Raw genomic sequence first — 64,713 nt, forward strand, 5'->3', positions numbered from 1 at the left:
CTAACTCACAGACCATGTTCAGTTGTAACTGCTCATTAGTGAAAGTATGTCACTTGTCTTACAGTACACACCCCTATCGCCACCAAAACCACACAAGGCCTCATTGTAAAGGCATGCCTGCCTTGTTGTCAAGTGAAAAAAATCACAGCGATGGAGGCGTGTTTGCATAATGTGTCAAAGCAAATAGATTACACTGAAACACACACACACACACGCATGCATGCACATATACACGTACGCACGCCTTGTGACATATGCCAGCTTCACACAAGAACAGGCTCTGTGCATAACTGCGGCCCCTAGGTTTCCAGAAGGTGGAACAGGAACAGGAAACATGTACCTGTTTCCTGTTCTAGTTCAAGGCTATGGGTGCATCCACACATGTACGTCAAGTTGACGCTAGGGTTGCAAGCCCTTGTTCCGGTTCCGGCCATTTTTGGCCGTTACTCAATGAAAACCGGAACCCGGATATGCAGACGGACGTCAGGACGGAACTTGCGGTTTTAAACTTAACGTGGGAGTAGATGGGACTTTCGACTTCCGTGCGACAACTTGACGTACATGTGTGGATGCACCCTATGATAGTAGAAGGTAGGGTCAGTCCAGTCAGGTGCCATTGACGCGCATGGGAAGCAAAACTGGATCCGGAAGTCCGGTGAAATGCATTGGTGTCAATGAGGGCCGGCTGGACCAGCTTGTGAACAAACACCCTTTCTGAACGATTGTGTCCTTTCAGTCAGGTTTCTGGTTCAGGAATATAAAAGAAGATGTCACAGGTTGTTTTCTAATCACTTGTTTTTCGATGTGCACACTTTATAATTGCATCAAGGCATCTAAACAGCCCCATGAATCGTAAGGTTAGGTTATGCATAGTTTTACTGAGGTTGCGTTTAGGAATAAGGTCAGGTTTAGGAATAAGGTCAGGTTTAGGCATAGTTTTACTGAGGTTAGGTTTAGGAATAAGGTTAGGTTTAGGAATAAGTTCAGGTTTAGGCATAGTTTTACTGAGGTTAGGTTTGGGAATAAGGTTAGGTTTAGGAATAAGGTCAGGTTTAGGCATAGTTTTACTGAGGTTACGTTTAGGAATAAGGTCAGGTTTAGGCATAGTTACTGAGGTGAAGTTGAGGAGTACTTGGTGGCGACCGTTCCGATTTCGCCGGGTTTGACCGGGTCTGACTAGATCGTTGACCCAACCGTTCTTGTATTCTTGTGTTGTGCTCTGGGGAAAATGACCAAAAAACACATTCCATCCGTTTATCGTAGTCTTCTCTTATGAGAGGCTGCTGTGCAGTGAATGTTTGGCAGCCTGGCAGAAAGGAACAATACAGTTTCCATCATGGCCTAATTCACTGCTCGTTTTATGATAAGTCAAGTTCAGGTTATCTTGTACACAAACTCAATGCAGACAGCAACAACATAGCAGACAGTGAAATTATTTTACTCAAGGCTTTTCAGAACAGTGTGTATTCACTAGATTTCTCCAATCTTACGTCCACATGTTACAATTTTGAGGTACTTGAGTGTGTCTATTTTTCAATACTTCTACTTCACTAAATCTCAGATGCAAATATTGTACTTTTTAGTCCACTACAAGTATTTGAAAACTTCAAGTATTGTTTTTAGATTTAGATTATTACAAAACATACCAATTATGCCCTGTTCTATATTTAATCTATTCTAAAATAGTGATCTTCAGTTTTTGAAAGATGACACATTTAGAAAACCTTTTTATATAAAAAATATATAAATATATAACTAGGACAATAAATGGGACATTCTTCATTCTGAGGAGGCTACTTGGACCTTTGACATATAAGTACATTTTGATGCCAATACTTTTGTACTTTTACTGAAGTGCATTTTTAATAGAGGTGGGCATAGATTAATTTTTTTAATCTAGATTAATCTATCTGCAATCCTGGAGTTAATCTAGATTAATCTAGATTAAAATGGCTCATTTGAAGTCTCCCGAAGGCATTAAAAATATGTGTGTTCTAGGGATGCACCGATGGGATTTTGGCCGATATCGATATCCGATATGATATATTGCTGTTATGACCGATAACCGATATAACCGATGTCGATATGATCGATAAAAAAAACTTTTATCCAGTCTGAAAAACATGTGTAAACACTGTATTTGAAAAAAAAATCCCTGTTTATTCCAAATTATTTTATATTATCATCTGGATAATCCCCAGAGCAAAAAACATATGTGTCAACTGCAAAAAGTACCAGTGACAGAAGCTTAGAAACTTGGCAAATATCATTGATATTGAATAATTGAATAAAAAGTTTGGGCCCCAATACTGACCCCTGGGAGACGCCCAAATGATTTGAGCTGTATTTGCCCAGCTTCACAAACTGTTGACGTCTGTCCAAATAACTTTGTTTTAATCCAGTCTACTGCAATGCCTCTAATACCAATGTTCTCCAGTTTGTTTATTAATATGGTGTGATAGATAGTGCCAAAAGCTTTTTTGGGGTAAATTAATATTCCAATTGCAACTGTGATTCTTTCAATGGATTCCATCAATGCCTGAGATGTTGATCTGTTAGTTCTAAAACCATATTGACTCTCTGAGAGTAGGCTACATTGTGTGTGTGTGTGTGTGTGTGCGTGTGTGTGTGTGTGTGTGCACCCGCACGCTTAATAGCATACATTTGTTTGTTGTTGTTAGCATGTAGCACTCATTAGCATGCTCTACAGCAACAAGTATTACCAAACAGCGCCCAACTACTGCTATGTTTGTTCACCAACACGGTCGCGGAGGCTCTGCTTTTGTCCAATGACCACTTTAATAAGCTGCGCTGGGCTTACACACCTGAAGCAAATGAATTAACGAGTGGAGCAACACGCTCGCACCAACACATACTACTCAGCCTCTCTCTGTCTACTCTGTCTTTCCTCCGAGGTGGAAAGACTGGTGATGCGAGGTTAACTCTGTCTGAGAGGCGCGCACGTCTGTACACCATGTGAAACCCGACACCTACCGCCCCCCCCCCCCCCCCCCCCCCACGATAAGAGTCGCACGATAAGAGTCCGCGTTAACTTAGCCCGGTAACGGCGTTAACGGCCCGGCCTTAATTTTTAATATAGGACTTTTACTAACATTAGAGTACGTCTTCCACCGTTGTAAAAATGAAAACGGCTCTGGCCATGGCTACAACAACCACAATTCCTCATTCCCTGTCAGCTACAATGATTGATCTGATCATCTCGTATCGACAGTCGACAGAAAGGGACTCCGGGACTGATTCTGAATGGTTTGTAAAACACTGAGGATTGTGCAGCTGAACAGGATAGATATAAGATAAGAAAGAACATTTCACATTTTCACAAAGTTTAATCAAACAGGGGAGAAAATGCATTTTGACCAAAATGGCATCTTTAAATCCTCTTCTTCTTTTTTTACCACAAGAGGGCGCTTTAGCTCTGCCCTGTTTATTCTGGCCAGGGTGAGGCTCAGACTAGTGAAGAGGCACTAGCTGTTGTCTCTTTGCTAACTCTCATTTAGATTGATGTGCAAACTGAAATGTTTATTAATGTGCACTGTCCCTGGTAACTAAACAAAATAATTAGACTAGACACTCCCGCCCATATGCACTGAGGAAAGTCTTTTTTTTTACTAAAGTAAAAGTAAAAGTAGCAATACCACAATGTAGGCCTGTATTAAAATTTTTACTTCACAATTTTCCCAAAATGTGTCAAACGTTTAAAAAAAATGCTCCAAAATGTCATAAACCTGCAAACTAACTAGTGACTAAAGCTGATTGAAGTGGAATAAAACATTAAATTAATTCCTCTGAGATGTAGTGGAGTAGAAGTATACAGGGTAAAGCATTGGAAAATGTACATGAGTAAAAGCACCTCAAAATTGCACTTATATGTACAGTACTTGAGAGTTGTACATACATAATGTACAACTCTCAAATGGCAGCCCAGCCCGTGGGGCCATGACAAATTGAGGAGAAAACGGTGGTAGTGCAAAAAGTAACAGTAATGTATTAAAAGAAGTAACTAAATAATGTTTACAAAAGGTATGAGGATTGCAACTCAGTAGTGATGTCAGCGATGTATGGATGTGTGATCAATGTAGTGTAGGTGTGATGCAGAATGTGTCAACTCAATTACAAGGAACTAAAGCACACAAGCCACAGAGTACTGTCATCTGGAGGGGTAAGCATGAAATGGCTGGCACCCACTGTTTTATAGGACTCCAGGGAGCACTGGCCAGGTGCTCCCAATGCACCTAATTGGAAACCCCAAGTTGGCCGACGCCTATAGGATCTGTGGGAGAGAAACACACACACACACACACACACACACGCACGTGCGCGTGCACACACACACACACGCACGCACGCACGCACGCACGCACACACACACACACACACACACACACACACACACAGGGGCTGCGACAAAATGTACTTAGTTACTTTACATCACTGCCCAGTAATACTGATGTCTTACATCCATGATATTCATGAGATTCAGTGCACATTCTGTGTGTGTGTGTGTGTGTGTGTGTGTGTGTGTGTGTGTGTGTGTGTGTGTGTGTGTGTGTGTGTGTGTGTGTGTGTGTGTGTGTGTGTGTGTGCGCGTGTGCGTGTGCGTTTGCGTGTGTGTGTGTGTGTGTGTACAGATTGAGAATAGGCCTCGCATCGACCCATCAGGCCAGATCGGCAGACTTCCCATGAGCCTTTGTAACATCACAGGGAGTTATAAGGTCAGCTAAAGGTTGAGTGAACAGCCTATTATGCTATAACACACACACACACACACACACACACACACACACACACACACACACACACACACACACACACACACACACACATACAAACACACACGCACACACGCACACACACAGGGAGATAAAGAGAAATACCGATATATAAATCTATAACTGGCAATTTGACAAAACAAACCAATAGGCTTGGCCATAGCTGTGTGACATATTTGACCAGGGACATTTTTTGTCCCAGTAATATTTATTTTAACGATACCATTGTCTTTACAACTACATTAATCACTTGAAACCTACTATCCCTATTTTGTTGGGGAATATTAGCAATAAAAATAGCAGATGTATAAGCTCACAGCACATCACTGTCATGACCATGACCCCATGGCCTCTGCCCCTGCCCTGCTGTGTGCCCTTCCAGTGTCCTTTGAAGGTTTCATGACATCAAATTTCCACCCAAAAAAAAGAAAACTGAACTTTGAACATTCAGTCGGTCAAAACGATGAAAATGTGTCATGGAAGAACTTAACAGACGGTGTCGCCTATACCTCTGAAAAAAGTAAAGGTCATAAAATGTCACGGTTGGTTGAGTAGACACGCACGAGACCAAACCCACTTCCTTGCTTAAAGTTGTGTGGTGAGTTGTGTGCTGTGAACTGAAGCATGAATACTGAAACCACCGTGTAGGTTGTAGCTCAAAGTATTTAGATATGGCCTTTAGTACAGTTAACCTCCACCTGTCTGTCTGCTCCTCATGTTAACCTCCACCTGTATGTCTGCTCCTCATGTTTATAAACCACCTGTCTGCTCCTCATGTTCTTAAACCTGTCTGTCTGCTCCTCATGTTAACATCCACCTGTCTGTCTGTCTCCTCCTCAAGTTCATACGCCTCCACCTGTCTGTCTGCTCCTCAAACTCCAAACTACTCAAAACTAATTTCAAGGACTTGCAATTTTGATGCATTAGGCCACAGACCTAGCCTGACATTCATTCAGGGGCTGGAGCCAGGCTACCACAGATCCCCCTTAACTCTAGCCTTGTTCCCAGCCTTACTCATCTGCGGAGAGGAAAGCCTCAGTACAGAGAGTGTCTATAGTGGGCGGGACTTCCGTCATACGTATTTCCCCCGGAAACAATCTTTTTCGACCAATCACAACCCCCGTTTCATTCACGGAGAATGTAAACAGATTTGTATGAAGAAAGCATCAATGTCATTTTCTCGGGCCGTACTTCCGCCAAATTCCGGTACTTCCGTTTAGACACTCAACCGGATAGGTCTTGCCCAGCGTGCCTTAACTCTGAGTGTACAAGTGGAACCAAATGGACCCGTAACAGTTACAGATCTGTACGTTTCCATTTGGTTCCTAACTATCAATCATTTAGCTGGGGACCCCCTGGAACCCCCTGAGAACCACAGCCCTGAGGGAGTCTCTCTCACTAGAAAACATGTACCGTGTTTTAAAATCTCTTCTCTGAATTTCATGAGCAAGCCTTTCATAAACCTTTCCCTGTCTTCTTTTATTGTTTTATTATTTGACAGGTTTTATGGTTTTATTGTATTTGATGTTCTTCTTTCTTCACATCTTATCTATGTCATCTATTTTATTTCCTGTATTGTCTATTTCATAATTGTTCTGTGTCTTCCCTCGGTTTTAGCTTTCATGTCTTATCTTGGCCAGATCATAATGCATTTTACGGCATCGTAGTTTTCGCGATGAAAAGACTTGTCTTGCTGCTTATATGTGTTGTTAGATGTACCCTACCGAATCATGTTCTCTGTTAAACACTGTCACCTTGTTTTGGAAATGTGCTATAGCCCACAAACAGTGACACAATTTGACATAATTAACATTTAATTATTCATAGATTTAGACATAGACTTTTCAAAGAAGTTGATATATAATTTCTCTGTGTTTCTCTGCTCTTCAGTGGGAGTATTCTCTTGTGTGTGCTCTTCAGTCTGGCTGCTTGTTTCTGTCGTCAGTATCATACACAGACGTGGGAACCAGCTAAAAAAGGATGTGTGATGTGGTCTGCTGACATTAAATAATAGGCCTACCATATTTACAGTATGTGCGTGTGTGCAGTTGTGCATGCATCAATAAAGCCACAATGCACAATGCACATTTCTTTTTTCTTTTTTTCCCAGGTTATTTTTTGTTTTTTCTGAGCATTTATTTGATAGGTACTGTACTTTGCAGCGAGGCAATGGCAGTGACCTGCAGCAAATGGTCCAGCCAGCCAGCAGGGGCTCGGCTGTCAGGCATTAGTGCCCATGAGCCAGGCAACCTAACCACCCTAACCAATTTTTTTCTCTATACTATTTATATAGGTGAAAATATACAAGATCTCTTTTACGACGAAAGTTGCAACTTATACACAACATAAAACATAAACAAACAATCACATAAAAACAGAAACAACTTTCTGAGTCAAGAAGTGCAAACAGAGCAATAGAAATAATATCACACCTTGGGAATTCATATGAGAACCATTTAGGTAGGGATCAAAGCAGGTGCACGATGGAGTCTGCCATCAAGTCGGACATGTTAACTTTTAAAAGATCTAAGCTTGATCAAGTCCTTTAACTAAGTGATTCCAACCTGCTGTGGCAGTGCACATAAAGGCTCGTTTGCCAATACAAGGCCTTGATAATACTATTGTAATACTGAAAATAACTCTTAAGAGACAGAGAAACTTTACGTCTACCGACACGGCCACCGTCCAACACTTTGGACGGACTTAACAAAGAGAAGTCCAGAGCGCTTCAGCCAGTTGAAGCTAGAAGGGCTCGTCGGTGGTCAACAGGGACAACTTGCATTAGAGAGAATATAATACCTGGGCACTTCAGGAGAGACTGCCCACATAAAATACTGGAGCACTCGACTGGTCTGCACGTATTTATTATTTTGCAGTGGTGTCTCTTTGGACGGACGGTCTGTCTGTCCGACAGTCCGTCCAACACTTTGGTCCCAAACATAGAGTGTAAAAAAAACACAAAGGTGGCTGGAGCCAGCCGTGACGTCAACCATCAGTTTGTGGAGTCCTGTTTTAAAGCCTCAAATTTGACAAAGTGACGCCATGTTGGATATAGGATGCTGCCAAGCCATCATGTCTCTTTGCAAACAGAAGGGACCAGGGCTCTTTCCTTTAGCAAGGGGTTAAATGCTTTCAGCAAACAATAATTGCTGATAAAATCCAGACAGCAGTTTGTAGAGGCGATCCACTCTGACACGAGTAAAAATATGCGTGCACTGGGCCATTGTAATTCCCAGTCCGTAGGCCATGCGATGAGGTTGTTTATAAGGAGGCTGACATGGAAGGGTGTGTAGCAGACAATGAATACGATCATGTTTGCTCTTACTATGCTGATGACGCGTTTCTTGTCCGCCGAGTCGTCTTTTTCCCTCGGCAGAATCCATAGGATCTGACTGGAACAGATCACAATGATCAACAGTGGAGCAAGGAAGCCTACGGTCAACAGAACAACCAGGAAGGCAGTATCTAGTGGCTCATCTTTACGTCTTTCATAGCACGTCCATAGTTTACTGGAGTGATTAGACTCACTGAAAACAGCACACAGTGTCACCACCACCGTCCAAATGGCCAAACACACTGCGAAGGCAGCCTGTTTCTTCTTCCTCCAAGATCTGGCCTGAAGCGGGAACCTGACCACCAGGAAGCGAGGGACACTGATGGCGGTGCTGGTCAGGATGCTGGCGTACATGTTGACGTAATGCACAGACATGAGGACAGTACAGAGTGCAGTCTTTTCCAGTTTCGGATCTACGATGCAGAAGAAGGCATCGTAGATCCGGAACGGGAGGAAGAGGACGAGGGTGAGGTCTGCTACCGTCAGGTTGATCAGGTAGATGTGGGTGTCTGTCCAGGAGTCTCTCTTCACCATGAAGGCCCACAGAGCTGCTACGTTGAGGACCAGACCCAGGAGGAACAACAACATGTAGCCCACACCCTCAATGTGATCCACCTCACAGGTGCTGTTCCCTTCCATGTTAATCTGTGGACGAAGGAAAATTGTGATTATGTTGATTGAAAATACTGAGCTTGGAACTTTGCGTTTCAGAAACGAATTATTGAATAACCAAATCTATTATATGCAGCACCACACTTTGCTTATGAAGTTAAAACATTAAGCAGAGTTTAGTTTATACTAACTAGCCTGGCGGGTTCAATTCTGTTTAATGTTCAACTGATCCAGACATTTGTGTTCTCACATACACTCCTGCATATTATATGTCTAACATAACATAACATGATATCATAACATAACATGATATCATAACATAACATATGACTCTTCTTCTTCTGGGGTATATATTAGTGTTTACAGTAGGTGTTTCTGTGTGATGGAGCCAAGTGGTTGCATAATATGCTGTATATTATACAGACATAAACATTAATGGACCCACATTATGCCCACGTCCACCCACAAGCTCTCGCTTGGCTCAACCGATTTGGTCAATGTCAATATCAGTGTCACTTGTTGCTGCTTTGGCAAACTCATTACATTTGTGTGAAGAGAGGAACTGAGCAGGAACTTGAGCAGCCTTGTAACATGATGTGTCATGTTGGTTAACATCATTCATTGCTGGTCGGTGTGTGAGATTAGACACAGAGACGCAGTAATATTTACTTAGACTTAGATATTATAAAGTGTTTGTTCAATAAAAAGGGGGTCCCCAAGAGGCTGGGCTAACAATTTTCCAACACATACTGTTTAATAAAAGCAAAAAGACAAGACATAACAAAGGCAAGGTATAATACGATAACACATGACTTCTATCGATCCCATTCTTGACTCGGTCTGGCTTTAGTGGTCTCAAATACAGAACTAACCAGGAGTGTGGATTGTATAGTGTTTTAAAATCAGCTAGTCAAACAAACTTAACTCACCAGTTCACTGCTGCTGGGTTTCTGGGGCGACCGGATGTATTTCTAATTGCAACTAATCCAAAAGTGAACCGAATGTTTATGAGCATAATATCACACTACTGTGGCTGTGTGCTGTCTGCATAAAAACAAGTACATCCTTGCATCTAATTGCATAATTAGGGCCTCTTTGTTTCTGTGGTTCGACGTAGATGAAAGGGACTGGATTGCACTTCCTGTCAGAATCATGAAGTTCTGCACGTTTTCTTTCAGGGACTGGAAGTGTGGTTTCAAGTGTAGAGGTCGCTAAAGCAGTGGTTCTCAAAGTGGGGTCCGGGGACCCCTAGGGGTCCTTGAGGGATATCCAGGCGGTCCCCAGCTAAATGATAGTTAAGAACCAAATGAACTCTTATGGGTCTGTAACTCCAATTGTATTTTCATAGATTTCTAAACCAACCAACCTCTTTGCCGAAAATAGGCGATCTAGCTTGTAGATCTGCTATTTTCGGCTAATGTTCCCTTCAGAATAGGGATCCTTCTAGTGGTTAATGTAAAAAAAATCCCATCACAAAAAGATTTGGCAGTGAGAATTAACAGTCTTGGACATATGAGGTTTCCACCCGACAGAAACGATATATTGTACGTAGGACTAGGTCAGGGTTCCCCAATAGGCGGCCATTTGCGGCCCGGGAAAGGCAACTATCCGGCCCGCGACGACTCCTGTCATAATTTTTTTTGTGTTTTATCTTTATAATATCTGTATTACTGTTCAAGCAGACTAACAAACCAACACAGTCACTGTGTTGAACAAACACATCTGTAAGTAAATTGTTGATTCTGGACTTATTTATATTTTCAGTATGTACAACTGGCTGCTGTTAATCTGTATCACTTTTCAAGCAGACCTATTTTGTTAGAGTGCATTTTTTACTTGTGTGACCCTCAACACAGGATTTAAGAATCCCAGGCCTAAAATAACACAGTGTCAAATTAGCTCGATTAGAGAAAAAAAGAACCAAAAAAAATGCGCATGCGCACTTTGCGCGCATGCACGATTTCAATGCCCCTGGCCCTCGGCTTGGTACCCGAGACTTAATTTGGCCCTTGGGGAAAAGTAATTGGGGAACCCTGGACTAAGTTATATTCTTCAGAATTAACCAGTTACCCTTAGTTTCACTTTACTAAATGAGTTGCATTTGTTTATTTGTTATGGTATCAAAATGGATGACAGAAAACTACACAGGGGTCTAGAAGTCAAAGAGCATGTAACATACAGTATAGAATAAAATAAAGTATAGTAATGAATTATGAGCATGTCTGGGGTGTAAATAAGGGAGAGCAAACCAGGGATTCAAGGTGCAAAATGGTGCTGTATTGTGCAAAAGTATTTACAATATTTAAAAGAGACACAAAACAGACCACAGGGGACAATGTTGCCAAAGAAACAAACAAAGCAGCAAAGAAAAAAACAACTGACTGACTAATAGTTAAAACCCGCATAACTAACTGCTCTGTCAAGTGGCCAAAATGTACATACTGTAAGCGGCAACCACCCCTTAGGTGTGGTGGTGTGTCTAACGATAAAGTGTTGAACTGTGTATAGACTAGCCTCGTTCCCCAAAGATTTGCACACATTTTCTCGATTTTTCAAAAATAGCAGATCTACAAGCTCATAGCGCGGCACTCGTGCCGCGCTATGAGCTTGTATATCTGCTATTTTTGAATAGCCAAAGTGTAAAATACTGCTTTTTTAGCTCAAACCAAAAAGTGACACAGATGCGTTCCAGGTCTTAATGGGCTAAAGCAGAGAGTGTCTATAGTGGGCAGGACTTCCGCTGTACGTATTTCCCCCGGAAACGTTCTTTTTCGACCAATCACAACAGTCGTTTCATTCACGGAGAACGTAAAGAGATTTGTAAAGCGTCAACGTCATTTCCTTGGGCGGTATACTTCCGCCAAATTCCGGTACTCCCGTTTAGACACTCAACCGGCTAGGTCTTGCCCAGCGTGACGTGTCCCAGGGCCTGGCATATACACAATAGGCTAAGAATGACACGCAGGATAATTACTACAAAGTTGATTTTTTTTTCTGGGCTTGACTAGCACAACAAACTGGTGATGTGGATGAGAGGAAATGGCCGGTTGCTCTGCCATCAGAGAGAGAGAGAGAGAGAGAGAGAGAGAGAGAGGGGGGGGGGGGGCAACATAGAACATAACACGGCAGAGTGGTAAAAGCAGACACCCTCTGTATGCACTCACACTGATGGTAATGGACAGACAGACAGACAGACAGACAGACAGACAGAGCCACGGCGTGTAAAAACAATGTTTTTGTCATTGTAATACTGTCAAACTAAAATGACCTCTTAAGAAACAAATGAAGTTTCAGTTCTTACAGGCCCAGCACCAACTCGCGAATAAAAACCTTTCAACAAAAAATAATAGCAGATAGAATCTAGGCAGCAGTTTGAAGCGGCGATCCACTCAGCTACAAGTAAATATTTGTGTATAAAAGGCGGGTTTTCTCTCCAGCCTTTTTCCGGGTTTTCTCTCCAGCTGTCCAGGAGAAGGCCGACATGGAAGGGCGTGTAGCAGACAATGAAAATTATCATGTTTGCTGTTACTATGCTGATGATATTTCTCTTTTCTGCCGAGTCATATTCTTCCTTCTGCAGAATCCATATGATCTGACTGGAACAGAACACAATGATCAATAGTGGAGCAAGGAAGCCTACAGTCAACAGAAGCACCAATATGCTTACAGGGAGAGTCTTATCCTCACATATTTCAAAGCATGTCCATAGTTTACCGGTGGATACAGATTTATGGTACACAATGCACAGTGTCACCACTAGAGTCCAAATGACCAAACACACAGCGAAAGCAGCCTGTTTCTTCTTCCTCCAAGATCTGGCCTGCAACGGGAACCTGACCACCAGGAAGCGATGGACACTGATGGCGGTGCTGGTCAGGATGCTGGCGTACATGTTGACGTAATGCACAGACAGGAGGACAGAACAGAGTGGGGTTATTGGCATGCAGTAGAAGGCATCGAAGGTCCGGAACGGGAGGGAGAGGGCGAGGGTGAGGTCTGCTACAGTCAGGTTGATCAGGTAGATGTGGGTGTCTGTCCAGGAGTTTCTCTTGACCATGAAGGCACAGAGTGCTGCTACGTTTAGGCCCAGACCCAGGAGGAACAAGAACGTGTATCCCACACCTTCAATGGTTTGCACTTTACAGGTACTGTTCTCCAAGGTACAGGTGTTCCCATCCATGTTCATCTGTGGAGGAGGAAACATTACCATTCTGTCAACTGAATGAAAACTGAGAAAATAGAAAGTTCTTGTGCAATACACAGATCTCAAGTCTTCAGACAGTTTGTCCTGGAGAGTAGGACCATGCAATTTCACCAGACTTAGATTCTATCCTAATGGCAGTTATCGCCTACTACAGTGATCTCAGTCTTTTATGTATTCAGCTGTAGAAAGTTTTGGGACATCTAAGGGTTGATGTTATCAGTGCAATTTACAGTACTGCGTTTATCAGGTGAGATGTACATGTATAACTGGGACCCCATAGAAAGAGACACAGATATAGTCCAGAAAACCAGTCAACTGATTGGCAAATATATATTTTTTAAATAATCATGATCAACAGTATCAAAGGCTATATACACATAGGTTTCTTGTCAAATTCTCCGTAACATACTCACTATGGGATATCAGCGCCTCCTGGCGATGAACAGAGCTACATACCATAAACTCCCGGGCCATTCATTGGCTGAGAAGGGTATGTCACGTGTCCGGTAACCCGGAACCGGCTTAAAGCCGCTCTCGTGACGTGGCTCATCCTCTTTCGCTTCTCTGCATGGCAGATGAATACAGCTTAACAGACATACCAGAACGATATCTTTTGAATTACCTTAAAAACGGACAGAATACAACTCTAGCCCACCAAGGTGGTACCTGTACCGACCTACGGGTTTCCTCCGTGTGTAAAAAGAAAAAAAAAAAAAAAAAAAGTTATTTCTCGTTCCGCTCCCGCGGCTCTATCTTCTACTTTCCAAGCTTTTCTCTCAAAAGTTTTTCCACGTGCTAGCACGGTGACAAGCCGGCCGGCTTTTAGCCTAGCTACAGGCTAACTAGCTTAGCGTTAGCTTCTCTCCACTCGACGCTAGCACCAACAATGGAGACCCCACGCGCCTGCGGTTTGCAGGTCTGCCGTCGTCTCATTGCCGGAGATGACCCCCATGGCTTCTGCATCGCCTGCCTCGGCCTACACCATGCCTATGCAGCGAGGCATTATCCGAAGGCACAGGGACGCTGTGAGGACTGCGCCCTCTTCTCAAGGCTCCATCTCGACTGCCGCCTAGCCAGGGCGCAAGAGTTCCATGAGGGGAGAGGCGACGCCCCGTCCCCGACCAGGGTTACAACCGACTCCGGCCCGGGGAATGTGAGCGGTGCAGGCATCCTCGTGCGTCCCAGCGTCACCATGGGTCCTCCAGCAGCTCCGGGGCTCCAGAGCGGCGCAGGCAGCCGCCCGCAGCACCAGCCTGCTACACCAGCCGTGCTACGCAGCGCGACAGCGGCCGCGAATGCTGTGCCTGGGGGGTCCACTCAGGTACAGCCAACCAGCGGCCCTTCCTCCCCCTCCTCCCAGCCGTCGACTCCGCTGCTACAGCAGGCGTACCGGGACAGCGGTGCGTCGGCAAACCTCAGCGAGGACTCCGACGACGACGATGCTCGCAGCATGGAGGAGGGGGAGGAGGAGGGCGAACTACCCTCCTACCAGGAGGCTCCCGAGGAGGCCGCCGTCTCCACTCCACGTCGGGACGGCGACATGGAGTCTTCGGGCAGTATCCTGGCGCCTAGCTGGCCGGCCGCGCAGGAACTGGAATCCGACCCCGCCAAGCGCGAGGAACCAGTTTCAGCCATTATTGACAGGGCTTTAGCCAGATGTGGCCTCGAACGTCCGCTGGAGGAGCAGGCATCCTCCAGCGCTCCTGATGACGAGTACCAGGGTCTGACCCAACAAGACGAGCGCGCGCCCAGGTCCAGGAAGGTTCCGCCCGCCAAGGGCTTCGCGAGGGTCCTCATGTCCACCTGGGCGAACCACTCCGAGCCTAAGAGGCTGGGTTTTCCTCTCGACGTAGTGGGAGCTCCCGCGATGGGTCTGATCGCCTGCCCCCCCATGGACCGCGTGTTGGCCCAGGGCATTGTGGACCAGCGACAGGCAGTGGCCCTCACCCCTGAGCCTCATTTCACCGTGCCGAAGGAAAAAGCACTTTCCGTGGCGGTGAAAAAAGCCTACAAGTCATCGGCGCTGGCGGCTCGCGCGCTAAACATGGTGGCCATCCTCCAGGGCTCGACCGCGCGGCGCCTGACCGAGCTGAAGGAGAAGTGGGGCGAGGACGCTGAGGAGCTGGAAGCCCTTCAGCAGCTCACCATAAAAGTGACTCGCCACGCTACAGCATGGACCGGAAAATCCATGGCGGACAGCGCAGCGATTGAACGGGCTCGGTGGCTCGAGCTCACTGAGTTTCGAGCAGAAGTGACCGATGCAAAAAAGAGCGTTATGGCGCTCCCTTTATGTCCAGATAATCTGTTTGCGGGCGCCTCAGAGTTCCTCCGCGTCTCGACGGAGTCCAGGAAGGCACAGCGGGAAGCAGCGGCCGGCGTGCTGGAACCAGCCCCCCCACCATCTTCCCGGCCCCGCAACGAAAGGCCAGTGGCCAGAGGACGTTCCTCCTCTTCCCGCCGTGGACAGGCCAACACCTCCCGGTCCTCCTCCTCAGCTCGGCCGAGCTCAAAGGAAGGTGCTCGCGAGGTAGGGAACAGGCGGGCCAGACCTCCACCCCGCCAACAACCCGCACCCAACACCAACAGGCCTCCACGTCGCGACAGCGGGAAGCCTCGCCGTGGCGGGCGGGGTAAGTGACACTCTATCGCCGGTGCACAGACCGGCTCAGCCCCCCCCTCGGCCGTTCATGCTGGGGAAGAGGACAGTGGCTTTACAGGCCTCGGTGGACAGAGTCGTGGACGGCTCCACGAGCGCGAAAAAACTTTGTGTGCAAAATGTGGACTTTTGTGTGCAAAAAGATGTGTGTGTTCTAAACATGTGTGTTCAAAACACGGTTTATGTGAAACCCTTTTTTCTGGAGAAAATAAATGTGCTGAATGCTACAAACCCGCTCATTATTTCACGTGGCCTAGAGCAGAGGAGCAGTGGTGTCCCCGTTCCCGAGACATCTCTGCCCCAACGCTCTCATTACATAAACCCACAATATCTGGATCGCCCGAACCCCGGTGTTTCAGATATTGCTGGGGTATCCTCTGTGCATGCAATGAATCAATGTTGTTATCCAATAAGCCCACAACGTCTGCGGCACCCGAATTCCGGTGCGGCAGACGTTGCTGGGATAACATCTGTGCATGCAATGGATCAGTGTCATCATCCCATGAGCCCACGATGTCTGCGGCGCCCGAATTCCGGTGCGGCAGACATCGCTGGGACAACATCTGTGCATGTTTTGGATCATATGAAGGGAATAAATCATTTGGAGGTAATAGAAAAACCGACGCCACCCTTGTCCGCCAGAGGGCGCCGAAGCGCCAGTGGAACAGGGTCACGGCGGTTTTGCCTTCCGTCTCACAGGAAGCGATCAAACGTCACTGTGAACCGGAAGTGCTTGAGTCAGAAAGAGCGGACCTCTGTCTCCGCCATTTTGGAAGGACAGACGACCCCTCAGCTGTCACACCTCACAGGTTTCCATGGAAACAGAAGGCCTCGTCTGCCGCTGGAATACGACAGGGCGCCTCCTACAGAGAGGATAACTTTGTCGACGCTCCGCGCAGAGACGACGGCCGAGGTAGGCTTATTTCTGACGTCGGGAAATTTTCCCGTGGCCGGTCACGTGACTCCTCCGAGTCCCCCAGGCAGGCCAGCGTTACTAACGCGCACAGCCCCGCCTGTCCAATCGGCGGCGCCGTTGTTTTCCGTGGGAACAGGCGAGCGGCGACGACGGACGAACCGAATGTTGACGTCAGGGAAGGTCCCCGTGTCCAGTCACGTGACTCTTCCGAGTCCTCAGGACAGACCGTTAGTACCCCTACTGTCTCTAGCGGGACCCTCGGGGTTAGCACCGCTGTCACCAGTAGCAGCGTCAATGGTTCCCATGACAACGCACACACATTCCGAGCGGCCGATGACGTCATCGACCAATCCGCTCGCTCAGTGTGTAGAGCAGGGATGGGCAACTGGCGGCCCGCGGGCCGCATGCGGCCCGCACCGTCACTCAATGCGGCCCCAGGCCAAAAAAAAAAAAAAAAAAAAAAACTTTTTTTTTTTGGGGCCAAAAATGTTTTAAATTGTTTTTTGGCCAAGTCTACACTTGCAACCACACGTAACTTCTACTTTATTCTTCTTATTCCTCGTCTTTGTATTGGTATTGTTTGTGTTGGAGCGCCTCAGTGCGGCTGCAGAGTTCATGTGCAACCTCTTCCAGAGAGAGATAGAGACACTAGAAACTCTGCTGGAGACACAAAACAAACTGTGTAGACTTGGCCCTTTTAAATAAAATGTATTTTGGCCCAAAAAAAAAAAGTTTTCTTTTTTTTTTGCATTAGTCGACTGCCAGTCGACTATTGGCAATTAGTCGCCAATTAGATTCGACTAAACAAATCCTTAGTCGGGGAGAGGCCTACTAAATGCTAAATAAAAACAAAGTTATAACAAATAATAATAGTTTTATCCCTTATTTATCACATATGTGACTATTATGGGCTTTTTGAGTAATGGGGTACTGGCGAGAGTGCCGATAAACGGGCGGGCTGGGACCAAAATCCAGCCCTGGCATTTTGGTCCGAACCGGCGCACCGCCCCTGGACCGTTTTTCCAACGGGAGGGGTTTTGTCAACGGGGGGGGTCCCTGCCGATAAACAATGCGCCCCCCCCTGCCGATAAACAATGCGGCCCCCCAGAGTGATTGAGGATATTTTGTGGCCCTCACCATCTACAAAGTTGCCCACCCCTGGTGTAGAGCAATGGAAATTATGCAAGCCGAATCCTTGGGTGCTGCGCACAATACAAAAGGGTTACAGGCTGCAATTTTCCAAAAAACCCCCAATGACAGACAAAGTGCTGTTTTCCCAGGCCAAAGGTCCAGCAGCCAACACTTTGAGAGAGGAGGTGGCCTCCCTCTTGAGCAAAGGCGCTGTCAGGGAAGTGCTTCCGAACCAGAACCGTTTGGGTTTTTATTCGAAATATTTTCTGGTGAAAAAGAAGGGGGGGGGTGTACGACCCATTCTGAACCTGAAGGGTCTCAACAAATATCTGACGGTTTTCAACTTTCGAATGTTGACAACGGCAGCGCTGTTGCGGACGGTCCGCCAGGGCGACTGGTGGACCAGCATCGATCTCAAGGATGCCTACTTCCACATCCCGATTTACCCACCGCACAGGAAGTTCCTGCGCTTCGGCTTCGAGGGGAGGGTGTACGAGTACACTGTCCTCCCTTTTGGAATGTCTCTGAGCCCCCGGGTGTTCGTGAAATGCACCGACGCGGCGGTGGCTCCACTGAGGCAGCAGGGGATCCGTCTGTCGACTTACATCGACGACTGGCTTTTGGCGGCGGGCTCGAGGGAGGAGGTGACGCAACATACGAAGGTGGCCATCTCCCACCTGCAGTCGCTGGGTTTCACCATCAACGCCCAGAAGAGCGTGTTGGTCCCGTCCCAGCGGACCACTTTCATAGGGATCCTACTGGACTCAAACACGCTCATGGCACGCCTATCCCAGGACAGGATAGACAGCTTTTTGGCCTGTGTGAGGTCCTTTCAAGTGGGGCGTCAAGTCAGCTACAAGTTGTGCATGCAAGCGGCAGGTCTCATGGCCTCGGCTATACACCTGGTCCGTTTGGGCAGGCTCCACATGAGACCTTTCCAGAGGTGGATGCTGGCTCTCGGGATCCCGTCCACCATGGGTTCTCTGAAGGTTTTGGTACCTCCACGGTGCGTGGAAGCACTCAGACCGTGGTCACAAGCAGCTTTTCTGTCCGAGGGGGTCAGTGTAGGTGTTGTGACGTCACGAAAAGTCATCACCACGGACGCCAGCTTGTCGGGCTGGGGCGCGGTTCACGAGGGCCGCTCGACCAGGGGAGTGTGGGACCTCAGTCTACGGGAGGCCCACATCAACTACCTGGAGCTGATGGCGGTCTATCTTGCTCTCAAATACTTCGAGGCTCGCATCCGCGGTTGTCATGTCATGGTCAGGACAGACAACACCACGACTATGTGCTATGTCAACAGACAGGGGGGCTTGCGCTCCCGGGTGTTGGACAGCCTGGCGTGCAGATTGACGCATTGGTGCCACTCGCGCCTCGCGTCAATACGAGCTTCGCATGTACCGGGTCTCTTGAACAGCGGGGCGGACCTGCTGTCCAGGGGCAGACTTCGGTACGAGAATTGGTCCCTCGACCAGTGGGTGACGGACCTGATTTGGACCAGGTTCGGTCGGGCACAGGTCGACTTGTTTGCCTCCAAAGAGAACGCGAAGTGCTCTCGCTTTTTCTCTGTGAAGGTGGGGGACCCTTCCCTGGGCCTGGATGCCCTGGCGCACGACTGGCCGGACGAGCTGCTGTATGCTTTCCCGCCACTGGACCTGATTCCCCCGACTTTAGAGCGGGTGAGGCGTCAGGGTCGGTCAGTGCTGCTGGTGGCTCCGGCGTGGGGCGTGTGGAGGTCGGAAATAACGCCTCTCCTCTACGCCGATCCTTGGCCCCTCCCGTTGTACAGGAGCCTGCTACAGCAGGGAGGGGGCGACATCTACCACGAACGGCCTCAGGACCTAGACCTGTGGGTTTGGCCCGTGAGAGGGAGACCTTGACTTCGTATGGCCTGCCCCCTGAGGTGGTGGCTACCATCCAGGGTGCGAGGGCCGTCTCCACGATGGCTGCGTACGACGACAGATGGAACATGTTCGTGGCATGGGGTCTGGAGCAGTCACCGCCGGTGGTGGCCTTCCAGGCACCAGTGCGCAGCATCCTCATTTTCTTGCAAGGCAAGTTGAATCAGGGCCTGGCTTTCTCGACGGTGAAGGTGTACCTGGCGGCCATTTCCGCTTGTCACGAAGGTTTCGATGGCATAACGGTTGGCCGACATCATCTGGTGCGCCGTTTTATGAACGGTGCCAGGCGAGCCAGGCCGGTCTCTAGGCCCCTTTTCCCGGCCTGGGACCTGACGGTGGTGTTGGAGGCACTTTGCCTCCCACCGTTTGAGCCTTTTGAGTCTGTGGATCTGAAGATCGTTAGTCTCAAAACGGTTCTTTTGGTGGCTTTGACTACAGCTAAACGGGTCAGCGACATGCATGCGCTCTCAGTGAGCTCGGAGTGCATGAGGTTCTCGGGAGACGGCAGCAGGGTCTTGTTTAAACCCAACATGGCGTTTGTTCCCAAGAACGGAGTGGTGACTCAGACACCGGTTGAGCTGGTAGCTTTTCATCCGCCTCCTTTCGCCTCGGCGGAAGATGAGCGGTTGCACTGTCTCTGTCCAGTGAGGGCTCTGAAGCTCTACTGCCAGAAGACGGCTGTCGGCCGGTCGTCGTCGCAGCTTTTTGTCTCCTACGGCCCAGGTGGTAGGCGGAAGGCAGTGGCTAAGGCATCGCTTTCTCGTTGGATTTTGGATGCCATTAGGCTGGCCTATGTCAGTGGTGGCGTTCCAGTTCCAGAAGGACTGAAGGCTCACTCTACTAGAGGTGTGTCTACGTCCTGGGCCCTCTCCAGAGGAGTTTCGGTCCAGGAGGTGTGCACGGCCGCTAATTGGTCGTCTCCTTCGACTTTTGCGGCCTTCTACAGCCTGGATGTGGCGGCGGCGTCAGTGGCGCACGCTGTTCTGGGCGTAGCAGCTGCCTCTAGTTAAGGTGGGGGAGGTTAGGCAGGGTTTTTGTGTTAGCCTGCCTTTGTTCTCTTCCCTTCCTTCCTTTCTCTCTAGTCCCCTCGGAACCACCGTTGGTAGGTTTCGAGGGGAGAGGGCCCTGTTTCCTTGTTTTCACTTATGGGACAGACTCGTGTCTGTTCATTAGCTGAATAAGGCAGACTTGGTCTGTCAGGGTCTTCTTTATTCCTAATATCCCGCACCCCGGCCCTTGGGGCCGGGGCGCCCGTGAGGCCAAAGGTCACGCCCATGGGGGCGGGGCCTTGCGGCTAGGGGGCGTGCGGGGCTGGGAGGGTTCTGTATGGCTATAAGCCCCAGGGGGGTTTATGTATCCCATAGTGAGTATGTTACGGAGAATTTGACAAGAAACTCGAGGTTACGAATGTAACCCCGGTTTCTTTAGAATTCGGAGTAACATACTCACCTAACACCCCTGTTTGTGTACATCTGCATGCAGAGAGCGGTTGTTAAAGAGGATGAGCCACGTCACGAGAGCGGCTTTAAGCCGGTTCCGGGTTACCGGACACGTGACATACCCTTCTCAGCCAATGAATGGCCCGGGAGTTTATGGTATGTAGCTCTGTTCATCGCCAGGAGGCGCTGATATCCCATAGTGAGTATGTTACTCCGAATTCTAAAGAAACCGGGGTTACATTCGTAACCTCGAGTTTAACAACAAGGAAACAGAGCCCGTTTTCTTTGCTCTTAATCTTAAAGGGGTATTTCACTTTCAAAACAAATTTGGGTCATTCTACACAGGCTTTTGGGAGCACCCCTGACACTTTTTAAGTTTCTTGATTCAGTATTTTGATATTTGATATTCATTTTATCAGAATTTTATCAAAAAAACACGTCCCCCTCACATATTAGGAGGGCAGGATGAGTCACCAGAAGGGCTGGTGTTTTTGATGAATCTAACATGTTCAAAAAGGAGTTTGAAGTTATAATGGGTTTTTACAGGAAGGGGGCGTGTCTGATAAGATGAATATCAAATATCTAAATACTGAATCAAGCAACTGTCCGGGGGGCTCACAAAAGCCTGAGTAGAGGATCAAATGACCCAAATATATATATATATTTTTAAAGTGAAATATCCCTTAAAGTTCGTGGGTTGTGACCCCGACAGCCAAGTGCTTAGCGAGTATGGGTGCAAAATGCTCTAATCCAGGTTTGAGCCCACACCATTTGCTGATTGTCAGTCCCCCACTCTCTCTCAGCATTTCCTGTTTCTCTTGAGAAAGGAAATGTCTCACTGCTTTGATGAGGGCTGTATATATATATATATATATATATATATATATATATATATATATATATATATATATATATATATATATATATATATATATATATATATATATATATATATAATTTGATAAACAGTATCACATTTTGGGGTGAACTTAGTCAAGAGAACAAGTTAAAAACCTTGCTGTATCTATTGCCTCCTCAAGAGTAAATAGGTGAGACATTATTACACATTGTTCCAACAGTCGTACAGAAGAGTCAAACCAGATCCATCAACACAAGAAATTATTTAAAAAAAATACTAATATGACAATTGTCTAATGATAATAAAGTCCTGTCTTCATCATATACACATGTACTGCATATACTGTTACATAGCTAGTTGTGGTGCTTTTTATCATGTTTTAAAATCAGCTAGACAAACTACTCACCAGTTCACCGCTTCGTTTTTCTGAAGAAATTGATAAACACAGTCTGTCAATTTGAAAGTCAGTAAGCATACCCACATCCTCTGACTGAGAGAACTGCAGTGACAGAGGAAGTGTTTACGTCATATACAACCGTACAATATATACAGTACTGTATATGCATATACTGTACAAAAAAAAAAATCGAAATTTGTATCATTGAATCGTCATTTGGGCCTGTTGTTTCTGTGGTTTGAAGCAAAACCATAGAAGGATTTAATGCTATACTGTATGTTGTAAAACAGAAAATGTATTACATGTGTACTGTTGCTCCTAACTTTCTGCGTGTTCATCACACTTCTGGAAATGACGTTTCAAGTGTGAAAGTTCAGCGTAAGAGAATGCAAAACCACAGTCAAAATGTGCATCTTTGGTATTCACTCAGACTTGTTCCCTTTTTGTATTTCTGCCGTGCGTAAGGGCAGCAGCCGTGTTGGTATGACAGAACAACAGCACACCATGGTCTCACTATGGAGACTGGTAACACAAAAACACTGTTGAAAATGAACATTAACAGTTCCTAATAATAACAGGCAGGATCATTACCACAAAGTATTGAATAAGCTTTTCTGGGCTTGATAAGCACAACAAACAGGTGATGTGGATGAGAGGGGATGGGCTTTAATCTGCCAGCAGAGGGATGTGTTTGGTAGAGGTGGAGTCAGAGCAGCAGAGAGAGAGAGAGAGAGAGAGAGAGAGAGAGAGAGAGAGAGAGAGAGAGAGAGAGAGAGAGAGAGAGAGACACCACAGAAACCCCAGACACAGCAACGTGGAACGTAACAGGGCAGAATGGAAAAAGCAAACACCCTCTGTGTGCACTCTGCCATCCTTAGAGCATTTCCACTTGTGGGAGTAAACATTCTCATTAACATTAATAAGGGAACTTCCATGTGTTGAGTTGATACAATTTGCATATTTAAATATACAGTGTCAGAGAACTTGTAATACGATAAATCATTGTCTTCATGTAAGTAATCAACTCAGGAAGTTTCATTATGATAACTCTTTTTTACATTTTGTCATTTTTCACCTGTCATGAACGTATGGGGAAAATAACAAAATGTGTGATAACCATGAAAAAGCTGCTCCTGTGGAAAGGTTATCATATATTTATTTACTCGTATTGACCCTATGAACAATTTAATATAGGTTTGGTTTTGCCCACTCTTTCGATAATCATTGCTCAATTTTGGGGCTCTGGCTCATGGACTAAGAGGAGCGGCCAGATGGCAACCGCGAGGTTCCCAGTTCGATCCCGGGCCCCCCCAGAGTTACTGTCAAAGTGTCCTTGAGCAAGACCCTGAACCCCTAATTGCGGGAGGCATGCGTTACCGACAGACCTTTTCTCCGACTATGTGGCATCCGCGTGCGGTTAGGGTTAGGGTGCGGGTTTGGTTCGGGTTTAGTATGCTGTCGGACTAACGTACTGCACCCAATTGCTCCCGATGAGCATGGTGCATTGCATGGTTTCCATGGGTGAATGTAATGCACTATCTATGTAAAGTGCTTTGGATAAGAGCGCTGTATGTAAATGCACCATTTATGTTCATGGGTGTATGAAACCACAATGCATTATTTTTATTTTGTGAGCATCTTTATTTATTAACCCTGGCACCAGGAACAGCACAGACAACACATTGCAGTAAAACATTATAAAATGGAATCATGGGTTTCGGGATCCACGTGGGAATGGCGTGACACCAACATAGATACTGGACTTCGACATGGCCAGCCTGTGACATCAGTCATCTATGACATCGTTATGATTTGGGCAAGTTTTCAGCACTATCAGAGCCCCATTGACTTCCATTATAAAATGTAAGTTACATTTTTCAAAAAGTATGTAAAATAATTATAGGAGGTACTTCTGTGGCCTGTTCACAAGACATTTGGCGCTGATCAGTCAGTCCAACGGTTTAGGAGATTAACAACAGGAACCACGCCATATAAAAAAACAATGTTAATATTATTGTAATACTGTCAAACTGAATTACCTCTTAAGTGACAGAGAAATGTTTTATTTTCCAGTCCCACTAACTCGCAAATAAAAACCTTTCAGCAAAGAATAATAGCAGACAGAATCTAGGCAGCAGTTTGAGGTGGCGATCCATTCAGATACAAGTATATATTTGTGTATATCAGACATTGCGTTTTTTCTCCAGCCGTCTCCAGGCGTTGGGGTGAACCTTTCCAGGAGAAGGCCGACATGGAAGGGTGTGTAGCAGACAATGAAAATGATCATGTTTGCTGTTACTATGCTGATGATATTTTTCTTTTCTGTCGAGTCATCTTTTTCCTTCTGCAGAATCCATATGATCTGACTGGAACAGAACACAATGATCAATAGAGGAAAAAGGAAGCCTAGAGTCAACAAAAGCACCAGGAAGCTTACAAGGAGTCTCTCATCTTCACGTCTTTCAAAGCATGTCCATAGTTTAGTGGGACAGTTAGACTCATAGTAAACAAGGCACAGTGACACCACTAGAGTCCAAATGGCCAAACACACAGCAAAAGCAGACTGTTTCTTCTTCCTCCAAGATCTGGCCTGAAACGGGAACCTGACCACCAGGAAGCGATGGACACTGATGGCGGTGCTGGTCAGGATGCTGGCGTACATGTTGACGTAATGCACAGACATGAGGACAGTACACAGTAGGGTTATTTCCATGCAGTAGAAGGCATCGTAGATTCGGAACGGGAGGTAGAGGATTAGGGCGAGGTCTGCTACGGTCAGGTTGATCAGGTAGATGTGGGTGTCTGTCCAGGAGTTCCTCTTGACCATGAAGGCCCACAGTGCTGCTACATTGAGGCCCAGACCCAGCAGGAACAACAACGTATATCCCACACCTTCAATGGTATGCACTTCACAGGGAGTACTGTTCTTGAAAGCAATGTTCTCCAAAGTACAGGTGATGTTCCTATCCATGTTCATCTGAGGAGGAGGAAACATTACAATTCTGTCAATGGAAAACTGAGACAATAGAAAGTTCTTATGCAATACACAGATCTCAGGTCTTCAGCAACATTGTCCCAGAGAGTAGGACCATGCAACTTCACCAGATTTTATTCTAATGGTAGTTATCGCCTACTACAGTGATCTCAGTCTTGTCTTTGTTCGGTGGTATAACCTTTTAGACATCTAAGAGTTGAGGTCATCGTTGCAATTTACAGTACTTTACAGCATAAGAATGTTGGGTTGCAGTGTGTTTCTTTACGATGGAAGCAAGTGGCAGCATAATAGAATTAACAGCAGTGGAACAAAAACCCAGTCCCACGTGGGACCCCATAGATAGATAAACAGATAAAGTCCTGTATTTGACAGACCCAGAGGGTCGGCCTACATGAGGCTTTGTCCGTCCCTCTTTCGTCCCTCTTTTGTCCCTCTTTTCTCCATATATGGCATAAATGGGAAGACAGATACACAGACAGACAGACGGATCCCTCTTTTGTCCCTCTTTTCCTCTTTTGTCCCTCTTTTCTCCATATATGGCATAAATGGGAAGACAGATACACAGACAGATACACACGTCATGCGAAGTCCGGCCATTCAGATTTCAACCACTAGGGGTCTGGCAGTACCAGGTCTCCTGCTTCTAGTTTAGATAAGTCTGATTTGCAAACATATTTTTTTTATTTTATTTAACGAATCAACAGCATCAAAGGCTGCTCTCAGGTTTAACAACAATGAAACAGAACCTGTTTTCATTGCTCTTAATTGTAAGGTCATACAACATGAGTACAAAATCCTCTGATCGGTGAGTCCCAGGATCAAGCCCATATCATGTGCTGATTGTCACTCCCCCAGGCGCCCCCACTCTCTCTCAGCATTTCCTGTCTCTCTCCAGACTTATCGCTGTCAAATGAAGGCTTAAAATTGCCTCAAACACACGCACACACACACACGCATACACACACACACACACACACACACACACGCACACGCACACGCACACGCACACGCACACACACACACACACACACACACACACACACACACACACACACACACACTTCTTACTGTCATTAACTGCTTTGATGAGGCTGTTTCAGTACTGTGGTTAGCTCTAAAACAAGATACATCATATAGCTTGTGGAGTGATAAGGTGACAATACACTGACAGTTGTTTAGGTTATACGTTGCACATAATATATCAAAATATCATTTGATAAACAGTGTCAGACACACTGGAACATTTTGGGGGGGATCTTAGTTAAGAAAGCAAGTTAAAAACCTTGCTGTATCTAAATGAATAACTCCTCAAGATCACTGGGGTTATAAGATGAGAAATTATTACACGTTGTTCCCACGGTAGTACAGATGAGTCAAACCAGATCCATCAACACAGGAAATAATTTTAAGATAATGACTAATATGATTACTGACTAATGACAATAAAGTCCTGTCTTCATCATGTACACATGTACTGCATACAGTGTTATCTAGCTTGTAGTGTTGCTTGTATAATGTTTTAAAATCAACTAGTCAAACTACTCACCAGTTTACTGCTGCTGTTTCTGAGGTGACCAAATGGATTTTAAACACAGTCAGACAATGTGAAAGTCAGTTATTATACCCACATCCTCTGACTGAGAACTGCAGTGACAGAGGAAGTGTTTACGTCATATAAAACCATATACTGTACATACAGTAGTGTTATATTACTTTGTTTTTGTAGTTTAAAGAAAAAAACATGTAGAAGGATTTCATTCTGTAATGTATGTTTTAAAAAACATACAAAATGTGGTCTGTTGCTCCTAACTTGGGTGTGTTCTTTGACATTTACAAGAAGTTTCCACCACACTTCTGAAAGTGCTTCTGGGAGTAAACATTAACATTAATATAAGGGAACTTCCATATGTTGAGTTGATACACAAAACCTATGCTGATAATAATTACGATGTTTATGTTCATGGGTGTATGAAACCACAATGCATTATTTCAATTTTGTGTGCATGTTTATTTATTAACCTCCTGGCATCAGGAACAGTAACAGCAAAGACAACACATTGCAGTAAAACATTATAAAATGGAATCGTGGATTTCGGGATCCACGTGGGAACGGCGTGAATCCTACGCAGATCACGGACTTCGACATGGCCAGTCTGTGATATCAGTCATCTGACATCCCTATGATTTGGGCAAGTTTTCAGCACTATCAGAGCCCCATTGAATCCCATTATAAAATGTAAGTTACATTTTTCAAAAAGTATGTAAAATAATTAGAGGAGGTACTTTTGTGGCCTACTGACAGTGTGCACAAGACATTTGGCGTGGTTTGCGAGATTAGCATTGATTGCAAAAGGTACAGAGATACAGTTATATAATGCTAAAAGGATAACACAAAAAACCCTGAGGGCTTGTTTCCATTGTGGTCCTATGTATTCAATTCATCAAGACATATAGACACAATACTAAACAAGAGATCATCAATACTAGGAGCAGTAAAAGTATTTTTACAGAAAACCAGTGGGGGGGGGGGGGGGGGGGTAATTTATTTTTGCAAGCTAGAAGATTTGTCTAGGTCCAGTAGCAAATTGCAGACAGGTGCTCTTTTATGGTGGTTTTGAAGGAGGGTAGGGAGTCGCACTTTTTGATGGCTGTTGGTAGGGCATTACACATTTTGGTGGCATACTAGTAGAACGAATTCATACCCATGTTTGTGCCGAATCTGGGGGGAATGAGATCAGTGGAGCTCAGACAAACGGCTTGCCGCTGAGGAGCCACAATAAAAACAATGATAATATTAGTCTTATACTGTCAAACTGAAATGACCTCTTAACTTAAGAGACAGAGAAAGTTTTTATTTTCCAGTCCCACCAACTCGCAAATAGAAACCTTTCAGCAAAAAATAATAGCAGATAGAATCTAGGCAGCAGTTTGAGGTGGCGATCCATTCAGACGCAAGTATATATTTGTGTATAAAAGTCGGGTTTACTTTCCAGCAGTCAGGCATTAGGGTGAACTTTTCCAGGAGAAGGCCGACATGGAAGGGTGTGTAGCAGACAATGAAAATGATCATGTTTGCTGTTACTATTCTGATGATATTTTTCTTTTCTGTTGAGTCATCGTTTTCCTTCTGCAGAATCCATATGATCTGACTGGAACAGAACACAATGATCAATAGAGGAAAAAGGAAGCCAAGAGTCAACAGAAACACCAGGATGCTTACAGGGAGATCTTCAAGTCTTTCAAAGCACGTCCTGGTGGAGACAGATTTATGGTTCACAATGCACAGTGACACCACAAGAGTCCAAATGGCCAAACACACAGCGAAAGCAGCCTGTTTCTTCTTCCTCCAAGATCTGGCCTGCAACGGGAACCTGACCACCAGGAAGCGATGGACACTGATGGCGGTGCTGGTCAGGATGCTGGTGTACATGTTGACGTAATGCACAGATATGAGGACAGTACAGAGTGGGATTATTTCCAGGCAGTAGAAGGCATCGTAGATCCGGAACGGGAGGTAGAGGATTAGGGCGAGGTCTGCTACATTCAGGTTGATCAGGTAGATGTGGGTGTCTGTCCAGGAGTTTCTCTTGACAATGAAGGCCCACAGTGCTGCTATGTTGAGGACCAGACCCAGGAGGAACAACGGCGTGTATCCCACACCTTCAATGGTATGCACATGACAGTTACTGTGATTACAGGTGATGCTCCCATCCATGTTCATCTGAGGAGGAGGAAACATTACCATTCTGTCATCTGAAAACTGAGACAATAGATACAATAGATCTTAGGTCTTCAGCCAGTTTGTTCTGGAGAGTAGGACCATGCATTCTATCCTACCGGTAGTTATCGTCTACTACAGTGATCTCAGTATTTTATGTATTCAGCTATAGAAAGTTTTGGGACATCTAAGGGTTGAGGTCAACAGTGCAATTTACAGTACTGAGTTCATCAGGCGAGATGTACATGTATAACTATGCATCATCAGCATAAGAATGGTGTGATGCAGTGTGTTTCTTTACGATGGAAACAAGTGGCAGCATAATAGAATTAACAGCAGTGGATCAAAAACTGACCCCATGGGACCGCATAGAAAGAGACACAGATGTAGTCCAGAAAACCAGTAGACTTGAATGGCAAAAATATGTTATTTAAATTATCATGATCAGCAGTATCAAAGGCTATAAGATACACACAGGTTTAACAACAATGAAACAGAGCCTGTTTGCATTAATTTGCACTTAATCTTAAAGTCATGGGTTGTGACCCGATAGCCAAGTGCTTAAAGGCAATATGGGTGCAAAATGCTCTGATCCAGGTTTGAGCCCATGAACATGTGCTCATTGTCAGTGCCCCACTCTCTCTCAGCATTTCCTGTATCTCTCGATACTTATCGCTGTCAAATAAAAGCTTAAAATTATATATATATATATATATGTGCGTGTGTGAGTGTGCGCGCGTGTGTGTGTGTGTGTGTGTGTGTGTGTGTGTGTGTGTGTGTGTGTGTGTGTGTGTGTGTGTGTGTGTGTGTGTGTGTGTGTGTGTGTGTGTGTGTGTGTGTGTGTGTGTATATAACAAATTGACTAATATGGTAATTGTAATTGACGAATGATAATAAAGTCCTGTCTTCATCATGTACACATGTACTGCATATACAGTTATATAGCTAGTTGTGTTGCTTTTATAATGTTTTAAAATTAGCAAGTCAAACTACTTACCAGTTTACTGCTGCTATTTCTGAGGTGAGCAAAGGTATTTTTAATCGCAGTAAGTCAATGTGAAAGTCAGTTGGTATACCCACATCCTCTGACTGAGTGAGTACTGCAGTGACAAGAGGAAGTGTTTGCCTCCTAGCTTGGGGGTGTTTATTGACATTTACAAGAAGTTTCAGTGTAAGAGAATACAAAACCACAGTGAAAATGAGCATCTTTGGTATTCACTCAGAATTGTTCCTTTTTGTATTTCTGCCGTTTGTAAGGACAGCAGCCGTGTTGGTATGACAGAACAACAACACACCCGACAGCGCAGCGCTCCGACTTTTCCAATACTAAACCCGAACCAAACCCGCACCCTAACCCTAACCGCACGCGGAAGCCACATAGTCGGAGAAATGGGATGTCGGATTATCGTATGCCTCCCGGTCTCACTATGGAGACTGGTAACACAAAAACATTGTTGACAATGAATATTAACTGTTAATAATAACAAGCAGGATCATTTTCTACAAAGTTGACCTTTTCTGGGCTTGACAAGCACAACAAACAGGTGATGTGGATGAGAGGGGATGGGCTTTAATCTTCCAGCAGAGGGATGTGTTTGGTAGAGGGGGAGAGAGAGAGAGAGAGAGCAGCAGGACCAGTGAATGCAAGAGGGGAGCACGATGCATGGGTGGAGGTTGGACCAAATAACAGTGGTTGACAGCAGACAATGAGTTGATTGGTGAGTGGAGGTGCCTGTAGAAAGAGAGAGATATAGAGAGAGAGAGAGAGAGAGAGAGGGGGGGGGGGGGGGGGGGAGAGATGGAAACCCCAGACACAGCAACGTGGAACGTAACATGGCAGAATGGAAAAAGCAAACCCCTCTGTGTTCACTCGGTATGTTTCATGGTAATCCACCCATTAGATGTTGAGATATCTTGGGACTCTTGTTGTTTGGGACCAAAGTGGTGAACAGAAGAATACAAGAACGCTCGCCCCAAAACACGGCCGCCCTGGGTCAAACCGACCTCGAAACGGTCGCCACCGGGTATTACTAAACGTAACCTCAGTAAAACTGGGCCTAAGCTAACCTCATTCCAAACATAACCTCAGTAAAACTATGCCTACAAGCCTAACCTTACTCCTAAACTTAACCTCAGTAAAGCTATGCCTAACCCTAAACTTATTCCTAACCTTAACCTCAATAAAACAAACACAAAAATACAAGAGTGTGTTCCTTAGAGCCTTTCCACCTGTGGGAGTAAAAATACTCTAGAACATTATTATAAATTAACTTCCATGTGTTGATTTGTCAGAACCCATGCTGATGATAATTATGATGTTTATGTTCGTGGGTGTATGAAACCACAATGCATTATTTCAATTTAGTGAGCATGTTTATTTATTAACCCCCTGGCACCAGGAACAGTAACAGCAGAGACAACACATTGCAGTGAGAAATTATACAATTGAATTGGATGTTGGGATCCTCGTGGGAACGGCGTGACTCCAACGTAGATCCTGGACTTCAACGTGGCCAGCCTGTGATATCAGTCATCTATGACATCTCTATGATTTGGGCTAATTTTCAGCACTATCAGAGCTCCATTGACTTCAATTATAAAATTTAAGTTACATTTTTCAAAAAGTATATACGATAATTGAGGAAGTACTTCCGCCTCTGAGGAGCCACAATAAAAAACAATGATAATATTATTCTTATATACTGTCAAACTGAAATGACCTCTTAACTTAAGAGACAGAGAAAGTTTTTATTTTCCAGTCCCACCAACTCGCAAATAGAAACCTTTCAGCAAAAAATAATAGCAGATAGAATCTAGGCAGCAGTTTGAGGTGGCGATCCATTCAGCTACAAGTATATATGTGTGTATAAAAGGCTTAGGCATTGGAGTGAAGTTCAAGAGAAGGCCGACATGGAAGGGTGTGTAGCAGACAATGAAAATGATCATGTTTGCTGTTACTATGCTGATGATATTTTTCTTTTCTGCTGAGTCATCTTTTTCCTTCTGCAGAATCCATATGATCTGACTGGAACAGAACACAATGATCAATAGTGGTGCAAGGAAGCCTACAGTAAACAGAAGCACCAGGAAGTTTACAGGGAGAGTCTCATCTTCACATCTTTCAAAGCACGTCAGTAGTTCATTGGTGAAGTCAGATGTATGGTTCACAATGCAAAATGACGCCACTAGACTCCAAATGACCAAACACACAGCGAAAGCAGCCTGTTTCTTCTTCCTCCAAGATCTGGCCTGAAGTGGGAACCTGACCACCAGGAAGCGATGGACACTGATGGCAGTGCTGGTCAGGATGCTGGCGTACATGTTGACGTAATGCACATACAGGAGGACGGTACAGAGTGGGGTTATTTCCATGCAGTAAAAGGCATCGTAGATCCGGAACGGGAGGTAGAGGATTAGGGCGAGGTCTGCTACAGTCAGATTGATCAGGTAGATGTGGGTGTCTGTCCAGGAGTTTCTCTTGACTATGAAGGCCCACAGTGCTGCTACGTTGAGGCCCATACCCAGGAGGAACAAGAACGTATATCCCACACCTTCAATGGTATGTGCATGACAGGTACTGTGATTACAGGTGATGTTCCCATCCATGTTCAGCTGTGGAGGAGGAAACATGCGAAACTGAGAAAATAGAAAGGTCTTGTGCAATACGCAGATCTCAGGTCTTCAGACAGTTTGTCCTGGAGAGTAGGACCATGCAATTTCACCAGACTCTATCCTAATGATAGTTATCGCCTACAGTGATCTCAGTCTTTTATTTATTCCGCTGTAGAACGTTTTGGGACATCTAAGGGTTGATGTTATCAGTGCAATTTTACAGTACTGAGTTCATCAGGTGAGTTTTACATGTATAAATATGTATCATCAGCATAAGAATGGTGGGATGCAGTGTGTTTCTTTACGATGGAAGCACGTGGCTATCCTGGTAACCCCCCCCTTCCGGAATTCTCATTTGCATTTGATATCAGGAAATCAAATACAAATGAGATGGCAGGGTCCAGATGGCGGGTTTACCAGGCTAGCTAGTGGCAGCATAATAGACACTAGACAGTAGTGGATAAATAACTGACCCCATGGGAACCCATAGAAAGAGACACAGATAGTCCAGAAAACCAGTAGACTGATTGGCAAAAATATATTTTTTAAATGATCATGATCAACAGTATCAAAGACTATAGATGCACTTAGGTTTAAGAACAATGAAACAGAGCCCATATTCATTGCTCTTAATCTTAAGGTCATGGGTTGTGACCCGATAGCCAAGTGCTTAGGGCGAATATGGGTGCCCCCATATGGAGCCCAGCCCCCACTCTCTCTCAGCATTTCCTGTCTCTCTCGATGCTTAAAATTGCCTCACTGCTTTGATGAGGGCTGTTTATGGCAGTTGTTTATCAATATCATATATATACTGTATATATTTACATATATGTAAATATATATATATATATATATATATATATATATATATATATATATATATATATATATATATATATATATATATATATATATATATATATACATACATACATACATACATACATACATACATACATACATACATACATACATACATACATACATACATACATACATACATACATACATACATATATATATATATATATACATACATACATACATACATACATACATACATACATACATACATACATATATATATATATATATATATATATATATATATATATATATATATATATATATATATATATATATATATATATATATATATATATATATAAATACACACACTGTATATATGTACACACACTGTATATATGTATACAATATATCATTTGATAAACAGTGTCAAGCACACTGGAACATTTTATGGGGAACTTAGTCAAGAGAACAAGTTAAAAACCTTGCTGTATCTATTGCCTCTTCAAGAGTAAATAGAGCGTCGCAGTTCCCGCCCACTTCCTGGTGCCGGAAGTAAATACTCAATGCATTTTTCCCATTGACTTTTACAAAAATATTTATATAAATTAATTTAAGCCTAGAATCAAGCTATCATGGTGAATCATGACCATAAAACGTTTGATTCTGTGAAAAAACTTTTTTGAAAACGGCAAAACAAAGGGTATTTATTAAATATAGTATATCATATCATTAAATATAAGATAAAATAAAACCACAGAAAAAAAGGTTTTATGGTCATGATTCACCGCTATCCTGGATAGCTTGATTCTAGGCTTAAATTGATTGATATAAATATTTTTGGAAAAGTCAATGGGAAAAATGCATCGAGTATTTACTTCCGGCACCAGGAAGTGGCGGAACTGCGATGCTCTATAGGTGACACATTAGTACATATTGTTCCCACAGTTGTACAGAAGAGTCAAACTAGCTCCATCAACACAAGAAATTATTTTTAAAAAATGAACTAATATGATAATTGACTAACTATAATAAAGTCCTGTCTTCATCATGTACACATGTACTGCATTTACTGTTATATAGCTAGTTGTGTTGCTTTTATAATGTTTTAAAATCAGCTAGTCAAAAAACTCACCAGTTCACCGCTTCTATTTTCTGAGGTGACCAAATTAATAAACACAGTCAGTCAATTTGAAAGTAAGCATACCCACATCCTCTGACTGAGTACTGCAGTGACAGAGGAAGTGTTTACGTCATATACAACCGTACAATATATACAGTACTGTATATGCATCTATACAAAACATTATACATTTGTATAATTGAATCGTCATTTGGGCCTGTCGTTTCCGTGGTTTGACGCAAACACATAGAAGGATTTAATGCTATACTGTATGTTGTAAAAAAAAAAGAAATACAGCATAAAACGTATATCATGTGTACTGTTGCTCCTAGCTTGGGCGTGTTCACTGACATTTACAAGAAGTTTACACCACACTTCAGGAAATGTCGTTTCAAAGTTCAGTGTAAGAGAATGCAAAACCACAGTGAAAATGAGCATCTTTGGTATTCACCCACACTTGTTCCCTTTTTGTATTTCTGCCGTGTGTAAGGACAACAGCCGTGTTGGTATGACAGAACAACAGCACACCATGGTCTCACTATGGAGACTGGTAACACAAAAACATTGTTGAAAATGAACATTAACTGTTAATAATAACAGGCTGGATAATTACTAGAAAGTATTGAATAACCTTCTCTGGGCTTGACAAGCACAACAAACAGGTGATGTGGATGAGAGGGGATGGGCTTTAATCTGCCAGCAGAGGGATGTGTTTGGTAGAGGTGGAGTCAGAGCAGCAGAGAGAGAGAGAGAGAGAGAGAGAGAGAGAGAGAGAGAGAGAGAGAGAGAGACCACAGAAACCCCAGACACAGCAACGTGGAACATAACAGGGCAGAATGGAAAAAGCAAACACCCTCTGTATGCACTCTGTGTGGCCATCCTTAAGAGCCTTTCCACTTGTGGGAGTAAATATTCTCATGAACATTAATATAAGGGAACTTCCATGTGTTGAGTTGATACACAAAACCTATGCTGATAATAATTATGATGTTTGTGTTCATGGGAGTATGAAACCACAATGCATTATTTACATTTTGTGAGCATGTTTATTTATTAACCCCCTGGCACCAGGAACAGTAACAGCAGAGACAACACGTTGCAGTGAAAAGATTATAAAATGGAATCATGGATTTCGGGATCCACGTGGGAACGGCGTGACTCTAACGTAGATACTGGACTTCGACATGGCCAGCCTGTGACATCAGTCATCTGACATCTCTATGATTTGGGCAAGTTTTCAGCAATATCAGAGCCCCATTGACTTCCATTATAAAATGTAAGTTACATTTTTCAAAAAGTATGTAAAATAATCGGAGGAGGTACTTCTGTGGCCTACTGACAGTGTTCACAAGAAATCTGGCGCTGATCAGTCCAACGGTTTGGGAGATTAACAACAGACAGACAGACAGACAGACAGACAGAAAGATTGCCTCCGAAGAACCACGACATATGAAAAACAATGATAATATTATTGTAATACTGTCAAACTGAATTACCTCAGACAAAGTTTTCATTTCCTAGTACCACTAACTCGCAAATAAAAACTTTTCAGCAAAGAATAATAGCAGACAGAATCGAGGCAGCAGTTTGAGGTGGCGATCCATTCAGATACAAGTATATATCTCTGTATATCAGACATCTCTCTCCAGCCGCCTCCAGACCTTGGCGTCTCCAGGAACCTTTCCAGGAGAAGGCCGACATGGAAGGGTGTGTAGCAGACAATGAAAATGATCATGTTTGCTGTTACTACGCTGATGATATTTTTCTTTTCTGCTGAGTCGTCTCTTTCTTTCTGCAGAATCCATAGGATCTGACTGGAACAGAACACAATGATCAATAGTGGAGCAAGGAAGCCTACGGTCAACAGAAGCACCAGGAAGCTTACATGGAGAGGCTTCACATCTTCACATCTTTCAAAGCATGTCCGTAGTTCACTGGTGGAGACAGAATGATGGTACACAATGCACACTGTCACCACTAGAGTCCAAATGACCAAACACAGAGCGAAAGCAGCCTGTTTCTTCTTCCTCCAAGATCTGGCCTGAAACGGGAACCTGACCACCAGGAAGCGATGGACACTGATGGCGGTGCTGGTCAGGATGCTGGCGTACATGTTGACGTAATGCACAGACATGAGGACAGTACACAGTAGGGTTATTGGCATGCAGTAGAAGGTATCGTAGATCCGGAACGGGAGGTAGAGGATTAGGGCGAGGTCTGCTACAGTCAGGTTGATCAGGTAGATGTGGGTGTCTGTCCAGGAGTTTCTCTTGACCATGAAGGCCCACAGTGCTGCTACGTTGAGGCCCAGACCCAGGAGGAACAACAGCGTATATCCCACACCTTCAATGTTATGCACTTCACAGCTGTTCTCCAAAGTACAGGTGATGTTCCTATCCATGTTCATCTGTGGAGGAGGAAACATTACAATTCTGTCAATTGAAAACTGAGACAATAGAAAGCTCTTATGCAATGCACAGATCTCAGGTGTTAAAGTAGGCTTTTTCCTTATCACCCATATGTATAGATACCAATGCAGGGCGAAACATCACATCAGTATGTATACAAAGTACCAGTAACTTTCATCAAAGGCGACAAGAAAAAACAGACTCAGGACACAGGCAGCCATTGGGTGTAATAAAATATCTTGTATTCAGACAGAGAGAGTGGGAAGGTTACAGTATCACAGTGGTAGGCATCATCGGTCGTCGTCTCTCTCCCATTAAACAGAGAAAGCACTGGTCTTTAACCGCGTCCGTTAACATAAACATATGACATCATTGAAGATACATCAAGCGTCCAGCCCTCGGAGGTGTAGTCCTGCCATTGGTGGATAGTATGAGTACGTCATCGTCAGATGAGGATGATGATGGTAGATGATGATGATGATGATGATGGTGTGACAGTTTATCTTTGAACAAACAGCGTCCACATGTCTCGAACAACACGTTAGCCTCGGCTCTGACCTGTCTGGTCAGAGGTAACTTCGTGACACTGCGAGAAGGGTTATGCATTTGGAGCAGAACACCGAGATATGGTGTTCTTAAAACAATAGATAACCACAGAAAGGCCTGTAACTAATTTGACCTTGCATAGACAGAGACAGGAGAAATAGGGAGAATAGAGTACATGACAGAATTTAGGCCAAAATGACAGCATTATATTAATTTGACATTTAAAGCAGGTTTAAGACATTAGACAAATTATGATTAATCAAAATATTTCTATCAAGCCTACCTCTTGATCATGATTTGGATAGGGTCAAAGGGCAAGCTGATTGTACCTTGTGACATTATTCAAACCAAGCCAGACACAGACAGGCTTACAGTGACTAAGTAAGGACACAGAGATTTCAAATGACCTAAAGGGCAAATGGATTGGAAGTACAAATATATTTTAAGGACTGTATAATTTAAATCGAATTGTAGATTAACAAACCTTACATTGTGACAAAGTGGCTTAATGCCTTTGAAAAAATAAATGGTTAGTTATGTATTTAATATATAGATATATATTATTAAAAACATGTAAGGGGTTGTATAAGTTATTAACAGATATTACTTTGAAAGGACTGTATATAATGGTTATTCATTCAATTAGGAAGTAAAACAGGGTTATATTTCATGAGATTTCGAGACACATACGACAAAGTTTTTCCCGGGTATTACCTTTTGTTTAGTGGAGTCGTGTCTAGCTCTCCACCTGCAGCGTTCAGCAACAGCTGATTAACAATTCACATCTCCACTAACAAATAATTTTATTATAATTCAAAAATCTCAGCTAATGTACCGTTCCAAAACAAATCTTCTTAATACGTTTGGATTTAATCAATTTTTTTAGCACCTGTTAATGACCCATAGCCCGTTTTGGTTGATAGAGTGAGGGGAAATTGACCAGGCTGACAAGTTTTTGAAATTGGACTTTGACAAGACACCTACGTAACTGATCAAAGACGATTCTGGACAATTCAGATAAGAGAATTACCCCTCCTCGTGTTGAGCTGGTCCAGATACTTTAACAAGTTTTTAAGTATTTAAAATGAAACGGTACACTTCTGACCTGTATTTTTTACTTTTTGGTAGTAGGGCTGTGTCTAGCCTTCCACCTGCGGCCTTTAGCAACAGTTGATTAACCATTCACATCCCCACTAACAAATAACTTTACTTTATTTAGGGAAAAACTCAGTGGAATGGCCCCAAAACCCAGGAAATACTCCCCGAATGTAATACCTCCTGATTGCATGTATATGGGGTTTATTTTGGTAGGAGGAATCATGTTAATGGATTAAGTAAGTACAACCTGAGTAAATACAAACTGTTTGTGTAATTTTCAAATGTTTTCAATCTAAGTATATTCAGCAAATCAAATCAATTATTCATCTACAAATCTCTCCCCTTGTCACATTCAATGGGGAATGGATGTGACATGGAAAAGAAACAAAATCAGATTTAAACACAATGGGAACATGAAAAATGTAAAAGAAAATATGGAAATATTTATCTGAGGTTCTATTCTGAAGGGTACATTCATTTCCACCAAGCTTAGGACAACTGTGAAAATGAATGACTCTTCACTGATTTATTCTTTTATCCTTCATCTAAACTAAAAACAAACAAATGCATTCCAGGATTCGTATCAATATGTAAATCAGTTGTGGGGTTGTACCCCACTTACCTCAAACTATTTACAGCGTAATACGAATTGGCCTGGAACGTGAGGCATACTGTGTTTTGTTCTGAAAATAGACAAACAAAAAAATGACAGTACAAAAGGAAAACAAATAAAGAAATACATATATTCATATATCTATATACATATATATAATAATTTTAAACCTTCCAATACCCTCAGATACCTATAACCATACATGGCGTTACATCGTATGGATACAGAATATATGAAAGAATTATGATAAAAATGTTTAAAACTAAAATATAACAATGACAAAATTAAAATAAACATATTCGTTGCGAAGAGTTAGAGTTAGATAAAGTACATCAAAATAAATTGAAAAGAAAACACAGACTTTGGAAAAAAATAAAATAGCAGATCTACAAGTTTAGTCAAAAATGATCAAATATCTTTAAAACTTTAAAATAATTCTTCTTATTCATCATTAAAATGTTTCCAAAGAATAGTATAAAGAATATTATAATATTGTAATGTATTTAATCTAATATTCACTGATAAGTATTGAATTCAATGGAATCTGTAGAAGTGACGTGGTAAAGTGACGTGACAGGGAAGCTGATACTTCCTGTTGAATGAATTCTGGGTAATTGAGTCAAATGGAGTGTAAGAGAGACCATTAAAGAAAACCAAAAAAATTAGAACTTATTATTTAAGGTATATGTCTATATATATAGACATACCCATACATGAGGCGAGGGAGGGAACTAGAACGGTCAAAATATGGTTACAGAGGTCTGAGTTTAAGATATACAATGAAACCACAGAAAATAATCAGCATTCCTGGGTTGAGTTTATTAGTCGACTTAGTCTGTCTAGCAGACGAATGAGCTCTTGTGATTGCTTAAATCGACCATTTTTATCGATTAATGGTCTACCACACGTACAATAATTTATGAAAAACATATCCCCGAAAATCAATAATTTGTGAATGCAAGTCGACCAATATTCATAATCAGAGTAAAATAGATATATTAGTTCTCGTGACAAACATTAACACAAAATTAATTTACGCGAATGACGAGGGGTCGCACACTTATCTATACTTGATCACCCTCCCCTGGTGTGAGACCAGCATAATGATTTATACATGTACCTAAAACGTTCTCATCGAACACCCCAAGGTTTGGATCGGGGGTTATTCTAGATGATATGATCAGAGGTACACCATAAATCCATATACATATATACATACTCATACAGGGCTAGCAAGTATCTATATATAAATAAAGAACTGGAAATATTCAGAAATGAGAATATCCAGCTGCTTAGTCAAACACCAGTGTAAAAAAATATGGAGGATGTCCAGTACAGATCGCGTGCGGTTAATATAACCTTCTTACGTCATTATCCTACACTTTTCCATAGCACAAGAGGGCTGCTCTCAAAAAAAAATTACCCTGAGCATGTCAGTCAACAACTTGTCAACACATTAACAGCACAAAAGCAACTATGAGCAGCCTAAATGTTTACCGCGGAGAGGAAGGAAGAGAAAAAGAGAGAGAGAGAGATGGAGAGATGGAGAGAGAGAGATAGATATATAGTGAAATATTGTATTTTTAAGAACGTTTAGTCTAGAATCTATTTATGGCAGTGGATACGGGCGCTCTAACAGACTATAGTTAAAGTTTGACACGCTCAAAGCCCTGAAAAGATTCCCCGTTCAAAAAGTTTTGAAGAACGAAAATAAATGATGAGTTATATAAGTGACCGTCTAGACCATATTATACAAAATATATATATTCAAGAATGTTTTGAATGTTTTTCATGAATTTAAAGGGGGTTATAAAACATTTTAGTTTACATCAAAATTAATAAAATTAAATTAAATCAAAATTAAGGAGTAGTCTGTTCATAAAGTCTTGTTTGTGTAACATAAATGAAACAATATTACAATTAAAAGAAAAAGATTTAACTCTTGAAACGTAATGTCTAATGATTATCACAATCCCTCTTTTGACCCGACATAAAAGTCAGGAAAATGAGCGATTTGACCATAAATGGTATCTTGCAGTTATACCTATATATACACACATACATACATATGCCTGTCGATATACATATACCCACAGATACAAAGAACTACTGGTATTTATATCCATACGTACGCATCCTGCAGGCATCAAGGTAGACCCATGCATACTGCACGTATGTATATATATACAAAAAAACACAGATCTACGATCTATAAAAAATATCTGTATTTAGAAAAAGGTTCCCCAAAAGATTCCTTGTAAGCGTTAATCTGATATAAAGGTTAGTGTTGTATTTTTTTAGCATGAATTCGTTTCGAGGGAGCGAGTTCTACAAGCTACTGTATGCTAGATGACCCCGGAAACATAAGCTACCGGGGTTTCCATCGCCCCGGAAGTATAAGCCCGCAATGATTTATGGGAAATGAAGTCATCTAATCTAACGGCAGGCTACAAGGAAATGAATTATGGAGCGGAACCGAGAAAGAGATAATTTACTCTTCTCGCAGTCTCACCCACATTCATAAACATTCAAAGCATTCAAAGTATTTACAATTATCTGAATTTATGGAGCTTAAACGAGAAAGTTGAATAGTTGACAAAGAGAAAACGTATTCTTTAAGGCAAACTATTTACTGGTTCAATGAATTTAGAACAGAACAGAAGGTTCAAACGAAGGAATATAAAATGTATTATTATTAAGGCATTAAATGGATTTAATCTACAGTGGTCAAAATAAAACCGGTCCGGCGGTGGTGAGAGAAATAGAGACGAATAAGATATAGTAATCAATACGAAATCCACCGAAACAGAACGTAGTAACAACAAGCAGTAACCAGTATATAACAAAAAGGACTGACTTGTGAATTATACATGTAGGTAAGAAATCGCTGAAACGACCTTAATAAATGACCACTAGATAAGAGAATTTATGAGACATTAGGAATGTCTTCCCAGGAATATAGGTGATAAAACATTTTTACTTGACTGACTCCCTGGCGGAGCTGTGTTAAACAGTAATTTAAAAACAGGCTTATAATTTATGAGACAAATCGTTCGGTAAAGACAATAAAATAAAATATATAAAAAGGTATACTCATCAGATCAAGGTTTACATGGAGAAGTTACGTGGAGATCCCAATCACTGGACCATGGAAAAAATAAAATAAAAAGATATACTCATCAAATCGATGGTTCAGGGATCCTGACCCCGATGGCTGGACCATCTGGAATTTGAGACATGTCGAGAGTCAAGGGGCAAGTCCAAAGGTCCAGCGATCGCGTCCAGGTCCAAAACAAAATAAAATAAAATAAAAATGTGATACTGTTCAAAGATAACCTTCATCTGAATAGAAGTGATAAATCGTTACACCCAGGGCTGGTTCGTTTGATACGTATTAAAACATGGTCTGCCAGGGGAAGAGAGTCTGACCGTACAGTTCCGGTCAATAGCTCAGTTCCCCCCGTCCACCCTGTTTTAAACATATCCGGTTCGAAGGACCAATTGTTAAAGTAGGCTTTTTCCTTATCACCCATATGTATAGATACCAATGCAGGGCGAAACATCACATCAGTATGTATACAAAGTACCAGTAACTTTCATCAAAGGCGACAAGAAAAAACAGACTCAGGACACAGGCAGCCATTGGGTGTAATAAAATATCTTGTATTCAGACAGAGAGAGTGGGAAGGTTACAGTATCACAGTGGTAGGCATCATCGGTCGTCGTCTCTCTCCCATTAAACAGAGAAAGCACTGGTCTTTAACCGCGTCCGTTAACATAAACATATGACATCATTGAAGATACATCAAGCGTCCAGCCCTCGGAGGTGTAGTCCTGCCATTGGTGGATAGTATGAGTACGTCATCGTCAGATGAGGATGATGATGGTAGATGATGATGATGATGATGATGGTGTGACAGTTTATCTTTGAACAAACAGCGTCCACATGTCTCGAACAACACGTTAGCCTCGGCTCTGACCTGTCTGGTCAGAGGTAACTTCGTGACACTGCGAGAAGGGTTATGCATTTGGAGCAGAACACCGAGATATGGTGTTCTTAAAACAATAGATAACCACAGAAAGGCCTGTAACTAATTTGACCTTGCATAGACAGAGACAGGAGAAATAGGGAGAATAGAGTACATGACAGAATTTAGGCCAAAATGACAGCATTATATTAATTTGACATTTAAAGCAGGTTTAAGACATTAGACAAATTATGATTAATCAAAATATTTCTATCATCAGGTCTTCAGCCAAATTGTCCCAGAGAGTAGGACCATGCAACCAGATTTTATTCTAATGGTAGTTATCGCCTACTACAGTGATCTCAGTCTTGTCTTTGTTCGGTGGTAGAACTTTTTAGACATCTAAGAGTTGAGGTCATCATTGCAATTTACAGTACTTTACAGCATAAGAATGTTGGGTTGCATTGTGTATCTTTACGATGGAAGCAAGTGGCAGCATAATAGAATTAACAGCAGTGGAACAAAAACCCAGACCCACGTGGGACCCCATAGAAAGACACACAGATAAAGTCCTGTATTTTAGATACAGTCTGATTTGCAAACATATTTTTTTATTTTATTTAATGATCAGCAGTATCAAAGGCTGCTCTCAGGTTTAACAACAATGAAACAGAACCTGTTTTCATTGCTCTTAATCGTAAGGTCATGGGGCGACCCTATAGCAAAGTGCTTAGAGCGCATATATCACATGTGTGCAAAATGCTCTCATCGGTGAGTCCCAGGATCGAGCCCATATCATGTGCTCATTGTCACTCCCCCACTCTCTCTCAGCATTTCCTGTGTCTCCACACTTATCGCTGTCAAATAAGGCTTAAAGTTGCCTCACTCACACACACACACACACACACACACACACACACACACACACACACACACACACACACACACACACACACACACACACACACACACACACACACACACACACACACACACACACACAAATCTTACTGTCATTAACTGCTTTGACGAGGCTGTTTCAGTACTGTGGTTAGCTCTAAAACAAGACTCATACACATCATATAGCTTGTGGAGTAATAAGGTGACAATACACTGACAGTTGTATATAATTTGATAAACAGTGTCAGACACACTGGAACATTTTGGGGCAGACTTAGTTAAGAGAGCAAGTTAAAAAAAACTTGCTGTATCTTAACTAACTCCTCAAGATCACAGGGGTTAATAGGTGAGAAATTATTACACAATGTTCCCACGGTGGTACAGATGAGTCAAACCAGAGCCATCAACACAAGAAATCATTTTAAGATAATGACTAGATGATTACTGATTAATGACAATAAAGTCCTGTCTTCATCATGTACACATGTATACTGCATACAATGTTATCTAGCTAGTAGTGTTGCTTGTATAATGTTTTAAAATCAGCTAGTCAAACTACTCACCAGTTTACTGCTGCTGTTTCTGAGGTGACCAAATTACTTTTAAACACTGTCAGTCAATGTGAAAGTCAGTTATTATACGCACATCCTCTGACTGAGAACTGCAGTGACAGAGGAAGTGTTTACGTCATATAAAACCATATACAAACAGTAGTATTCTTTCCCCCGACACGGTCGAGGCAGAAGGCCGCCACCCTAGAGCCTAGGGTCTGCCTGACGTTTCTTCCAGTTAAGAGGGAGTTTTTCGTTGCCACTGTCGCAAAATTGCTTGCTCAGGGTGGGATGTCGGGTCTCTTCTCTACATGTAAAGTGTCTTGAGACAACTTGTTGTGATTTTACACTTTAATAAAATTGAATTGAATTGAAATTATACAACTTTGTTTTTATTATCATTGAATCGTCATTTGGGCCTTTTGTTTTTGTAGTTTAAAGCAAAAACATGTAGAAGTATTTAATGCTATACTGTATATTTAAAAAAAAAACATATAACATGTGTACTATTGCTCCTAACTTGGGCGTGTTCATTGACATTTACAAGAAGTTTCCACCACACTTCTGGAAGAGGATGCAAAGTCACTGTCAAAATGTGAAATGTGTATCTTTGGTATTCACTCGGACTTGTTCCCCTTTTTTTTATTACTGCTGTTTGTAAATACAGCATGACCAAAGACATGAGGAGGCTGTTTTACAGAGGACCACAGTACACCATGTCTCACTATGAAGACTGGTAACACAAACACATTGTTGAAAATAAACTTTATAATAACTACAGTTTTATACAGTTCCTGAGGAACCTGCATGGGCTCACTGAAAACAACTGTAAAGACAATACTATATAGCCTACTACTGCTACTACTACTCAAATGTTTTACTTAAGTAAAAGTATCAATAATGCAATGTAGAAGTACTCTGTTACACGTAAAAGTCCGGAATTCAACATTTACTTGAGTAAAAGTACAAAAGTATTGGCATCAAAATGTACTTAAAGCACCAAAAGTATAAAGTACTCATTATGCAGAATGTCCCATTTCACAAGTTTTCAAATGTATAAAATGAATACAAATATTTTGAAAATAGCACATCTACAAGCTTGTAGATTGACTATTTTGAAATGGCTTAAATGTATACATATAGGGTTGAAGTGGTTAATGTATGTTTTGTAGTAATAATTCAAATCTACAAAGTATTTTTTCAAATAATTGTAGTGGAGTAAAAGTACAATATTTGCCTCTGAGATGTATAGTGTAGTAGAAGTACAAGTACTAGTAACAACTGGAAATACTCTAGTAAAGTAAAAAATAGCTCAAATTTGGTACTTAAGTTCAGTACTTGAGTACATGTACTTAAGTTACTTTACACCACTGCTACATACTAGAACTTCACATACATGCTATATTATGTTCAGTAGAAATAAGATGATTAACCATGATTTGATTGGTTCTAGTCACAGACAGAGAGTGTAATCCCTGAGTCTCGCCCCGGAACTCCGGTCCTCCAGGGGACGAGACAGAAACCTTTCAGCAAAAAATAATAGCAGATAGAATCCAGGCAGCAGTTTGACGTGGCGATCCATTCAGCTACGAGAAAATATCGGTGCTGAATAGGTAGGTTGGAGCACCAGTCCGGAGGTGTTACGAGGAGCTTGTCCAGGAGCAGGGCGACATGGAAGGGTATATAGCACACAATGAATATGATCATGTTTGCTGTCACTATGCCGATCATGTTCTTCTTTTCTGTTGAGTCATCGTCTTCCTTCCGCAGAATCCATATGAACTGACTGGAACAGAACACAATGACCAATAGTGGAGCAAGGAAGGCTATCAACAGAAGCACCAAGAGGGGTATACGCTGAGGATTGTTTTCACATCTTTCAAAGCATGTCCATAGTTTACTGGGGTGATTAGAGTCTCTGGAAGCAGCACACAGTGACACCACTACAGTCCAAATGGTCAAACACACAGCGAAAGCAGCCTGTTTCTTCTTCCTCCAAGATCTGGCCTGAAACGGGAACCTGACCACCAGGAAGCGATGGACACTGATGGCGGTGCTGGTCAGGATGCTGGTGTACATGTTGATGTAATGCACAAACATGAGGACAGTACAGAGTGGGGTTACTGGTATGCAGTAGAAGGCATCGTAGATCCGGAACGGGAGGAAGAGGGTGAGGGTGAGGTCTGCTAGAATCAGGTTGATCAGGTAGATGTGGGTGTCTGTCCAGGAGCTTCTCTTGACCATGAAGCACCACAGCGCTGCTACGTTGAGGCCCAGACCCAGGAGGAACAACAACGTGTATGCCAGACCTTTAATGGCTTGGACTTTACACAAGCCTTTCCCCACATGACAGGTGATTTTCCCCACATTACAGGTGCTGTTCTCATCCATGTTCATCTGTGGAGGATGAATAATTGTCATTATGTTAATTTAAAACTGAGAAAATGTGAAGGTCTTATGCAACATACAGATATCAGGTCAATCAGTTTGTTTCGGAGAGTAGGACCATGCAACTTTACCAGACTTAGAGTCGTTACAGACGGGGAGCGATAGACGCGGGCGGTCTCGCTCGGATCATTGCAATCATTGTTGTTTTGTCCTCCCGCGCGTAGCGGGGGGGGGGGGGGGGGGGGGAGCTGACCGCAATCCAGCTCTTGCCGCCCGCGCGCGTGTGCACAAACGAGAGCGCAACTTTTACTGGACCGCGTCCGCTCGCCTCACCGCCCTTCAACTTCTCCGCACGTCCCAAATAAACGCCCGCCTCTCATTGAAAATGAATTACATAGGCGCGTCAGCCGCTCCCCGTCTGAAACGACCCTTAGATGTTATTATAATTTTTGTTTTCACCTTCATCTCAGTCTGGTCTTTGCTCAGCTGTAGAATGTTTTGGTTGATGTCAGAGCAATTGATATACAGAGATCATCAGGTGAAAGATCAGACCGACGTATTCCTATCATTACTATGATGACTTGGGCAGCAATAACTTTTACATCGACCGGTTGATCCCGAAGGGGCTTTTTGATCGATAGCCGAGTAATGTGAAAACAAAGACAAAAACATCCATCCATATTGTCTGCCGTCCAATCACGCTCAGGCTTGCTGTTTTGAGTGTGAACTTCAACAAATATATCATGGGAAAGGCGCAGCATGAATTAAAATAGGCATAAACCGGGTAACCAGACAACTAAATTGAGAATGAGTCCAGGTAGAGACACCAAGAGACAAAACACAACCATGTCCATGCAGAATGGGAAGACCTGACTTGACATGACCTTTTAATTGTTTTGTAATAAATCAGTGCTATTGAACACCCTTTACGTCTGTGTGTGGGTTTTACAAATATTGAACCAATGAAAAGTATTAAAAAGCGCTTCTGACTAAACCTCCAACTTGTGGAGATTGGAGTTGTTTTTTTCCATCGTTGATTAGAATGAGGAAGTCAGAGGTTAATGGTTAAATGAGGACACTTTATGACAAACCACAGACATTTCTAGCTGACAGTTAACTGAGAGAAAGAAAGAAGGAATTGAAAGTTAATTGTGAAACTGTCTCAGATGCTGTTGTAATCAGGGTTTTAAATGTGCCATGAAGTTTGGTGTACATAACACCTTTTTCATCTTCTTCTTTTCTTTTCTCCCTTCTTTTTCTGGAATGAATCTTGCCTTTATCATTAATATCAAACAATGTATCTGTATTCTACATTTGCATCCTTCTAATTGGCAGCCTACCGTATAACAATTAGATGATAAAAATGGTGTCAGTTGACACTGTCTGCCGATGGTAGATCCCGCCAGCCTTGGAAAACAGCTAAACAAATTTGGTGCCAGATGTTTGCCCTGTGCTCACCCCCTGACTTGAAATGACTCCTATACTTTAGGAGGAATATCATTTGTCAAATTGACAAACAGTATTTAAAGGCCAGACCGCACAAATGCAACTCCTTGCGAGTTGCGACTAGTTGCATTGGTGTGGACTGGCCTTAAGTCTTACTTGCCTTGAGTTACGCCAACAGAAGGCACAGCAAGGTGACAGCGGAGCTTGCAACCCTGTAGAGCTCAAAACCCCGATAGACAGGAAGGAGGGTGTGGAGGACATGGCAACGATTCAGGAGTCCCGAGCTGGTGTTGGCTATAGTCTTGCCAGCAAGGTTATGAAATAACTAAAACTACAATTGGGAGGGGGGGGGGGTTAACAGAGGTTTCAGTTAACATTTTAGTTTACTGAAATAAAAATAAAAACGACGCTTTTCAAAAAAAGATTACAAACTGAAATGAATTAACTGTATTCTGTGTATACACAACTAACTATAATAACTAACTAAAATCATAGTGAAAATGTGCTAAGCCTAATATTTTCAAACATTTTAAAAAATCCAGTGAAACTAAACTAGCAAACCCACTTTGAAAACTAATCAAAAACTAAACAGAAATTAAAAACAAAAATTAAAAACAAAATACAAGTAAAAACTAATAAATAATAGTAAAACATTTAAAAACTATAACAATCTTGCTCACCAGTTGACTGCTGCTGTGTTTGTGCTGTGTTAGACAGAGTGCCTATACCTATTACCACATCTCTGACTCTACTGGCTGCTGCACTGGAAGAGGAAGTCAGCTCACATCAGACTACTGCCCTTGTGCTGCCACTGGCTTCAGATTTGTTTAATATCTGTGTGTTTGCATACATTTATTGTATCCTGTATTATGTTTTCTATTTACTTACAATGAGTCTATAAGGATAACTCCCTCTTGTGGCTATTTTTTGTAATTTGGTCAAACATTTAACCCAGTCCAATGCTTTTGATTATCACTGAAGTAGTAACAGGTGTGACAGTGCAATCACAGTAGTAAGTAGCAGGTGTGATACTTTCCACAGCCACAAGTAACTGAGTCTCACTGCTGCAGCCACACAGTTTCTCTCCTGCCTACACACTGTTTTTCTGTTCGACATAGAGCCTTGGAAACTATTGTCTTTTTACGGATATAAATCTGATATTCTTCAAGTAAAGTTGAAGAAAAGTTACGCCTTGTCCTCTTTTTTGGACATGTTGATTTCTCGTTTGCTATCTGTCTAGTACTGTACAGATTCATGGTATAAGGGCAGAATAGCCCTCCAAATCTGCGAACTCCAGTACGCTGATGACTGCACGCTGATTGCACACTCCCCCGAGTCCCTTCAGCATGCCCTCAATGTGGTAGCTGCCACCTACAGAGCTGTCGGTCTTCAGGTTAACATCAAAAAGACACAAATAGTCCACCAATCAAGCTCTACCCAAATTCCCACACCGGTCTTTCACATTGACAACACCCCTCTGGAAACGGTACCACATTTCAAATACCTCGGCAGCATCCTCTCAGACAGTTGCAACGTTGACGCAGACATTCAATCCCGCATCAACCTTGCCTCCGCCGCGTTTGGCCGCCTAAGGTCACGGGTCTTCACCAACAAGAACCTGAAGGCATCAACCAAGGCAGCAGTGTACCAGGCAGTATGTGTGTCCACACTACTGTATGGCTCTGAAGCTTGGACACCATACAGACGGCACATTAGATCTTTGGAGGCTTTCCACATCCGCTGCCTGAGAAGGATTCTGGGCATCACATGGGAGCACCACATGACCTATGCAGAGATCTATGATCGCACCAACTCATCCAGCATAGACGTGCTTCTTGCACACAGACAGCTCCGCTGGCTAGGCCATGTGATTCGCATGCCTACAACTCGTCTACCTCGACAGGTCCTCTACAGCCAACTCCAATCCGGTCAGAGATCTGCAGGAGGGCAACAAAAGCGCTACAAGGACCACATGAAGGTGCTACTAAAAAAATATAACATACCACCCTCGAACCTGGAAAGGATAGCAGCAGATAGAGACACATGGCGTTCCTCCTGCCTCTCAGGTGTCTCCCACCTGGAGGAGAAGACATCCCTGAGACGCGCAGAGAAGCGCAGACAGCGGCATGAGCGCACTGCAAGGACTGTCCAACCAGGTTCAACACACACCTGCCCCACGTGTGGAAAAGTTTGTGGATCAGCAATTGGTCTTCACAGCCACATGAGGTGGCACGAGCGCACCAAGCGCTGAAAACCCCCTTTTACCCCGGGAGATATGAAGTCATCATCGACAACGATGGACTGCCATAAGCAAAGTAAGTAAAACCTATTACCACATCTCTGACTCTACTGGCTGCTGCACTGGAAGAGGAAGTCTGCTCACATCATAAAAACGTATTATGCATGGTCTGCATATTCATTTATGAAAGTGTGGGATATTATAGAACAAAAAATATGAAACGAAAACTCAAAAGAAATGCAAACACTTTGTTTCTAAGAACTTATAACATTTATAAATACATAAAAAGTCAAGGCCATAGCCAATTCATCTAGATGAAGAAAAAAAGCCTACTACTGCTACTCAAATGTTTTACTTAAGTAAAAGTATCAATACTGCAATGTAGAAGTACTCCGTTACACGTAAAAGTCCGGAATTCAACATTTACTTGAGTAAAAGTACAAAAGTATTGGCATCAAAATGTACTTAAAGCACCAAAAGTATAAAGTACTCATTATGCAGAATGTCCCATTTCACAAGTTTTCAAATGTATAAAATGAATACAAATATTTAGAAAATAGCAGATCTACAAGCTTGTAGATTGACTATTTTCAAATGGCTTAAATGTATACATATACAGTAGGGTTGAAGTGGTTAATGTATGTTTTGTAATAATAATTCAAATCTACAAAGTATTTTTTCAAATAATTGTAGTGGAGTAAAAGTATAATATTTGCCTCTGAGATGTATAGTTTAGTAGAAGTACAAGTACAGACAACTGGAAATACTCTAGTAAAGTAAAAAATACCTCAAATTTGTACATAAGTGCAGTACTTGAGTACAGGGCCGGTGGAGGGCTGATCGCCGCTCTAGACGAGATTCATTTGATGCGCCCCCGCATGCACGCGCGTTATGGGCGGATTATAATGCTTTTTTTTGCCGCCTCTCCAACTGCCGCTCTAGGCGGCCGCCTAGGTCGCCTCTATGGGGGCGCCGGCCCTGCTTGAGTACATGTACTTAGTTACTTTACACCACTGCTACATACTAGAACTTCATATACATGCTATATTATGTTCAGTAGAAATAACATGATTAACCATGATTTGATTGGTTCTAGTCACAGACAGAGAGTGTAATCCCTGAGTCTCGCCCCGGAACTCCGGTCCTCCAGGGGACGAGACAGAAACCTTTCAGCAAAAAATAATAGCAGATAGAATCCAGGCAGCAGTTTGACGTGGCGATCCATTCAGCTACGAGAAAATATCGGTGCTCAATAGGTATGAGCACCAGGTTTGGGCACCAGTCCGGAAGTGTTACGAGGACCTTGTCCAGGAGCAGGGCGACATGGAAGGGTGTGTAGCACACAATGAATATGATCATGTTTGCTGTCACTATGCCGATCATGTTCTTCTTTTCTGTTGAGTCATCGTCTTCTTTCCGCAGAATCCATATGAACTGACTGGAACAGAACACAATGACCAATAGTGGAGCAAGGAAGCCTAGGGTCAACAGAAGCACCAAGAGGGGTATACGCTGAGGATTGTTTTCACATCTTTCAAAGCATGTCCATAGTTTACTGGGGTGATTAGACTCACTGAAAACAACACACAGTGTCACCACTACAGTCCAAATGGCCAAACACACAGCGAAAGCAGCCTGTTTCTTCTTCCTCCAAGATCTGGCCTGAAACGGGAACCTGACCACCAGGAAGCGATGGACACTGATGGCGGTGCTGGTCAGGATGCTGGTGTACATGTTGACGTAATGCACAGACATGAGGACAGTACAGAGTTTGGTTATTGGCATGCAGTAGAAGGCATCGTAGATCCGGAACGGTAGGAAGAGGGTGAGGGTGAGGTCTGCTACAATCAGGTTGATCAGGTAGATGTGGGTGTCTGTCCAGGAGCTTCTCTTGACCATGAAGGCCCACAGCGCTGCTACGTTGAGGCCCAGACCCAGGAGGAACAACAACGTGTATGCCACACCCTCAGCGGCTTGCACTTTACACGAGCTGTTCCCCACATGACCGGTGCAGTTCCCCACATTACATCTGCTGTTCTCATCCATGTTCACCTGTGGAGGATGAATAATTGTCATTATGTTAATTTAAAACTGAGAAAATGTGACGGTCTTATGCAACATACAGATATCAGGTCAATCAGTTTGTTACCGCAATCCAGCTCTTGCCTCCTGCTCGCGTGATTTCACTGGACCGCGACCGCTCGCCTCAGCTTCGTCCCAAATAAACGCCCGCCTCTCAGTATTCCTATTATTACTATGATGACCTGGGCAGCAATAACTTTTAGATCGACCGGTTGATCCCGAAGGGGCTTTTTGATCGATATAGCCGAGCAATGTGAAAAGAAAGACAAAAACAACCATCCATATTGTCTGCCGTCCAATCACGCTCAGGCTTGCTGGTTTTAGTGCGAACCTCGACAAATCATATGCTGGGAGTGGCGCAGCATGAATTAAAATAGGAATAAACCGGGTAACCAGACAACTAAATTGAGAATGAGTCCAGATAGAGACACCATGAGACAAAACACCAGGGGCGTCACGGCCATTCACTGTGCGTACTCACTCTCACAGATCCGTGATTTCATACCCCCCACTTTTTGAAAAAAAAGTAAGAATTACATAATCTAACCATAACCCTAACCCTAAAACCGAAATAAAGTAACCAAAACACAGGAAGGAAACTAACCGCCCAAAAAACATATATTTTTTTAGTTTATATTTGACAGTTACAAATGTTCGCTTGAAAAAAATTATATTCAAAGAATTGCACAAATTTTCACGATTTTTTCAAAAATAGCAGATCTACAAGCTCATAGCGCGGCAAAGTATAAAATAAGGGGTATAGTCAACCGAAAGTCCACCCCGCCCCCACCTTTTGAGAGCCTGTGACGTCCCTGCAAAACACATACCATGTCCATGCAGAATGGGAAGAGAGCTACATATCATCGCTGTCGGGCAGCAACCAGCTATCTCCATTTTCCCACCTTTAAATGTTTTGTAATAAATCAGTGCTATTGAACACCCTTTACGTCTGTGGGTGGGTTTTACAAATATTGAACCAATGAAAAGTATTAAAAAGCACTTCTGACTAAACCTCCAACTTGTGGAGATAGTAGTTTTTTCCATCGTTGATTAGAATGAGGAAGTCAGATCGGTTAATGATCAAATGATTTGTCTCATCAGCAACAACTGTGCGGTCATTTCAAGGGAACTTGGAAAGACACTTTATGACAATTCACAGACATTTCTAGCTGACAGTGAACTGAGCGAAAGAAAGAAGGAATTGAAAGCTCAATGTGAAACTGGATCAGATGCTGGCTGCTGTAATCAGTGTTTTAAATGTTCCATGAATAATCTTTGCATTGTTTGGTGTACATAACACCTTTTTCATCTTCTTCTCTTTTTCCCCCCTTCTTTTTCTGGAATGAATCTTGCCTTTATCATTTATATCAAACAATGTATCTGTATTCTACATTTGCGTCCTTCTAATTGGCAGCCTACCGTATAACAATTAGATAATAAAAAAAATGGTGTCAGTTGACACTGTCTGCCGGGGTGCTCCTTCCATTCCGACATCTCACCACTCCGACTAGTGGCTTCCGCGTGCGGTTAAGGTTAGGGTTAGGGTTAGGTATAGGGTTAGTCAACGTCGGAAAGGCGACATGTCGGAAAGGAGAAATGCACCCCTGTCTGCCGATGGTAGATCCCGCCAGCCTTGGAAAACAGCTAAACAAATTTTGGTGCCAGATGTTTGCCCTGTGCTCACCCCCTGACTTGAAATTACTCCTATACTTTAGATAGGAGGAATATAATTTGTCAAATTGACAAACAGTATTTAAAGGCCAGACCGCACCAATGCAACATTTTAGTTAACTGAAATAAAAAATAAAAATGACGCTTTTCAAAAAAAGATTACTAACTGAAATTAATTAACTGTATTCTGTGTATACACAACTAACTAAAATCATGTGTGTAAAAAATCAATGTCAATCAAAATCAATGTGCTACGCCTAATATTTTCAAACATTTTCCAAAATCCAGTGAAACTAAACTAGAAAACCCACTTTGAAAACTAATCAAAAACTAAACAGAAATGCAAAACAAAAATTCAAACAAAATAAAAGTTAAAACTAATAAATAATAATAAAACATTTAAAAACAATAACAATCTTGCTCACCAGTTGACTGCTGCTGTGTTTGTGCTGTGTTAGACTGTTTGTGCTGTGTTAGACAGAGTGCCTATACCACATCCTCTGACTATACTGGCTGCTGCACTGGAAGAGGAAGTCTGCTCGCATCATAAAAAGGTATTATGCATGGTCTGCATTTTCATTTATGAAAGTGTGGGATATTATAGAACAAAAAATATGAAACGAAAACTCAAAAGCAATGCAAACACTTTGTTTCTAAGAACTTATAAAATAAAGAAATAGATAAAAAGTCAAGGCCATAGCCAATTCATCTAGATGAAGAAAAAATAAATCATATATGAATTTACTGTATGTGTACACAACATTCTTAATGTTTCAAAAATACCAATAAGGTCCTTTTGAAAGTCATTATTCATCATTGACCCAGCTAACAGATATATTTTTGCATACGAGACATTTGAAGTATCATTGAATAGTCCATTTGGGCCTGTTGTTTTACGTATGTATGTGCTTTGAAGCAGAGCGATTTAGAAGGATTGAATACTATGTGTTGTTAAATTTAGGACATAGCATATAAAGACGTGTTCCACAACCATTACAACAATACATTTCTGTCTGTGGAAGTGTGGTTTAAAGTGTGAATAATCAGTATGCAAAGAGGATGCAAGAGGATGCAAAGACACTGTCAAAACTCATCTTTGGTGTTCACTCAAGCCTGTTTCCTTTTGTATTTCCTTTGGTTGTAAAGATAGCATCACCAAAGATACGAAGAGGCTGTATGAGAGAGAACTAACAGCGCACCACATCTCACTATGAAGACGGGTAACACAAATACATTGTTGAAAAATGATTATCTTAGCCTTCTCACGGTCGTGGTGTGTAAATAGAATGAGTTAACTCTGTTTCTATGACACAGCCAGAAACCTGTGCTGTGCGGACAGTTAGCCGGGGCCAGCTAGATCATTGATTCTCAAAGTGGGGTCCGGGGGGTCCTTGGGGGAGTACCAGGGGGTCCCCAGCAAAAAAAAAGCAGGTATACAAGCTCATACCGCAGCACTCTGTCGCGCTATGAGCTTGTATATCTGCTATTTTTTTTTAATCGTGAAATTGTGTGCAAATCTTTGAATATATATATATTTTTAAAGCGAACATTTTTAACTCAAATCTTTGCTTCTGGGGGTCCCTGGAACAACGTATTTTGAGATGGGGGTCCTTGGCCAAATACATATAATTTTGGGGGTCCTTGACATGACAAAGTTTGAGAACCACTGAGCTAGATGATAGGTGATAGATTATTTATGAATCCAGTATAGCAAATCATTTTGGGGTCCCATTTTGTTTTTTTTTCAATAGGCCTTTGTGTGTATATGTATATAATGTGTATAATATGGTGTGACCTTATATGTATAATGTTTATAATGTTATAATGGTTATTATGTATAATGTTAATATCATGTTATGGTCAGTGGTGGAAAAGTACTCAAATTTCTTACTTAAGTAAAAGTATCAATACTGCAACATAGAAATACTCTGTTACAAGTGAAAGTCCGATCTACAAGCTCACAATGCGTTGCATCGCGACGCACTGTGAGCTTGTAAGTGAAGTGGGTAATGTATGTTTTGTAATAATAATACAAATTTTCAAATATTTATAGTAAAAAAGTACAATATTTGCACCTGGGATGTAGTGGAGTAGAAGTAAAAGTACTGCGAATTGGAAATACTCCAATAAAGTAAAAAATACCTCAAAACTGTACTTAAGTGCAGTACTTGAGTAAATGTACTTAGTTACTTCACACCACTGGTTATGGTTATCATAACATAATATCTATGTTACAGTGCCAAAGCGTCTTTGATCAGCTTCCTCACGGCGGTGCTAACGGACGCGCCCAGAGACTGGGTCATGTGATGCTGTGTGACCCTGTAGAGATACGGCTGCACCTCCGTCAGGCTGGTGTCAAACACCTGGTCTACCTGGGCCAGGGTGGGCGTGGCCGGCAGGTATCCGTGACGGTTCAACACCTGCACCACGTCCATCAGCTTCTCCGCCAGCTGCTCCCCTGCTTCCTGTCTCTGCCGCTTCTCGTTGGTCCGGCCACTCTGCCTCCGCCGCTTCTCGTTGGGCGAGGAGGACGAGGAGTCGACGAGCGTCACCTTGACGCTCCACACCTCCCAGGGGACACACTCGTCGGCGAACGGCCAGCGGCCCTTCTTCTTCTGGTAGAACTCCAGAGACAGCCGGCCCGTCCCGTCGCCGCTCCAGTCGCGCCTGAAGTCGGACACGGCCCGGCGGAGGACGGCGTGGAGCCGGTCGCAGGACGCCCGGACGAAGGTGAGGTCCTGCACGGAGACGCAGTCCACGTCGCGGGTGCCCAGCGTCCCCATGGAGTACGTGCCGTCTCGGTTGTAGCGGAACTTGCCGGTGCTGCGGTGGAGCAGGATGGTGTGCAGCACGGCCAGCATGGCCTCCTCCACCTGGCTCGCCTCCACCGATAGTTCCAGCGCCTCGGAACGACAGTTCATCTTATTGTTGGCTGTTGTTGTTGTCTTTGTGTGACCATATATGGGCAAAGTGTCAGTTCATTCTTGACCTCTTTCGACGCGGGGTAAAACCTTGATTTAATGATTTCCAGTATAAAATATAACTTCTGAAAAGTAAAACAAATGTTCACAGATTACGTAACAGATATCATGAGAGCCTGTGTGAGAGCTCACTCTCAGATCTTACGTCAGCTTTTAAGTCAAACTCCCTGGACTCTGACATCATCACATTTGACGTCAGTCTCGCCCCCAATATGGACGTGCACCCCGGCTCCACAGTCACTGCTGCTCTGGTCGGGAATATCAGATAACCATGGCAACGTGATGTCAACCATGTGAAATGACACACATCTGTATAGCTCTCCAGAACCATTTTATGTTTTACATTTTTAAACTATAAATTGTCATGTGAGAGACAATACTTAGATACATAGTGTCACATACATACATAGAGTCGCTGTTCATCACTGAAGCCAAAAGTAGACAGATTCAAGCAAGAAAGAAAGAAAGAAAGACAGACATTTTAGCCCATATCCACAGCCAACACTAGCCTGGTAAACCATCCCGGTCACATAAATTCACATTATATTATGTGTCTTCTGCAGACCGGTCTAGCCTGGGATCAAAACCATTTTCGGGTTTCTGATCCGAATAACTTCAGTACGTCATCAGTCGCATCATCAGGCGGCCGGAACCAACGGCCGGAACCAAGGGTGCTGGTATCATCCAAAATAATTCCCTGCGATCAAGGGCATCATCATTTTAGGGCCTATACCCAATAAATACCCCCTTGGTGCAGCATACAGTAGTTTAGCTTATAGGAATAGTTTGTTTGGTATATCCATCTTCTATTCCAACTCGTAGCGACTGGCGAGACTAAACTAGTAGTTATCCTCGATTCAGCATTTAAATGGGGATTGGGGAAACTAACTGGAGGAACCAAAACAAAGTGACGCCGAAAAACCGGAACCGGAATCTCTGTATTTTTTGGGGGGTGATAAGAAGGTCAGTTGGCTCTCATGCATTGAAGGAGGCATGAGCTCGGCCCTGGCCTCCCTAGGTTGGCAGAGGGAAGGTAGTGCCCAGGATTACATAGATAATTGGCACTGGGTGTAAAAAATGGGGTTACAAAATCGTGGGATAACAATTTTGAAAAAAATAAAGACCGGTCTGGCCCCAAGCGCTGGGTGGGCATTTTGCAGACACCAAAAAGTGAACGCGACCGGGATGTTTTACCAGCCTAAGAGGACACAGCAGTGGTCCACAGGTTGATTCAATTTACAATATACAATGTTAGGCATTTAGCAGATGTAAACAACACAGACAAATGAGGGCTCATGAAAAGAGTAAAAGCCATGAAATCACATGTTCTGAAGCTGAAGGGAAACACAGCCCTCTTCTGAAGGGATTTAGTCAAATCTGTATGTGCAATACAATACGGTGGAAGGATTGATGACTGCAAGTAGATGATGTTTATAATGAAAATAAAATACCGTTGTTGGCTGCAATTATCAGCAAAATGTGTACATTCCAGGAATATCCTGGCCTTAAAGGTTTAGGTCAGGGTAGAGGAGGAGATGAATGGATCTAGAGAGGAGAGGAGGATGAAGGCTATGAGGGATTAGCAGTGCTGGAAGAAATACTCCCATGTTCTGTTTTACTTTAAGTAGAAGTAGAAATAGCACAATGTAGAAATACTCTGTTACACAAGTAAAAGTCCTGTTTTCAAAAATGTACTTGAGTAAAAGTACAAAAGAATCAAACATCAGAATATACTCATTATGCTGAATGTCCCATTTCAAAAGTTTCATTTTTTCCCAAAAGGTTTTCCATTTCTTTTCAAACATTTCAATGATAGCAGATCTACTACAATAAAATAAGTCTATAATGTATCTTTTGTAACAATAATCTCAATCTGCAAAGTAGCTTGTACCTAAAAGCGTGTCATCAAATAATTGCAGTCGAGTAAAAAGACCAATATTTGCCTCTGAGATGTGGTGGAGTAGAAGTATTGAGTATTTAAAAAACAGAAATACTCAATTAAAAGTACCTCAAAATGTGTCAAAAAAGTGCTTGAGTAAATGAATGTACAGATATTTTACACCACCGGGGATTAAATGAGATGGTATGGAGCTTCATGTCCTGTACATTACATCAGAGAACAGGATTAAGACCTGGAAAAATGAAAGAATTACAATTACATAAAAAATGATAATCACAATGGCTTTGGTTAGACTGGACAGATCAGATACTGTATATATAACGTTGCTGTCGGACAGAAACCTCTTATCTCCATATTCTAACTTTTTGTATTTTTTCATAAATGTATGCCCTATACTTGATTATACTACAGCGTCACACAAAAGCGCCAAGAGTAGCAGATTGCGAGGCGTTTCGAGCTTGTAGATCTGCTACTTTTTGCTGTTTTTGAATTTGAATCCTGAAAAAAAGTAAAGAGTTTTGGACATATGAGGTTTCCACCCGACAGAGAACAAAATAATGCTAGGGTTGCTGGCTCGTCTCTGAGGCGTTGGATTGTAACTCGCCACCTCGTTATGTCAGACACGCTGTTATAATGGAAGACCAGGGGTTCCCCAGCAAAATGTGTTAATATAGCATTTAACCACTTTAACCTTTTATACTTTGGGCTATTCGAAAATAGCAGATATACAAGCATAGTAGATCTGCTATTTTTGAAAAATCATGAAGATTTGTGCAAACCGTTGAAATTTGAAAGCGGACATTTCTTTGCTTCTGGGGGGTCCCTGGAACAAAATATTTTTAGATGGGGGTCCGCGACCAAATACATGTCATTTTGGGGGTCTGTGACATGAAAACGTTTGAGAACTACAACCTACTGTACTGTACTGTACTGTACTGTACTGTACTGACCTCTGAGGTGGTCTGCTTTCAATCATTCATAGCTCACTTTGCCGGATGCCGAGTTATTATATGGATGTACTGTATATGTGTGCTTTGTCTGTCTGTCTGTCTGTCTGTCTGTCTGTCTGTCTGTCTGTCTGTCTGTCTGTCTGTCTGTCTGTCTGTCTGGGGGGGGGGTCTTCCCGCTGCTCTAAGGTCAGTGAAGACACTCCCTCTCTCTCTCTCTCTCTCTCTCTCTCTCTCTCTCTCTCTCTCTCTCTCTCTCTCTCTCTCTCCCTCTCTCTCTCTTCCTGCCGTTGCTATGCCCCCCATCACCCCCTCCCCTCCCCACTGTGACGCAATGCAGACATTCTGCATGAATCAATGTAGTTTGAGCTATTTTAGATATTTTTTAACCACTTAAAAAAAACACTCCAGACTGAGTTGGCTCTGGCCTTGGGCCGCTTTTTTACAGTCTGCGTCTACAACAATGTTTTGGCTACAATGTTCCCCTTCAGAATATGGATGCTGGGGTTCAAGTGGTTAATAACTCCTAAGTGTGACAAAAAGAAAACGTCACATTGATGCATGAGTCCTGTCTGTCTGTCTGTCTGTCTGTCTGTCTGTCTGTCTGTCTGCCTGCCTGCCTGCCTGCCTGCCTGCCTGCCTGCCTGCCTGCCTGCCTGCCTGCCTGTCTGTCTGTCTGTCTGTCTGTCTGTCTGTCTGCCTGCCTGCCTGCCTGCCTGCCTGCCTGCCTGCCTGCCTGCCTGCCTGCCTGTCTGCCTGCCTGCCTGCCTGTCTGTCTGTCTGTCTGTCTGTCTGTCTGTCTGTCTGTCTGTCTGCCTGCCTGCCTGTCTGTCTGCCTGTCTCGTCTGTCTGTCTGTCTGTCTGTCTGTCTGTCTGTCTGTCTGTCTGTCTGTCTGTCTGTCTGTCTGACAGACAGGCAGACAGGTTCATTAGAGTGACACTGTAAGGCCTGTCTCTCCTCCTGGTCTTTTGTTGTGCCGAAATATACAGTAGAATGTATGTTACATAATGCTATAGCTGGGATGTTGCATAATGTAAGATGTGTGCATACGTGTGTGAGGGGGGGGTGGGGGGGTGGGTGTGTGTGTGTTGAACACTCATTTTACTCTCTCTCTCTCTCTCTCTCTCTCTCTCTCTCTCTCTCTCTCTCTCTCTCTCTCTCTCTCTCTCTCTCTCTCTCTCTCTCTCTCTCTCTCTTTTCTATCTCTCTCTCCCCACTCTCTCCCCCTCTCTTTCTCTCTCTCTGTCTCCCCCCTTTCTCTCCCTCTCTTTCTCTCCCAGTCTCAGATCCCGCTCTCTCTCCTCTCCCCTCCCTCTCTTTCTCTCTTTCTCCCCCCTCTCCCCCTCTCTCTCTCTCTCTCTCTCCCCTCTCTCTCTATATATGTCACTCTCCCCTCCTCTCTCTCTCTCACCCCTCTCTCTCTCGCTCTATATCCCTCTCCCCCTCCCTCCCTCTCTCTATGTCCCCCCCAGTGTCTCTCACTGTGCGTGTGCGTGTGCGTGTGCGTGCGCGTGCGCGTGCGCGTGTCTCTGTCTGTCTGTCTGTCTGTCTGTCTGACTGCTCTCTCTCTTTCTCACACACACACACACACACACACACACACACACACACACACACACACACACACACACACACACACACACACACACACACACACCTTACATTGTGATCAAAGGTCACACATAGACACATAGAGAAGAGAACAGTCCGTTCTTTCTGTTAAGCAGCGCTGCCTGTGCTCATAAACAGTGAACCTGCTCCACTGACACGTGTCTAGAGGCCGGTCCACTGTCTGGACTGTCAATCATAACAATCAATAAAGAAAACAACGATTAAGATCAAACTCCAATTTATTACATAATCCATAATACGAACAAGGTGGCGTACTACGGTCCCACAACTAGATGTCACTGTTTCTGCCTATAGAGGCCATGCTGCTGCTATATGAGTCATCAGGACACTTTCATGTTAATCCAACGTTCCCTCAGATTTCACTTGGAAGGCAAATGATCAGTAACTAAAATACATTTACTCAAATACTCTACTCAACTACAATTTTGAGTAACTTTTACTTTACTTGACTGAGTAGCCTATGTACAACAACAGCGTTGAAGAGATTTGCAAAAAAAGCTGTTTAAGTACACTCAAGTCAACTCAGAAGTCTACAAAGTGGTTCTCAACCTGTGGGTCGGGGCCCACTGGCCTGGGCCGTAAGGATATTGCCCCCAAATAATTGGTAATGTATTTAAAATATACATTTTAAAAATGACTTGAAATGATATTTCTTCTGATTGAGCATTAGAATACGGTAAACATGCTCAGAAGATGCACACGGCCGGCCCACCCATCTGACCACTTAAAGGCAGACTAGGTAGCTTTTCAGATATGTGTGTGTACACACACTCCCGCCCTCAGCTCTCTGACAGTTATCAAAGCTGATTGCTGTCTGTGATGCATTCATTGATTAGAGAGAGCACTAACGAGTTTGACACTTCTATGGCCCAAATCAATCAACTCAGTGCACAACCCCTTTGAAGCAGGGGCGTCACGCCCATTCCTGTGCGTACGACACGACACCCTCACTCTCACGGATCCGTGATTTCATACCCCCCCCACACTTTTTGTCTGGCTGTTTTTCTTTTTTCCCCGTTCCATAACATAAAGCTGCTGATTTCATCCCAATAGCGTGAAGTAGTTTCAACTATAGGCTACCTGGCTACTTCTTTTTCCAGTAGTATTTCAAAATAAAACGTGTGTTGAATTATAACATTCAAAGTATAGATTTTTTAAAAAGCTCTTATTTTGAAATGCACATCGTTTTGAAAGGAAACAGATTTCTGGGGGCAGCTTGACTTGCTCGCTTGACTAACGTCAAGCCTACGTTCTCAAACAGTCAAACTCCATGTTTAGCTTGGGTAAAAAGTAAACAACACACGGACGTGGGACATTATGGAATATAAATACTTTGGGGCAAAAGTTCATATTTACCACCATGCTCTCTGAAACCAAGACAATGTGGGCCTATGGAACAAAAAAGTGCGTTCTCTTTCGTCATCTTTGTAGAAGGTGAGTAAGTAATTAATCAAGTGGGCCCTGAATGATCCAGAAAAGTTTGAGAACCACTGGTTTAAGTGATATTACAACTCAGGTCCATGTTTACTATTGTCTAGACTGGAGGGTTTAAGTGGTTGAGTACTTCTTCCAACCACTGCAAGTGATGGCACAGAGTGAAGTGGGTTTTCTGGACAGTGCAGTGTTCAGCAGGCTAACAGAGAGGCTGTGAATGTGCTTTGTGTGTGTGTGTGTGTGTGTGTGTGTGTGTGTGTGTGTGTGTGTGTGTGTGTGTGTGTGTGTGTGTGTGTGTGTGTGTGTGTGTGTGTGTGTGTGTGTGTGTGTGTGTGTGTGTGTGTGTGTGTGTGTGTGTTGAGCTGCAGGGAAGTGGACACTGGACACTAGTACACTGGACCTTTGTGTGAGGGGAGGAGGAGGACAAGGGCTTGGCTTGTCTCCCGAGAACCTCCTCTCTGCTGCTGCTGCTGCTCTGCAAAGAGCCTACTGCCTGACTTAAGACTCACACGTATCATTTGACACTACAAATACTGTCAATGAACAGTATCATTTGACACTACAAATACAGTGTGTCAATGAACAGTATCATTTTTGACACTACAAATACAGCATGTCACTGAACAAAGAACCACTGGGCCTTCCAGGAGGGATTTGACTGACTTGACTCCTTTTTCTGGACAATTAGTGTTTACACAATGAAAAGACCTGATCCTGTGAGCACAGACCCGGACAGCAAGAGAGGAGCTATATAAGTGTGTGTGTGTGTGTGTGTGTGTGTGTGTGTGTGTGTGTGTGTGTGTGTGTGTGTGTGTGTGTGTGTGTGTGTGTGTGTGTCACACACACACACACACACACACACACACAAACACACGCACGTGTATGCTGCCACCAAAATGTGGAATGACCTACCAAAGTAAGCATAACTCAGACCATAAGCTGCGTTCACACTGGCAGGCAAAAAAGATACTTTGTATATCTTTGTAGCTGAAGTTGAAACCAGCTCAACTTTTGTGTAGCTTTTGTAGCAGCAGATCTACAAACGTCTGATGTATCTTGGTGCCGCTGGCTTTCATTGAAAATGAATGGTAGCCTGTAGCTTTGTAGCGGGCAGTGTGAACGCAGCATTAAAGGAATAGTTCACCCCAAAAATGACTTATTTTCTATCAATTACACACCCCATGAAGCCTTGAATTCATGCAGAGTTTTTGACACATTCCTGAGGCAAAAAATATGATGAGGTGTATTTCCGGTAGGAGACTCAAAGAGTGTACTTTAAGTCTCCTATCGGATACATTAGCATCTTTCCGCCGGTAATCAGAATATTGGCTTAGGAATGCGACAAAAACTAAAAAATCTCCATGAATTCAATGCTTCATGGGGTGCGTATTTGATAGAAAATAAGTATTTTTTT

At 43.1% G+C, this 64,713-nt stretch overlaps 7 protein-coding genes across 7 annotated transcripts; all 7 read right to left on the reverse strand.

Annotated features, from left to right (window-relative positions):
- Positions 1-7,860: 7,860 nt before the first annotated feature.
- On the reverse strand, positions 7,861-8,763 carry LOC311045165 (G-protein coupled receptor 35-like; the record flags this gene model as incomplete). Its single annotated transcript, XM_084056976.1, has 1 exon — positions 7,861-8,763. The coding sequence occupies one exon, from the start codon at positions 8,761-8,763 to the stop codon at positions 7,861-7,863; it is 903 nt and encodes a 300-aa protein (XP_083913102.1).
- Positions 8,764-11,632: 2,869 nt separating this feature from the next.
- Positions 11,633-34,676, reverse strand: LOC311045166 (G-protein coupled receptor 35-like; the record flags this gene model as incomplete). The annotated part of the gene is made up of 3 exons (XM_084056977.1): positions 34,507-34,676; positions 12,038-12,922; positions 11,633-11,665 (listed from the first exon to the last, which is right to left on the reverse strand). The coding sequence occupies exons 2-3, from the start codon at positions 12,920-12,922 to the stop codon at positions 11,633-11,635; spliced, it is 918 nt and encodes a 305-aa protein (XP_083913103.1). The 5' UTR covers positions 34,507-34,676.
- Positions 24,296-25,210, reverse strand: LOC311045167 (G-protein coupled receptor 35-like; the record flags this gene model as incomplete). Its single annotated transcript, XM_084056978.1, has 1 exon — positions 24,296-25,210. One exon carries the CDS (start codon positions 25,208-25,210, stop codon positions 24,302-24,304), a length of 909 nt encoding a protein of 302 aa, XP_083913104.1. The 3' UTR covers positions 24,296-24,301.
- On the reverse strand, positions 27,916-29,983 carry LOC311045241 (G-protein coupled receptor 35-like). Its single transcript, XM_084057041.1, has 2 exons — positions 29,950-29,983; positions 27,916-28,955 (listed from the first exon to the last, which is right to left on the reverse strand). The coding sequence occupies exon 2, from the start codon at positions 28,953-28,955 to the stop codon at positions 28,086-28,088; it is 870 nt and encodes a 289-aa protein (XP_083913167.1). The 5' UTR covers positions 29,950-29,983; the 3' UTR covers positions 27,916-28,085.
- Positions 34,677-45,017: 10,341 nt separating the features above from the next.
- On the reverse strand, positions 45,018-46,969 carry LOC311045168 (G-protein coupled receptor 35-like; the record flags this gene model as incomplete). Its single annotated transcript, XM_084056979.1, has 1 exon — positions 45,018-46,969. The coding sequence occupies one exon, from the start codon at positions 46,967-46,969 to the stop codon at positions 46,028-46,030; it is 942 nt and encodes a 313-aa protein (XP_083913105.1). The 3' UTR covers positions 45,018-46,027.
- Positions 46,970-50,817: 3,848 nt separating this feature from the next.
- LOC311046173 (G-protein coupled receptor 35-like) lies at positions 50,818-54,852 on the reverse strand. The gene is made up of 2 exons (XM_084058347.1): positions 54,830-54,852; positions 50,818-52,703 (listed from the first exon to the last, which is right to left on the reverse strand). Exon 2 carries the CDS (start codon positions 52,695-52,697, stop codon positions 51,744-51,746), a length of 954 nt encoding a protein of 317 aa, XP_083914473.1. The 5' UTR covers positions 52,698-52,703; positions 54,830-54,852; the 3' UTR covers positions 50,818-51,743.
- A 1,783-nt stretch (positions 54,853-56,635) lies between these two features.
- Positions 56,636-57,325, reverse strand: LOC311045517 (autophagy-related protein 101-like; the record flags this gene model as incomplete). Its single annotated transcript, XM_084057413.1, has 1 exon — positions 56,636-57,325. One exon carries the CDS (start codon positions 57,323-57,325, stop codon positions 56,636-56,638), a length of 690 nt encoding a protein of 229 aa, XP_083913539.1.
- Positions 57,326-64,713: the final 7,388 nt, after the last annotated feature.

This window comes from Gymnoscopelus microlampas (genome assembly GCF_963454915.1).
Source record: "Gymnoscopelus microlampas genome assembly, chromosome: 5".
NCBI classification, from domain to species: Eukaryota; Metazoa; Chordata; class Actinopteri; order Myctophiformes; family Myctophidae; genus Gymnoscopelus; species Gymnoscopelus microlampas.

Excerpts from the sequence above, each read along its gene's own strand:
- LOC311046173 (XM_084058347.1), bottom strand. The coding sequence starts at position 52,697 with ATGGATGAGAACAGCAGATGTAATGTGGGGAACTGCACCGGTCATGTG.
- LOC311045241 (XM_084057041.1), bottom strand. The coding sequence starts at position 28,955 with ATGAACATGGATGGGAGCATCACCTGTAATCACAGTAACTGTCATGTG.